Source organism: Fukomys damarensis, unplaced genomic scaffold (assembly GCF_012274545.1).
Source record: "Fukomys damarensis isolate Sample0158 unplaced genomic scaffold, DMR_v1.0_HiC HiC_scaffold_32, whole genome shotgun sequence".
Lineage (NCBI taxonomy): Eukaryota > Metazoa > Chordata > Mammalia > Rodentia > Bathyergidae > Fukomys > Fukomys damarensis.
In genome coordinates, this window is record NW_022900944.1 from 29994421 (window position 1) to 30066509 (window position 72089).

Genomic DNA, 72089 nt, shown 5'->3' on the forward strand with positions numbered 1-72089 from the left:
AAGAAGTAACATGCTGAGTGACCTTCAGAAGTAGAGCATTGCTTCCTACTGTACAGAACCCAACGCCAGACCAAGTGATCTGAGGTCACCGAGGGGATGGGCTACAGGGGAGGGTGGCAGGCTTCATCTCTTCCCTAGCAGAAAACAGCAATGAAAAAGCTTGGTATGGCTCTAGAACTACTATAGGAAACAGGTGGTGACTCCTGGATCTCCCTTCGTTGGAGCCTTTACATTGCAAGATGGCTGAAAACAGTCAGTCAGGGCTAAGCCGAGTGATGCAGGCAACACAGGCCTGGGCTCAGGTTCAGCTGCCTGCCTGTCTTTTTGTACTTGCCAAGTGCCCTTTCAGTTCACAGAAGCTGTACCTTTCTTATATTTTACACATTGAGTCCTCCCCAATATTTGTGTCTTAGAAATTTGGTCTTCAGATTGTCAGAACTGAGTGGTGGTGGAATTTTAAGAGGTGGGCCTTAGCTGGAGGTCCTCAGATCACTGGAGACCTGGTTTCAAAAGGAAATTTTTATGCAACCCCTTGAGTTCTCACTGGAGGCTTGTTAGAAAAGAATCTTTAATTCTACTAGGCCCAGTAAGTCACTACCTTCTCCTTGAGTCCTCCCCTGACATAACGGCCCACCCAGCTCTCTCCATTCCTGGTTTGAGAGAAAATAACTTCCTGCCCCAATGAGCTCTTGCTATGCTGTCCATTCCCTGAGGTGATAGCAGCCTGGGGGTCTTCCTCCCCCATATAATCCATGTGTGCTACTTGGAATCTCAGTCCTCTGCATTCTGTACTAAGCAAATCCCTTTTCTTCCCGAGTAGCCTAATTCAGCTATCTCCTTAGAATAATGAAAAACTGACTGAAAAACCTTTAAGAGAGGTAGTAAGAACCAGGCAGAAGTATGGATGGATCAAGGATCAAAGCTACAAAACCAAATATCGAGTGGCCCTACTCCCACTCCAGAGTCCTTTTATTTTTCACCTCCATCCCCATTGCCTCAGTCTGGTGTCATGAACAAACCCTAATCACAACACTACTGACAGCACAGTGAAACTCAGAGATAGTCTTTAAGCATCTGTGCTGGTAGGAGGGACAGAGAGAGCTGGGGATCATGGATGGAGTATAGGGTTGTCACCTCCAGAAGGAGTGGAAGGAACATATTAAAGGTATAGGGGAAAACAGGCTCCATCTCTTTCTCAGCAGCAATAATGGTAATGCCACTGGGTCTTACATCACCTCGTGTTAAATTAGCTCCACCTCATCTCCCAAGTATTAGCTTTGAGTGCTGAACAGATGAACTTGTGCCCAGAAGAATCAGAGCAGTTAACCTCCAATCTTGGACAAAACACACTTGGTAATGTGAAGGGAAATGATTCCTTTCGTTTTATTTTGTTTGGTGGTATTGGAGATTGAAGACAGGGCCTTCCCACTGAGCTGCATCCCCAGCCCTTTTTACATTTTTTTCTTTCCTAATTGGAGACAGGGTCTTACTAAGTCACTAAATCCCCCAGGCTGGACTCAAACTTTCAGTCTTCCTGCCTCAACCTTCGTGAGTGTTGAGATTACAGCCATGTGCCGCTGTACCTGGCTGCTTCATTGTTGTTATGGGCTGAATTCATATGTTGAATTCCTTAATCCTCAGTACCTCAGAATGTGGCTGTATTTAGAGATAGGGCCTTCAAGGAGATAATTAAGTCAAAATAAGGTTGTTGGATATATCCTTATCCAATCTCACTAGTGTACTTCTGAGAATAGCACACAGATTTGCATAGATTGAGGCTCAATCATGTGAGGACACAAAGAGAAGATGCCACATTCAAACCGAAGAGAAAGACCTCAGAAGAAAACAACCCTGCTCAAACCTTGATCTCCACTTGCCAACCACCAAGACTCAGAGTCAGTACATTTTTGCTGTTTAAACTGCCCAGTCTGGGGTATTTTGTGATGGCATCCCAAGAAGACTCAGAGCAATAACAGTTCATCATTGCATTTGTGATGCATTTGTCTGGGATAAACATGCTCACACTGACAAGGAGTAGACCAAGCTGGAAACACAAGCATGCACACAAATGCCTGTGGAGTGTCCACTCACCTACATTTGCAGTTGACATAATGCACCACTCAGATTTCCAAATGTCCAGTCCTCGCTTTTGAAAGAAGCAAATTATTTTTCCACAGTTATTAGGGTGATGAGTATTATGGAGCTTTCCTTTATAAAGTCTTATAATTGCCATTTTGATGATTTGTTTTTGGTTTGGTTTTTTTTAATTAACTCATACAAAATACTTGCTCAATTTGACCTACGTTGTCAAATTGCCCATTTGGGGCAATAGCTGTTACAACTGTAAATCAGAAAGTTTCCCCTTCAGCACAAGGGGAGCCCCATAAAAATGGCACAGGCACATAGCCATGTTGGCTGTCATTGAGCTCAGCTGTCTCTGAGAGTTTGGGACATGTGTGACATCTGTGGTAACGCTAGGACAATTCCCTGCATCCCTTTGTAACTGGATGCTTTTGTCACACTAAAGAGCTCCAGTCGGGAGGAAAAGTACTAATTGAAGGCATGCAGTTTCCAGACCTTCAGGGAGAAAACTCAGTGCATGGCTCCTGAAGTCTTCATCAATCAATCAACATGCAAGTATTGGTAACAAACTGAGCGTGGGGCACCAGAGTGTTGGGCAAAAATAGAGAAATTCAAAGAAACAAGAATCCTGCTGGCAACATCATTACAAATCAACCAAAGGAAACAAGATTTGGGCCAAAAAGGGCCATTCCTTATAAGGAATTTTACAACATAGTATACCCAGCACTAATACAGCTCCTTAGTCCATAATGATAAGTTTATGAATTGTTCTAACTTCATCCCTAATACTTCCTGTATTCCTTGCCTACTTCTTGCTAGGAACTTAACTCTGATGGGCAATACCAGACATTTCACTTGCACACACCCACACACACAGGTGCATACATCTACCTAAGCTAATCTCCCTGCAATGACTGTAGTCTCAGTTATTTTGTCTAATATACCTTCCAATCTTCTTTTCAATTGCCACAGAGCATATAGTCTAGTACTTGACATTTTCTTTGAATTAAGGCTGCAAGTTAAGTGGACATTTTCCCTTAGATAGATAGCTATTTTGGGCCTCCCTGCGCTAATCGAACCATAACATGCAAAATCACCTGTTCCTTTCTCATATGCACACACTCTGCTTGAAATTTGCCATCAGATCCTCAATAAAGAAATAGTCCTGATTGCTCATTAAAAGCAAGAGAGAAAGCAATTAAAATACAAAAGGCAGAGCAAAGCCTAATACTCAGAAGTTGAAAGTTGAGCAAGCACTATTGAAGGCAGGGAAGCAATTCTGAGTGTGGAAGGAGAAGAGGGAATTGAGTGCCCTAGTCAGCGAAATCACAACTGCAAACAGACTTGGCCTCCCTGACTTTGGAGGAGAAGAAGAGCAGGCTGCAGAGTCTTAGCAAGCCTGGTGCTGAGCATTCTACTTGCTCATGTAATTTCATTTAAATTCACTTGCATTCATTTAGTTCACTGAAATGAGCAGGACAGGAAATGTTACTTCCTTCAAAAATTATTTCCTCTTTTTTCTCTACAAAGCTCACACTGTACTAGCCAAAGCCAAGTTCATATGCACATAGCCTGTGAGTCAAATAGGGCCCTGTCCACAAAAGCTCCAAACTTGGTTTAATGTTTTCTTGTCTTACTTTTCTCTTGCTGAGGCAAAATACCCACCACTCAAAGTTAAAGGAGGAAAGTTTTATTTTGGTTCACAATTTATAGAGGTTTTAGTTTATCATTGGTTGTCTCCAAGGCAGGTAGAGGAATATCGCAGAGGAGAAAGAGTTCATGGCCAGCAGAAGGCAGGAAGGCAGCAAAGTAGTAAGCAGTAAGTAAGGGCAGCAGCCCTCTTTCTGTCCCTTGTATTCTATCCAGGTAGCACTCACATCCAGGGTGGGGGACCCTTAATCCTAAAATTGCACCAGCATTACATCCTTAATCCCATTATCACATACCACCTCCAAAAAGCTGCACTTGTGACCACATGAGGTTTCAAGGGGACATCTAGATATAAGCCATAACAATGTTCTATTGGCACTATTTTGAAATTAACTGAATTTAACTTTGAATTAAATTTTTGAAAAAAGTACCCTGTATTTTCATTTTACTCTGGTTTTTCAAACTACTGTTTTTTTGTTTTGTTTTGTTTTGTTTCAGCTTTAATTGAGTTTATTGGTACATTTTAGGGATACAGTACAGTTACATTCATTGTTGGGATCTTGTACCTCTACAAGACAAGTCTTGATTCTCATTTTTTTCCCCTTACCTCTGCCCTCCCTTCATCCCCTCCTCCCCTCCCCATCTACAAACACTTTATTTTCATCTTTTCATTCTCTCACATATTTTTCTTTTCCCTTTTTACTCTTCCCCTACCCATCCCACCTTCCCTACACCTTTAGCTCCTTTCTTCCCATTTCTAAATGTCAGTAATCTTATTAGAATCTTATGCATTGTTGCAGATTATTTACACCAGGGAAACTATTCGGTATTTACACATGTTCAAACTACTGTTAAGATTCTTGTCTTGGTCAAATGTTAGCCAGGCTCCTAGACCCTCTTCTAGACTCACTTGTACATTTTATTATGAAATACAGTTTTAGCAAAAGATTATTTACCAGGGAAACTATTCGGTATTTACACATGTTCAAACTACTGTTAAGATTCTTGTCTTGGTCAAATGTTAGCCAGGCTCCTAGACCCTCTTCTAGACTCACTTGTACATTTTATTATGAAATACAGTTTTAGCAATAGATTAAAAATTAAATAAATGAATAAATAAATAAATAAACTATTCTAAGTTGGTTTAGCAAGAGCCCCTCACCCTTGGTATCTGATCCCCTTCTATATCTGATCAGGTTCCTCACCCTCCACCATGACTTTGGTGATCTCTAATCACTGTGGTCTGTCTTCAGCAGGAATCCTGTTTGGTGCTCTTAGCCAGAATCTCTCTTATCTCTGATGTCCCATTCAGTAATTGTTATGGTTTTGATCCTCAATATTCCCCCAAACTCCTGTGTTGAAAGCTTGATGCCCGGTGCAACAGTGCTCTGAAGCAGTGCCTTTGGGAGATAAATGAATCGATCATTCATGAGGATTCTCACTTCATGAGCAGATGAATCCGTTGATGAATTTCATAGCTTGATGGGTTTGGAAGAAGAGGCATTATAAAACAACTCCCCCATACACTTTGCTTCCTGGCTACCATGAGGTGAGCAACATCCTCAGTCATATACTACCTCCACCATGATTTACTCCCCCACCATAGGCCCCAAAGCCACTGGTTCAATTGTGAACCAAAACCTCGGAAACAGTTGCCATGGAATGGGCCAATATAATAGTCCAGGCTCATGTGTATGCCAAGCAAAGAGTTGGCAAGTGTACATGCAGAAGCAAGTAGTAACAAGCTACATTTGTTGAAGATCACAGGAGGTATGCTCAGGTTAAGTCCATGCCAACAAAAAACATAGCACAGACTGAGAAAGGTTCGAGGCTAAGAGAAAAGCACTGTACACAAAAGTAGCAACAGCAACAGAGCAACAAAAAGCCTGAATTAATCAGGCTTTTGGAATTTAAAGCCAGGCACCTCTGCTTGGGGACCTCCACTGAATCTCTAGTGGGACTGACAGGAATGATTGACAGAGTGCTGAGTCTTCTGAGGAGCTCTCAGCTTGCATGTGTGTCCCAAAGTTCACTCTGGTCTTAACAATATTTACAACATATAATACACATTTATGAACCTGTAATGAATGAGGGTGATCAAAGGTCAGGCTAGGAGATCCCACATACATCTGCTCCCTCCTAGAGCATCAGAGACCTCCTAGGTTTTTGTTATTTTATTTTCTGCCCCTCTTAGGACAATGAAAGCTGGAATAGCCATAGGGTATTGTTTAGAATTAAACAGAGGGAAGCCAGTGACTCCCTCTGTTCCATTGTTACTAACTACAAAAACTGTGGTTCCAAATAAACTTTTTTTCCTTTACATCAATTTATCTGAAGTATTTTGTCACAGGGTAGGAAAGCTGACTAAAACAGCAATTTTCCTCCACTGTCTTCTCCTTGGCTATAAATTCTTCCTTGCTTAGGCTGTAATCTGAGTTAAACCCAATCTTTGTCCCCCATTGCATTGACCTCTATGGCTATCATGGTGGTTCTGAAGAAAATTTGCTTTGCTGAGTTTGAACAAGAATCACTGAATATATTTTCTTTAGTATTATATAGCCAGTCCTGTTCCATCCTAGATTATCCTTTCTGGAATCTGCTGACGAACCCCAGAAGAGATAGCACCCCCAATCCAACCCCACATTCTACTTTGCTTTGTAGATCTTCTGGTGATGTCACTTGCTCATAGGATCAGGGATGATCTGAGAGAAGATTCATAACTGATTATAGATTAAAATAAGAATCCTACTTGCAAGTCTGAGGCAGGAGGATCACAAATTTGAGTTCAGCCTGCAATTTAGTGAGATGCTATCAGAAAATAAAGAAAAATACCTAAGGATGTACCTCAGTGGAAGAGTATTTGCCTAGCATGCATAAGGCCCTGGTTCAATCTCAAGAAATTCAAAACATAAAATAAAACAAAATGAAGTAGTACCCTGGATAATATTTCCCAACAGGATTTTCTGATTGACCTGAAGTATTTGTTGGAAAGTAAGTCTTCCTTCATACTGTTCTGCCCCTAGGTAAGTAGCAGAGAACTACTATCACCACAAAACAATTGTACCAAGCAAGAAAAATTCATCCTAGGTGTTAATTAGCTCAATATTTATCTCATCTAATATGCAAATTAAGACACTGCAGTCTCATTAGCATCATCTGTGTTTCCTTTAAGCAAAACTGAATCTTCTGCCAATGCAAGAAAAAGAAAAAAGGAGAAAAAAAACAAACATAAGTACTTCTCTTTGAAGCTAATGAGGGTGTGATTTGGTTTTTCTTATATTATGAGTAGCAAATTAGGGAAAACACATTTTAAATATGCAAAGTATGGACTGACCTCACATATCAGAGGCAAGATCACAGCCTTGATGACTGGTTACTAGGCCCCCTGCCTTACATCCTGCAGAAGAACCAGGCCCCATGGAGCAGGTGGATGAGGGTGGGTGCATTGCCTCTCCTGTGAGATGAGAAAGGAGATGTTGCCTTCAAGAGCTCACTCAGCAAACAGATGTGGTATTACCTCAGTGATAAGAGGGGTAGGAAATGAATTTCTTTATAGTCATGAATCTTAAAAATAGGAAAATGCATCTCAAATTGTGAAAGAGCAGAGATTTCAGCTCAAAATTACTGCTCCATCTAGCTCCCCATTTTAAGATTTTAGAATTTGTACTAAAAGTCACCGAATGTCCACACTGTGCTCCAACAGGGAGGCTGCATGTGCAGGGGATGCAACAGTACTAAAAAACAACACCTCCAGTATTCTGGGTCTGCAGCAACCTTCTAGGAATTTCACAGTATTGGGGTTCAGAATCCAAACCCCAAAATATGTAAGTGATCAAAACATGCCACCTCCAGGCATACCTCTTTGGCAGCCAAATTATCCTGTACTGTTGTTTTGAGACACTGCAGACACATGAGAAACTCTGAGGAGTTATTCTTTTGTAAGAGAAATTTGCATTTTTATTTAAAAAGTAAATCTCCATTTGTAAATGTGGCCCTCTGCACCAGGAAGACAAGGGTGACCACATCACTAGAGATTGTTAATGAAGACAGGATACACCACTTACATCTGCACAACAAACCACTTTTTTCAGTGGTTAATTTTCCTTAACCACTTTTTGCTTAATCTGGCCTTTCTTCCACCTTTCTTCATTTATTACAAGAAAGATGACACTAAAACTGCTTTAGATAACTTTTTGATTTCTACTCAAGATCTATTCATTTTATCTCCCAGGTATACCAAATGAACATGTTATTAAATATTTCTTTCTTTGTTTGTTTGTTTCTTGTTAATCTGTCTTTTGTTAGGAGGGTGAAGGAAAAAATGATTTTTTTCTCCCCTAAAGCATCATCTTCCTAAGAATTCAGTGAGGTATTATTCCCTGCCTTTTTGCAGGTGATGGCATTCTAGTTTGGGGTGGGTAGGTCACTTGTCCAAGGTCATGCAGCAAAAACTTAGCCCAGGTGGAACAAATAGATCAGAAGAATCTGACAAGCCACCAGGAAGGCAGCCTAATTAGCAAGAAGTCCTGCAGGCTGTAATGTGAGGGTTGAAAGGGTGGCTGACTCCATCTCACCCTAAAGGCACCTTGTGAATCTTTCACTTCCTAAGGCCACAAGCCCGAAACACTTCTTGCCACCCTCCCTTTGCTGAGTTTGACAAGCTACTTGAGACCTGTGCTGCAAACAGTCTGTTCTCAGGGGCAGGAGAGAGACCTGTCTGCATTTGGACACCTTCTGGGGCCTGGAAACTGAAAAGCACTCCACAGGCAGATAGAAGCTGATTTCCATATGTTGCAAGTCATGTCAAGTGTCACAGCCGTAATGTACGGAGAATTCTCCAGCTGCAGGGAACAGGGACCAGCAATAGGAGTCAGAGGAGCTGCCCTTGGCTCTGGGACGAGGCGAAAGAAAGAAGCCATGACTTCCTGGTGACCCTTGGTCCACAGATGACGGGTCCCGCTGAGTGCTTTTGTCTAGTCGGCTTCCAGGCTGTGAGCTCAGCCATTGCCTAAAAGCCACACAGTAAGTGGGAGAGAAGGCAGATGAATGTGGATGGGTAAAGCTAGTCCACCTGACGCTGCTACCCTCATGGTCTATGGCTCCAGAACCCATGAGGGACACCTGGCCATCCAAAAGCTGCAGGGACAGATGCTGTAAGACTGGGGGCTGTCACAACCTGCACTGGAACTTCAAGGATGCTTTTCACCTGCCCAAAGCTTCCTCTTCCGTTTCCACTCTCCACTCCACCAATGGACAATGGGATGTACACACAGGATGGGAGTACTGAAGTTCCCAAAGGCAAAATGGTCATCTCATGCCACAGAGCCAAAGTAGCCTGGGACTAGAGTCTATTCTGTCTCCTCTATTCTGACCCTGCTGCCGGATGTGATCACGTTAGCCTTCTCTGGGGATTGTCACAATGCCCTCGTGACATAGGAGCTATCCCCATTTTAGGGATAGAACAACCGAGAGTAAACATGTCAAGAAAGGAGAGGAGTAGCTGAGCATGTGTTGAGTGACTGGTGCTGGGTAACAAAGAACAGGAACAAACAGTAAAGAAAGGAGTAATTTGGGAGTTGTAAAGGCAGAAAGAAGTTGAGATGAAGGGTTGCTCCTTCTTAAATGGAAAAATTAAGAGGGAAAATAAATCAGGCAATGAACTTCCTGTGAAAGGAACACTCCACAGCTATTCCAGAGTTACAGAAGCAGACTGGGAAAAGAACAGAAAGTTGGAGTATAGGTTGTGCAAAGGTGGAAGAAAGAAAGGTGGACACAGGAGTCCCATCCACAGCCTGGCACCTATGGATATGAATGTGGTGGGTTTGGAAGTTTAAAAAGTTTTGGTGTCTTTTTGCTGTCTACATCTGCTGATTGATAATGTGTGGAATTTTTTCCCCCATCCAATAAATTTTTTACATAAACTTGCTTTCAAAGTGATTGTCTTAGGTTTCTTTAAATGATGTAATACTTTATACATAATAAAATATCCATGAGGTATAGGTAAATCATAAAATAAAATCATAAAGCTCATACCCCTGTACAGATCACTTGGCCTGAGAAGGTCACTGAAGCCCGGGACTCGCTGAATGCTCCTCTCTCAGAATTTAACTCTAGCAGTATAACCTACACAACTAATTTTAGCAAAGGTTCATTAAAAATTCTATTGCATTGATCCTAATGATTGGTTCAATGTTGCCCCCATTTCACAGGCAGAGATGTTGAAACCAGGGGGATTAAATAATTCAATCTTAGTTTGGGCTCCATGGAGCCAGAATGCAGCCTTGGCGCCTCCTAGCGCCCCCTGGAGGTGGCACACCCGACAGCTCCAGGAAATGCCTTTTGCAGGCTGGATGCGGGAATGGTGCCTCTTTCCCTGGCTATGTGATGTGGGTGCCCTGCCAAAGACCCTCTTTTACCCAGAGTGGGTCCAATGTTCAACCCTCTGCTGAAGTTGCAACCCTCTGAGGTCCTGCTTTTTAAGAAATTGGGTACTGCTCGTGCACTGCCCAAGTCTTGTCATATTTCCTGTTATCCTATTTGTGACAGTGAGCCTACTAAAAATTCCTTTCAATTCTGATGTCCTCCCCATGCAATATCATCCTGGAAAAAAATCACATTTCATATTACTGCAAAAGTATCTCTCCTGCTTTATTGTTCCCAGTGCTGGGAAAGATACATAAGCGCTGAGCAATATGACAGTTTGGAAGATGACAATGAGGAACTCTAAATGAGATTCTGGCTCTTAAACAGGGTTACTGCATGGCTGAGTTTATCTGAATGGGAGCTAAAATGCAGCAAGGTGGGAGGAAGGAAGCAAAGGAACTGTGTTCACTGAGCACTGACAACATGCCAGGCACTGAGAGGAAGTTTTTGTTGTTTGTTTCTTTGTTGTTGTTGTTGTTGTTGTTTTGTAAATATTTCCACCTTCAATTGCCACAGAAGCCCTGGCAGGAATCAATTTTTAATCCCCATTTTACAGATGAACAAACTGAGACTCCAGGTGTTTAAGTGCCAAGGGACAACGGCTGGTCAGTTTGTTGACCTGCAGTTTAAACTGTTTTTCTCTATTTAAACTCCTTGCTCTTTCAGCCTTGCAACTTGAAGACTGATGTCTGCTTGGAGGAAAAACTCATTAAGCATTTACTGAGTGTGAAATCTGAACATGCATGAAGAATTCTGAGTCTGGGACTTCCAAACAGAGTGAATAACCCTACCTCTAATGTGTGGAAGGGGTTGCTGAGATCAGGTTGTCATGCACTCACTCTTCCATGTCAAGGAAAGAGAACCAAATTGGTGACGAGATTCACTGAAGCCACAAACTTCAAATGCTCCCCCTCCCGAGACATATTCACACGCTGCCCAAGAGGAGCTCGTGCTTACATATCTGTTGTCACATTAACTTTGTATGTGAATCTATAAACATTTAAAGAATATTTTTATCTTTGAATAATTTTTGATCTACTAAAAATTTGTAAAAATAATATGCGGGCTTCCCATAGACCCTTCATCCAGCTTCCCCCGATATGGTCACCTTCCACAGTCATGATAGATTTTTCACAACCAAGGCATGAACATTGGTACAACACTGTTCACTGAACTACGCGATGTATTTGAATAATACCACTTCTGTGTCTTACTGTTCCAGGATGCAATCCATGATTATAGATGTTAATTTAATTATCTAAGTCTCTCAACTTTGAAAATGTCCTGTCTATCCACTCACTAGACAATAAGAGTTCCCAGAAGCGAAGACCCCACGTGACATCCAGCAAGTAGCATTTGTTCTCTATGTGCAACACGACAGCTCTTCTGGGTAGCGGTCTCTGGCAGAGTTCTTCAAGGTTATGAACCCTGCCTAATCCTTTCCCTGAACAGAAACACCACCTAGATGGTTCCGATGTTAACTGCTAAACCCTTCTTTAGTCTTTAGTTCTATGAATACAAATAACTACAAGCGCTATGGAAGCTGCCCTAAGAGGATGAGATCCACTGAAATCTTCTGATGTTCCAAAAAGGGAGAAAAAGGAAGCACATAACCAGGATAAGCAGACCCACCTGGCATGTCGCCTTTCTTCCCATTGTCTACTATACCTCCTTTCCCTCCCTATCAATGCCCTTTGCACCCCTACACTCCCCAAGATGGAGCTTAAATAAGTAGCTGCACCTTTCCATTCAAGATTGCCAGCCCTTGAAAAACACCAATTCTTTTTTGCCACATTTTGTCCCCCAGATGTCACCTCCCACCAATGGAAAGTCCACAACTTTAATTCAAGTAACATATGTTCTAAGAATACAGACTTAGAAAAAATTTATAATACTGCTATTAATCAGTACAAGGATCTCAAATGTAATACCAAACCCAAATATCCCCTTCACCCTCTCTTCATATATGCTTGATTGAAATTATGTGGATAAGAACCAGATAAGGAGATGTGTAGTCATATGCATATTATGCATACCTACATATATATATATATATATATATATATACATACCTACATATATATCTAGATAGATAGATAGATAGATAGATATCAAAAATATATATTGGACCATGCTTCATGACTATGCATGCATTTCAAATCAATTGAGCAAATGACACAAGAGCAGCTGGCTGATCATTTGATGTAACTAAGTAGATTCTGACCTATTTCCTACCTAACACCACTTACAAAAATGAGTCCTAGAATTATTAAAGTGTCAAATATTGAATAAGTAAATATATTGAATAACTAGTCATGGGAAAAATATATTTATAATTCTGGGTAAATTTAGATCTTTTTAAATACAAATATTGTGAAAGGAAAGAACAAAATAATAGATTACAAAGTTAGGTGAACAATATTTTCAAAATTTATAGTCAACCAAAGATTAATGATAAGAACATATAAAAATGTTTACAGATCAATAAAGACACTACTAGAATAATAACTTCAGGGCTGCACTGACAATTCACAGAAACAGTAACTCAGCCAATGTATATCAAAGATCATCTGTGCTCACTGATCATCAGGACACAACCATTTTAGCAACAATGAGATCCCATGTTCACCCAAGGTGTTGCCAAAAGTTAAACAAATGCATGTAAACATGGAGTTGGGGAAGGAGATGGGGACTGATAGGTAAAGCCACTGGAAAGCATATCCCCAAGCAAGCTGACTCAAGGATAATTTGTTTTTATCAAAGACAAATTCTACCTGACGAAAACATCTTGTTATAATTTGGAATGTTTCCTATGGACCGATGTGGTAAAGCCTTAGTCCCTAGCTTGGCCTCATTGCAGGGGCTAATGTGTGGTCCATGGTCATTGGAAGTGCACCACTGAAAGAGATTTTGAGGTCTTGGCCTGCTCTTTCTTCTTTTTTTGAATCTCAGTCATAAAGTGAATGGCTTTACAGTGTCATCCCCTCTGGCCATGACATTCTGCCATCCATTCCCCCTACGAAAGGTCCAGAACTAAACAGATTTGCCTGATCATGGACTGCAGCCGCCAAAACTGTGAGCCAAAATAAACCTTTTGTCTTTATAAGCTGGTTATCTCAGGCATTTGTTACAGTAACAGAAAGCTGATCTATGACTGTTGCATACCTACTCTCTCACCGGGCCTATGTGAGGTATGGAGATCTCTCAGGAGCCACAGCCACAAGTCAGAATACCAGGACCTAGAATGGAGGGAGGAGCTTGGCCTTTCTCATGACAGCACTGTTAGTCTCCAAGGAGCACACATACTATTTCCCCTGGTGTGTGCTGTGTCACTGTGGTCAGGTGTGTGCTCAGATGTCCCTTGCCCATCCTCACCCCATCACTATGCCCACCCAAAACTCTGTTTATGAGAGTTCAGGAAGAAAACCATGGGACCCCAGCTACAAATGGTGCCAGGGATCCTGTGACTGCTGCCTCACACTGACTGACCAGATCACAATTTATAGTCAGGCCTTAGAAGTCCTGTCTAAGAAGGGTCTTAGCCTTCTTCTCTGCTCTGGGCCTGATGCCTTGTCCTGCTCTCATCCTGGAGGAAGTATTACAAAAGATATATTCTGGAAGGATGGGTCTCAGTTGCTCCTCAAATCTTCCTCTTTTCGTTGTGAAGCTTTATTCAGTACTCAGAGGCTCAGATCCAGCAACCCCACATACAGTATTCTGTGTGTTCCTTGGGAATCAGTGTTGCTGCCCCAGAGGAAAACAAAAACAGTTCAGGTTACTTCAGGCTGCATTTGTGTGACTTAGGAGATTTAGGTGGGGCCTAGAAATGTTTCCCATGACAAAGAATGGCTGGGCTTCCTGCTGGCCAGAGACCCTGCCAGTGCCAGGAAGATTTGCTGGTAGGTGAAGCATTTTCCTCACTCTCCAAAACAAATTTTCCCTGGAGTCTAAAGATCCCAGCCAGCACTAGGGTGCCAGAAGAGGATATCATGAGGACCTTAAAAACTTTCTTGAGAAAGTAGCTCAAAGCCTACAAATCCACACCTAACTGTCTACTCAGAGAAGCCACTACTACCCAAATCAGTAAAATACAAAGCCTCTGGATAGCACTGGTTTAAATTAGCCAGGCAGTTTTGTGGCTAGATATCCCAACCATTTCTATGGTAAAAACATTGTGCTGTGCTGTTGGTGTTAAATTCTAAAATTCTAAAAGTTCTAAAAACCATAACAGACTGTTAACTGAATATATGGAGAAGAACTTCCAAGGATGTAAGCTACCCAATCATGTTTAGTTATATATCTATTGTTTAGGTCTTGGTGGAAAGAACTTCATGTGGAACTCAGGCTGTGCCCTTTATCTGTAGGCAAGTAGAATAGAGACATGAAAGTCTACCTGGAACTTCCTGCCACACACCTCACATCTGAGAATACTGTTCTCATCACAGGTGTGTCTCACTCCTGGGGATGTGTCAGAGCCACTCTGTAGGCTGAGGGATCACCTTCATGGGGATAGTTTTCTCCAGCTAGATTCTCACGATTTCCTCCCATCACTCTACCCTCCCATGCTGCAGAGGGAGGGACTTTTCCACATGTGCATTTATCTGTGTCATTTTCTCAGAAACTGAACACAATCCACCAGTCCATTTGCTTACTACCTCGAACCCAGCCTTCATCTCCAGATACTAGCCCTTCTTGGGCCTAGAGGTGCCGGCCCTACACTCCTTGTCTAGGCTGACTCCAGTGAAGGCCAAGCCATTTATCTTCACCCCATTAGCCCTGTATCATCCTTCTAAATCCAGCACCAACGTCCCCTCCCTGGAAGGTCTTCCTAAGCTTCCCAATTCCTGAAATTTACACTATGGGTACATCTGACTCAGTGAGCTTTTTATACACCTGTCACCAATTAGGTATCTTACACCTTTGGACACACAGGTAGTATGTACAGTATTTTCAACAAGAGTTTGATGGGATATGAGAGTTTTAAGGGAATTAGAGGTAGGAAAAGTTTTCTTTATATAAGTTGACAGGACTTTTCAGAGCCTTTAAGAATCAAATAAGTACTGTAAGCAATTGACTATGAATTATCAGTTATACAAGCTTGGAAACCACCATATCCTTACTCCATCTGAGCATGTATCCTTTCATTCCCTATAACAGAAATTCTCCTAGGACCAAGGGTTATATAGAACAAAACTTCACAAACACTGGAAAGGGACAAACTACTAAAAAATCTGAGCCAAATTCTAGCTCACCATTTATCTATGCTAACAAGGGTCCTTGGATAAAAATAGAAATGTTAATCACATCTGTTTGGTGGTATTGTTTTCTTTCTCACTTTTACTTTCTAAAATTCTATAATAACCATCCTTTAAGTTTACGAATAACATGTTTATGGTGTAAAGTGAAAATTCAAAATCTCCTCCCACCTTTTTATCCTCACAGCTTAAGATACTTGCCATGTTTGTTTTGCATAATCTTTTCGAATACACATATGAGCATTTAAAAAAATTTTAATGACCAAACTTTGTTTTAAAATCCTAATACTATTGACCTTCAGCTCCACTGGTTGCTATAAGGAATGTGAAAGTTAACTCTGCACATTACCAGCCCAGCACAGAGCTTGGCACAGGATAGGCACCCCATAAATATGGGTTAAAATTAGACTCTTGCTTTTGAATTGGAGTAATGGCTCGATTAGGGGGCCCTGTGCCAATTACTTCCAGAGTTGATGATTTCCAGAAGTTGCTGTTCTGTGCAGATTCAGAAGGAAATTTACACCTTCCTGGCTCCAGCACTTGGAGCCTCTAAAAGCAAACAACTAGGAAGGAGACAGAGATGTCTGTGCCCCTCTCCAAGGGGCTATAGAGCTCCCAAGTAGTCCCTTGGCCTGTCAGAGGCCAAAGCACTTTCCCAACGGTGGCACCAAGAAAGATCTCTGCCCCTGACTTTGTACATTAAGCAGGAAGGAGGAATAAAAGGAGAATAAGGTTTCCACACCACCACAGGCATAAGAAGATTTACTCTTCTCTTACAAGAGTAAGAAGACTTACTCTTCTCTCTATGAGTTTCCTCCAAGCCCTTCACCAGCCAAGCTCAGAAAGCTCCTCATGGATTTTTATCATGTCCAATTGTTCACTTACAGAAAATGCTTCTGCAGATGGACAAGTCCCCAAAAATCCATGCCAGGGACTCTTTAGGGCAGATCCTGCTTCTTGGCATAATGAAGTCCTGATTACCACACCACTGAGTAGTGTTGGGCTTGCCAGAGGCCCGCTTTTAATGAACTTTACCATCCAAAGTCGGCCCAGAGAATGTGGGTTGGATTTTGCCAATCAATTGGAATTGATTACTTCTCGAAAGCTGGGCCTCAGCTTGCAGGAAACACACACAAACACACCCAACATTTGAGGGTTAGTTTGATTTCCTGGAGAAAAAGGAGTCTTTGCAGCCTGAGATAATGATGGATCAGCCTCCTTGAGCTTCCCAGAACACTGGATAGAAGTGGTGTTTCTAAAGGGAACTTGGGCCAATGAATAAGCTCAGGCAGTCCCAGCACTCAGATTGTACTTGGAGCGCTCTTTCTCTCTTTCTCTTCATGTAGTATTTATTTATTTATTTATTTATTCTCGTCTATCCACCTATCAGACCTCAGTGATACCTTTTGTCCTTGGGGATGTGGCTCAGTGGTAGAACCCTGGCCAGAGCTTTGACCTCCTTAGCCCTCCTCCTCTGCTAGGCTTATAAACAGCTCCCTATTCAGCACTACTGAAACCCTTCAACACACAACTGTAGCGCAGCACTCTGATCCTTGTAGAGTGTCCTGGGATGTAGGAGGGCAGGAGGCTGGGAAGAAGAGAGGACCCAGGGCTGTGTGCTTCAGAAGACAAATGACTCTCACGTGGCCAGAAGGGCAGGCTGGCTGCAAACCCCGCTGCTCACTCTCACTCATCCATTATAAGTAGCCAAAGGAAGTATGTGGTAACATGTATTACCCATACCTTTTCAAGGGGCCTGAGGAAGGAATCTCAGGGCTCTCTGACCTTCATCCTACTTGCATTTTAAGGCCAAGGTCAGATCTTCTGCTTCCTTGCCTATTCAGCAGAATACTAAATAATCACCTAACAATTTAATCTTAATAGTCATAAAAAAATATGTGCTTTCCCTGCCTATGATGGTTAATATCGATTATCAATTTGTTTGGCTTGAGAAATGGAAAAATACCTAGGAGACTGGTAAAGCACACTTCTGGTGATCATGGGACCATGACCTTGGGGACTATATCTGGCACCTGGTACCTCCTCATGGGCTCTTTCCTGTTCTTTGTTTCCTGAATACCATGAGTTGAGGAATTTTCACTCTACTATGACATTTCTGTCTTGGAGCCAGCTGACTGTAGTCTGAACTCTCCACAACTATGAGGCAAAATAGATCTTTTCTCCTTCAAGTTGTATGTCTGAGGTATTTTGTCCCAGAAAGAGAAAGCTGACCAATACACTGCCTGCCCTTGTCTCAAAAAGCCCCAGTTCATCCTTCCTGCTAGAAAAGCTCATCTTCATACAGTCAGTTTTCACACTGTCCCCTCTTGTCCACAGACTTCCCTGAAGAGAGTGTAGCACCATCCCAAGTAGGGCAGCCAGTCTTACTTATTTTTCATTTTCTGGAATACTTCTCCCCTAAGCCTGTCATTACTCCCCCTTCTATTTAACCTATAGATATCTATACTGTTTCCTCCAGAGCCTGCAGAAAGAGCCCTGTTTCAATTAATGTACAATTTTTTTCTTAATGAGCAGCAGTATGAGATAATAGACATGTAAAGTTAGAAAATACCTTGGAGATCTTCTAATCCAACCAGAAATTTCTATAGACCAAGAGGGACACCAGAACCAGAGAGGCAAGGTTAAAAGATTCAAAGTCACACACATTAGCAAAGACACTGGGATGAATTTGTTTCTGCCTATTCCTATCCCAGGGCTACTTGCACAAAATAAATATCATTTATTCCTTTGCTGCTTCATTCACTGAAGGCAGTGTTTGGCCTTGCAATGCACATATCTTGGCTTTGTCTTCCCACAGATCTTCCCCTTTTATTGATGCTAGCAGGTCACTTTTGGGACACCCATCGCCCCCCCACCAATCTTGTGTAGTCTTGGGGGATCCAGCACACACTGCCCACCTCCAGTCAAGAATATGAGGATGCAAAACACTTGGAGTGGACATCCTGGTGTGTGCTAGCTGAGCCATCGGTGGGAGTGTGACCCAAGCATGTCAACTTGCTCCCCTTGAGACTGGCATGATCGTTCTTCCATATCCCTGGGGGGGATATGTTCCAAGACCCCCAGTGGATCTGAAACTGTGAATAACACCAAACTCAGGATAGATTATGATTTTTCTTCCTTTACATTCATACCTATGGTAAAGTTTAATATGTAAATTAGGCATAGTAAGAGATTAACAGCAATAAATAATACAATTAGACCATTGATAGCAATATGTTATAATAAAAGCTAGGTGGATGCTTCTGTCTTTCTTTCAAAATATCTTCATATACTGCACTCACCTTCTTGAGAGGATAGGAGATGATACAATGCCTTTGCTATGAGATGAAGTGAGCAATCCCACAGGTGTTATAATATAGCACTGGGCTACTACTGACTCAGGTCTCAGAGGGAGGGAGGATCATTGGCTTAGTCCAGCCTGGGTGGAGCAGCTATGACAATATCAGTTAAGTAGCATACACACCATGGATATGTTGAACAAAGAGATGTCTCACATCCCAGGTGACAGTGTAAGATTTCATTGTGCTACTCAGAATGGTGGCAATTTAAAACTTGTTAATTGCTTATTTCTGAAATATCCCATTTAATATTTTAAGATCATGGTTGACCACAGGGAAATGGAACTATGAAAAGTGAAAACACAGACAGTGAGGCACTGAGGGAAGATCAGGGGAGTTAGGTTTCCCCATTCCATTCCAGCCTGTGCCCTGCGGAATGTTTAGCCATACGAATGTGGTTCTACTTTATGGTGACCATCTTCTATCTTTTAACCATGGAGCTAGAGCCGGCCTGCAGAAGAAGCCAACACACAATAGTCAGTAGAGACAAGAGTTCAGAAGGGAGGCAGAGTCCTAGCAGCAGCTCTGCAACAGCTGGCTCCTCAAGGAGCAGCATCTTCTAAGATAGCCAGCCACTAAAATTCACACATGATAAAGCCACACCAGGACAAGTAGCCTTCGTCTTTCATTCTGATGCTAATATTGCATTATGTAACCCACAAATTCCACAAAGTGAGTGCGACCAGACCCATTTGACCGATGACACAGTTAAGGCTTTGGAAAGGGAAATACCTTCCCCTAAATCATCAGCCACATACACCCAGAATGCAAGCCACAGACAACTTCAAAGTCATGATGTTTCTCACTCTCCCCAATTAATTTTCTGTGATACAGAAAGAGAATGGGTGGCAGTGGGAGTCCAAAAGGGACAACTGTCACCAGGCTGGGGCTGGAGGGAAGAGGAAAGGTGTGTCTCCACTGGAAATCCAGACAGTATGCCCTTCAGTGTTGTCTTCAAAGATGAGCCAAAGTGAAAGAGGCCAGGGAACTGGCGGAGAATGCTTACAAAAGTCCTGAGATATAGTTCAACGGCAGAGTGCTTGCCTAGCATGCACAAGGCCCTGGGTTTGATCCTCAGCACTGAAGAAAAAAAAACAGAGGAGAGAGAGAGAGAGAGAGAGAGAGAGAGAGAGAGAGAGAGAAAATCCTGCTGATTTTATTCGGCATACACCCGTTTTATCATTTTCATTTCCATTTCCAATTGCAAAAAGGTTTCCCCTTGTCCAGACAGTGGCAACCATCAAAAACTGTGAAGTTCCTTTTCAAAGTCCCCCCACCTTTCTCTCTCACACACACCTTCTCCTCAATTCCTGCAAAAAGCAATGGGACTTGGGAGTCTGTGTTGTCCCGAGTGATGTGAGGCGACAGGGAAACTCAGGCAGCCATCCCATCTGTATTCTGGAGAGCTTCTCCACAGCGCTACGGAAAAGGCGTTCTGCAACCTTTTGCTGCTGCTTTCTTTAAAGGCTTCAGCAATTTTGATATTTTGGTTGTGTCACTACAGAAAAGCTTTACAATTCTAGCTCGGGAATTAGAAGATATATTTGTAATAAGAATCACTAACCACTGTCAGCTGGCAGGCCCGTGTCCAAGCATTAAAATGAAGCCATTAGCTTTCATGTCTGTGGGCAAAATGTAAAGATCATGGATCATATAAGAGACTGACTAAGCGGGGAGGGGACCCAAACTCATTCCCAGGGGATTTCTCTCAGTCAGGGTGTATGATTAACATGTGTGCATTTAGCCCCTTGATGAGGTGGAAAGCTCAATGCTACTTGTCTTTGTAAATACTAATTTTCCCCCCTTATTGTATCTAACTGCTTTCTCCAATAATGTTGATAAATCATGGAACTGCATTTTAATGAGGAGACTGTAAAGTCTGACAGAGAGCAAAGAAGAGAGGACAAATGAAGAAAGACAGGAGCAGGCCCTCAGCACTGAGGTCCTTGCAGGTCACCAGTGACTATTCTGTCCCTGACAGGAGAGTTAAGCCACTGACCTGCATGGGTGCGTGTGGTCAGGGCTCTTGCTCTGCCATTCCCAGCCTATGTGAGCCTAGCAGACTGCGAATATTTTTATGGCCTCTAATTCTAGTAGAATCCAGTTCCTCCCCCTGGGAGAAAACATGGGTACATATTTGTCATGTTGTAGGTGTTGGGATACCTAGAAAACAAGAGTCAAATATTCCTTCTTTCATTAAGTGGGAGTGGGAGACTTACACTGGGATAAGAACAGTAGTAATCCCATGGCGTGGGCTTGACTGGGGATCCTATGGGATAACGTGACCAAAGGGCCATGAATACAGTAGCGGTTTAATAAATTTCCATTTCCCCATCCCTCTTCCCATTCATTTGTCATGTTAGCTAAGAGAGGAAATTTTCTTAGCACCATTTCCAGGCAATGAAGAGGGTGAAGATCAGAGACTGCAAAGACAGAAAGCTGGCAGGGCACAACTTAGAGCCTTACTGTCTGATCTGGGAATTGCAGACTCTTGTCACAATTAGAAATGTGGACGTGATGATCCAAAAGGTTGTGAAATACCTCTGACTCTACCCTGGAGAGTAAGGCAAAGGAAAAGAGGAGAGTTTGAGGAGCTAGAAGTGGAGATTAGAATAGAGTATTGACAAAACAAAGAACCCTATGCAGAGGTGAGGGACCAGAACTTAACATGCCCAACCTGTTCAGGGATCCATGCCAGTCACTTTGTTCTGATCTTGAGCCCTGCTTCTGTCACCTAATGGATCATGCTTATTGTTGGTATCCAGGTTCCTTTTCTGCACTGACTATGGATTACACATTCCTCTGGGCTAACTTACTCCCAACTCCCCTTAGTTGAAAAAAATTCTTGTTAAAGAAAAACAATACGGATTGAGGTGTTTGTTGTAAAAAAGCAAAATGTAACTTATAAAACATAGTACTTGAAAGACCCTTGTTTTACAAAGTGTTTTGGTTATATACATATATGACCCTTTAAAAGTTCCTTTCAAACCTGGATATATACATTTTTTAAAAAAACTAGAAAAGTTAAGTTAAATTTATTATAGGAAAAGAAAAAGATACATTGTCATTAATCCTCAAATTACCCCCCCTTGCTTCAATACACTTATCACATCTTTCCTGCCACTTTTTGAAGCAGTTCTGAAAGTTCTCTTTCATGAATATATGTTTGTATCTACCTCAATGTCCTGAATCAATTCAAAATGTTTACAGAAATTTCTGTCAAGTTAAAACATGACAGTGTGTCCTCATGCACCTTATTCAACAGATTTGTCACTGTGCAATTTCTAGCTCTTCCTCAAAGTCAAAATGACCATGAAAAGTAAATATCTGAACAGATTCAGGGCATCAAGATAGCCACACAGCACAACTAGACACTCATTGAAGAATGACTATTTTGAGGGACATCAGTGGCAATGTGTTGTTAGTTACTTTTCCCATGTCTGAGATACACTAGCTGACAACCACAGCTGTTATAGTTTATATCTAAATGTCCTCCCAAAGCCTCATGTGCTCATAGGTGGGGCATTTGGGAAGAGACTGGATCATGGGTGTGTGATACTGGATTAGTCCATGGATGGGTTTATAGCTAGGTATGAAGTTGGGAGGCAAACCCGGGTGGCAAGAGGTTGGTGGGTAACTGTGGGCATGTCCTGAAAGGATGTGCATATATCCATTCTCTCATGATCCCTCACTACTTCCTGCCACCATGCCATGAGCTCTTCCTCCTCTGCCATGCCTCTCCCCCATGCTACCCTACCTTGGAACCAGCTGACTATGGACTGAAATCTCTAAAAACTGAGCAAAATTTTGTCCTAATAATGAGAACATAACTAAGACAACAATTTAAAGGAAGAGAAGTTTACTTTGACTCACACTTTGGTTCATGGTTAGCCAACTCTGAAGAAGAAAGCGCATGTCAGAGAAGCAGGTGAAGGAGAGCTGCTCACCTCATGTCATCCAGGAAGCAGAGAGAAGCATGGAGCTGGGGAGGGAGATATAACCTTCTAGGCCATGCCCCCAGGAATATATCTCTTCCCAATGGAAGCCCTAAGAGTAAGTCAGCTGAACCACTCCCATAATCCAACCAGATTCCAAAAGCCTCACCTTTGAACACATGAGGCTTTGCAGGACATCCAGATATATGCAGTAACTTGTCTTTTCCTGTAATACATTTTTTGAAAAATTTAAACTCTCTCCATATTTTTTATCATACCTCATGTAGTATTGGATCATGAATTCAGTCTCCTCTCTCTATTGCCCCCAAAACTGTGAGCCAAGAGTCATCTTCAGTGAGCATCTATGAAGCATGTGCAGGCCAGGCATGATTCGGACCACACTGATATGCAAAGATGATACTTCTACACTTCAGTTTACTAGACACCTGCTCTAAGAAAAAATGAGTGGAAAAGGGTTGGGATGGGTATTTGGGAGCTGAAAATATGTAGCATTTGGAGCTGTTTAAGGAAGGAAAGGAATGCCCTGACATAATGTACCAAAAACTATTAAACCTGCCAACAAACTATAAAGAGGCATTATTGTTATCCCTGGTTCAGAGATGGGGATTGCAAGAGCCAGACAGTTGAGTGAATGATTTAGGATCCCACTATGAGTGTGAGGGGAACTGAGCTGATGAAAGATTTTTTTGGCTCTATTTTATGAATGCCCTCGGTCTCCATCTGAGCTCATGAAATAAGCAGGCCCCAGTCACTAAGCTCCAGGGCTTAGTACCTTCTGCAAGTGTGTGTGGCTGACTAAGAGTCTCCCATAAAAAAGACAATGTTAATACCTATAACCTAATACAACACTATAATAATCATTATTACAGCAATTAACAGACAACTTTAATGAATTCCTGATGACTTTCCATCACCTTAAAGAAAACACATTTGAGCAGCCAGTCCCACAAGGAAAGAGAAGACATGTATCATGATTAATAAACTGTTCTATAGTAAGTGGGTTATTGTGCTTTAGGAGAAGCAGCACACACCAAATGTTGAGACTTCTACCAAAAGGGCTTGTGCAAGTTAACCAAGTGCTTGCCAGGTTGGCGGCTGAGAATTTCAGAGGCAAGCACAAGATATAGAAACTACTAATCATCATTCTCCCTTTTAATACATTCTTTCTTCCCCTACTTCTGTACTTCCTTATTTCCTTTATCAGTGGTGGTCTAACAAAAAGATAGAAACCAATCAAGCTGTGTTAGTCAGCTTCTCATCACTGTAACAAAACATTTGATTTGAACAATTTAAAAGCAGGAAAGTTTTCTCTCATTCTTTCACAAGTTTCAGTCCATGCATGGTTGATCCTGTTACTTTTGGGCCTGTGGAAAAGCAGAATATCATAGTGGGAACACAGGAAGAAGCAGCTTATTTCTTGGTGACCCGGAAGTGAGGAAAGCCAGGAAGCAGCTGGGATCTCAATGGTTCCTTCAAGGGCACAATCCCAGATAACCTAACTTGCTCCTACTAACTCCACCACCTAATGATCCTTCCAATAGTGCCACTGGCTGGAGACCAAGACTTTAACATGTTGGCCTTTGGGGGACAATCAAGATCCAAACAATAGCACCAGTTATTTGAACAGAGAATTTAATACAAAGAATTGTTCACTCAGAGTAAAACTGATAGCAAGCTGAATTGGCAAAAAGAGAGCCTAAGTTATCATAATTTAACCAGCTTCACTGAGAAACTACTGCCCCTTGTCTGGGAAAGACTAAGAAGGGACTGGGATCATGAAGCCTCGTGGTGGGGCCCATCACCCCTGAGGAGGTGATGCTCATCCTCTGGGACAGGCATCTGGGGGTATGCAGTGGGGCTGTTTCTGCAAATGTTGAATCAATTGCAAAAGGCCATGAGGTCATGTGTAAGAAGGAAGTGAACTTGCTGGGCTACAGTACTACCCATTAGGTCAGGAACTTTTAAGAAGCCCAAAGGAAGCAGCAAGCATGTGCGTGTGTGTGTGTGTGTGTGTGTGTGTGTGTGTGTGTGTGTGTGTGTGTTACTCTGTTCTTCTAAAATATTTTCATATTAAGTATTACTTGTCTTTCTAAAAATTGAATGGCATTGGGCACTAGAGAACACTTAAGGTTTTGGTTTTTCCAGATACTCTGTGATGTGCCAAATCTCAAACCACAAATCTCATTGTTTAATATGTCTGAGAGGGATTTGTTATCTCTTTCAGTTTTCCTCAGAGTTCTTCAAAATCAGGTTTTGTCATTCCCACTACAGAGAAGAGTAGGCAACCCAGCCCCCACGAGAGCGGGGGCTTCTGAGACTGCTCACAGTCATACAACTCATCAGATGCAGGCCTGAAAACTTGCAAACAGCCCCACTCTGATTGACAGGAGCATGCTGATAATATTAAGTAATTATCACAGCTCACATAGAGCGTGCAGTGCCCCATTGCCCTCATGCCCTGCATGTGCATAAAGGAAATAAGACATGGAATGCCCTCGGGTGAGCTCCACTTCAGGGAGTGCATCAGACAGCTGTCAAACTGGGTCCTTGTTGCATTCATCACCACTAAATGCCCTAAAGCAGCCTCCATGGTGAGGTAGTCCTAAGAGGTGCTCTGGGGAAAAAGTCCTGTTTTGTCAAATGCATTTGGGAAATGCACTGACTCTTTTCCCTCCAGGAGGCTCACCTGGCAGGTTGGCCTAACAAGAATTTTGAAAGAAAAAGAAAAAAAATATTACCTGCAGTGAGTAAAAGTATTCAGTTTGATTCAACCAAGTGTTTTGCAAGCTTATATCACCAGTTTTGTTTGCCTACAACATTTATTAATATTCCACAGAGTGTTTGGTATTGCATCTTTGGGAATGTTGCTCAGGGAAAGGGGAGTCTTGGAAGGGGCAGAAAGGGAAAAGGGCATTGTTGTACTTCTCTTATCAAGGCACACGCTATAGCCTCTGACCCCAGAGGCAGGGGTGGTGGATGGCCTGGGATGTGGAGGACCTAGGAGTTCAGAGGGGATATCATCAGCTGAAGAGGGACAATGTCAAAATGTAATTGAGAGCGGATGCCTGGATCCCTAATGGGGACAGAAGACAGAAGGAGACGGAGCACAGTAGAGCTAGCAAAAGCTCACTAATTATCTTAGATAGCAGCTTTTTAACCTACTGCCCTTTGAAATGCTCACAGTGTGGCATCTTCAAGTCGCTTCTTATTCGATGTGTATAACTGACTAATAATATGCAGAACATATTTTTCAAAAACATACAAATCAATAAGGACAAGAAAATCCAATATGGAAGCAAATACAAGAGAAGAATAAGCAAATATCAACAGAAAAAAATCTATCAACAAACATAAGAAAATATATTCCTCTTAATAGTAATTAGTGGGATGTAACTTAAAACACAATAGTTGTTTTTTTTTTTTGTTGTTGTTGTTTTGTTTTGTTTTTGGTACTGGGGATAGAACTTGGGTCCTTTTGCTTGCAAGGCCAGAGGAACTACTGAGGCAAAGCCCCAACCCAATGCTTGCTTTTTTTGTTGTTGTTGCTGTTCTTTTCACTGAATTGGCTAAAAATTAATTTGATGCTGCCAAATACTGGTAGTAATATTAAATGGTCTGACCACCTAGAAGAAATAGTAAATTTATAATTCTTATTAAAATGTGAAGTATACATATCATCTCTGTCCCATCATTTCACTTGAATTTTAGGGTAAATAAATGCACAGTGAGATGCTAGGCTGTTATGTTAGTCAGCTTTGTGTCACTGGAACAAAGTATCTAGATAAATTAACTTTTAAGGGGAAAACATGCATCTTGACTCAAGGATTTATAAGTTTTGCTCCATTATCACTTGGTTGCATGGCCATTGGGCCTATAGCAAGGCAGAATGTCATGGTGGGAGATGCATGGTAAAGCATGGTGCTCACCTCATGAAGACTGAGAAGAAGAGAGAGAGGAAGGTGCTGGAATACTCCAAATCCTGTCAAGAGCATGCCCCTAGTGACCTAAATTTCTTCCACTGGGTCCCACATCCTAAAAGTTTCACCACCTCCCAAAAGCATCACAGGCTGGGAACCAAGCCTTCAGCACTCAGTCATTACAGGGCATTCAAGATCCAAACTACAACAGCTGTTCATTACAGTACTGTTTATGAATAGCCCAAGCCAAAAGTACCATACTATGAAATCTCAAATGTCCACGAGCTAGGTCTGCATGTAGTAACAATGCATAGAGTAAAATATATACAAAATCAAAACATGTATGTTTATCCACACAAAGTGGTAAAGAAAATACACAAAAACATGAGAAAAAGCCTGAATGAAACACTCCAAAGTCAGATAAGCAGTTGGCTCTGGGACTGATTGATCTTGGGGGAAAATATGAAGGAAGACCCACCAAGTTTCTGCTGTGACGTTTGAGTCTTTACAATGAGAATGTGTTTGTACCTGGTTTATGTATTTACTTTTTAAAGAAAAGCAATTTTATGCAAAATGATAAACTAGCACATAGTATAAAACAAGGGAGACTTCTCTTTCACTCTACACAGACCCAATGAAGTAGAGCATCCATCTGTCAGAGTTGGAGAGCTCTTATGCTGCCTTTTCAGCTGTCCACCCTCCTTTAGCAATAGCCATTTCTGCACATGTGAAAGAATAGCTTCCCTCAAGTGTCTACTATGTACTAGGATCAGTGGAGGGCAGTTTGCAAACATTCACTCATCTATTCTTCACCAGGGTTGCATGGGTCTACATTTCTATACTCTGTAGATGAGGAAGTATCCAATAAAATAAAATAAAATAAAAAGCCTGATCTGAAGCCCAGTGTGCCTGAAGATATAGCACAAGTCTTCTCAAAAATCCCAAGCCTAGATTATTTTACTATGTATATACACGCCCCACTATACTCTGCAACATGTACAACTGAATATGATAAAAAAAACATTACCTCCCCAAAAGGAAATGGAGGGGTATGAGGGGAATGAGGGAAGGAAATGTATGGTATATGCATGTTCAAATTTCCCTAAGTAAAACCCATTAATAAAAAATGTGAGAAACAGAAAAGGCATCAACATGCAAAACATATAAAACTGATATAAATCAATAGGAAAGGACAAACACCCCAATATAAAGGCAGGCACATGAAAGAAACCAACAAACCTCAAAAGAAATACAATATCAACAAATATAACAAGATATATTCATCTTGACAGTAATCAGTGGAATGTAAATTAAAAGAAGATAACTGTTTTTTTTTTATTTCATTCAATTAGCCAAAACTAAACTAAATGTGACGCTTCTGAATTCTGGCAGTAATGTACATGGATTTAATATACTTTAATAGTCTGGCCACTTTGGAGACTGATCTAGTGTTTCTATTAAAATTTAAAATGTTCCTAGTCTCTGTCCTGACAATTTCGCTTCTTAGAATCAATTGTAAATTAATGCACAGGTAAAGGATAAGGTTACTTCTTATCTACCTATCTAACTGCCTGTCATCTTTCTATCAAATATCTATTATCATAAATAGTTGTGTTTGTAGTAGTGGCTCTTAAGAATGATTTTGCTAGAGCCGGGCGTGGTGGTGCACGCCTGTAATCCCAGCACTCGGGAAGCTGAGGCAGGAGGATTGCTGTGAGTTCGAGACCAGCCTGGGCTACATAGCGAGTTCCAGGTCAGTCTCAAGTATATAGTGAGAACCTGTCTCAAAAAAACAACAACAACAAAAAAAAATGTTTTGCTCCCCAGGGGACTTTTAACAGTGTCTGGAGATGTTTTTAGTCATCATCATCACTGAGGAGGGGATACTGTCAGCATCTAGTGGGTAGAGGCCAGGGATTCTGTTAAAATAGTCTACAATGAACTAGTCAGCCCTTCAAAACAAAGAATTATCCATTACCTAAATGGTGCTGAGTGTTTGAGAAAGCCTGGATCAGTGGCCAACCTATGGTCCACATGCCACAGTGGCATGTCTGTAGCATTGAGAGCTCTGAAGAGTTTGCCATCACTGACCTAGATTGTATTTAAAAGAGCTGCCTGTATTAGACATCTTCAGGAAGCTTCTGACATGGTCAGCATAAAATTCCCAACTTCTGCTTCATCTCTGAACTCATATTTGGCTGGCTCCTGAAGCTGGATAATATACACAGTGAGGAATTATCACTCACTGCCCTTTGGATAAAAGTCAGACAAGTTCTCTCTGTAGTTTCTAGGGAGTCCAAATAGGAGGGCAGCGGAGTCTAAACCGGTTGAAAATAATGCTGCCAAAGCTGGGGTAAAGGTTAAAGAATAGGTGAAAATAGTCTCTTTAATTTTTTTTCCACTAGGGAAAAAGCTTATGGAAGTCCTAACCCATTAAACCAGGAAAGTGCAAAGAAGATTAATAAGCCAACAGAAATAGCTCATGTTGTGTTTGGCTTCTGTCCTTTTTTCTGATCAGATAGCATTTGGACTTGAAGATATGTTTGGATAAATAGTCTTTCTGAGCCTTTCTCAACTCCCATTTCAGTATGAATTCTTCTCATTTTCTGCCTTTTTAAGTCTATTTTCAATAGTGAAAAGGTTCTAGCGATAATTAAAACCTAAATCTATCCATGCACTTATTAAGAAAAAACAGAATATGATCGCCTGTAAAGCTCTCAGAAATAATAAAGTTCCATATCTGCCCAGAATAGCAGTGATTTCAAATAGATGAGGTATACAGAAGAAATATCCAGAAATGCAGTAAAACTAATTGCTATTTTTAAGAAGCTTTTTTAAAATACAGCAATTAATTGACCCACTGTTAAAGGTCATTTCCCTATCATTGATAGCCAATTTTACCAGACATGAGAAAGACAGATTGCTTCCATTTGAAGAGCTGTCTCCATTGAATCCAAATGAGGGGGAAGAGCACTGTTTTCCTGGTGTGTGCACTGTAATCAGATAGTGTTTTATGAGATATTCTTTGAGCCCAATGAGGGGAACAAGCTACGAATAGTATGGAAAAAAGTGCTTCTGGAATCTTCTGAGTCTGAGAAATCTCTTATTCAACAGATTGTTTGTGTCTCGTAAAAACTTTCCCTTGGATATGGGTGTCCTTTTTCCCAAGGGAGGCAGCATAACATTAGAATCAGCTCTTATTTTTCAAAATTTATCTAATAAAGTAGAAATGAGAATGCTCAGCTTCCTCATCTTTCCTTTTACAGTGGTGTCCCAGTGATGGGTAGGCAAAATGACCCTCCAAGGTAGCAGCAGGATGAAAGTCACAGGGCTTCTACAGACTTCCACACACCTCCATCTTTGAACAGTACAACATTCACCCCAACCCCAAGTCCATCTCACTCTCCATTCTGCTGCCCTCTTCTTGGAAGGTTGACCTATTGGTCTGTATCCACAGACTCCCTTGCCTTATGACATTTCTTTGGACACAGCCCATGTGTAGGCTCAACCAGAGACTTGAGGAGAAGAATGAAATCAAGGTATTTAACCTCTCTCCCTCCCTGCAGAGCCCTCTCCGCCTGGCTGTGTTCTGCCACATTGTCTACTACTGTGTCTCTCTCCTTCCCAATCTCCTTCCAGGTGTAGATGCTTTCCTTGTTTTTTAGCTTATCGCCCTGGAGATAATAATGTTTCTCCTAACTGTGACCAGCTCATGAGTTCTCCTGCCTCCCTTGTGGTTCCCCTACACTCTGCTCATAACTTTACAAAAGTCTTCATTAGTTCTCTTGCAGGTATGCAATTTGAATATGTCATTCATTCACTTCCAGCTGGAACAAGACCAGTTCAACTCCCCCAGGCCTCTCTAAACTTGATTTTCACCTGGGTGATTCACTTTGCCTTAGCTTTTGAACACGTTCTTGTCTTACATTCAAACTGCACTCAGGTCTGATACATTATCTAAAGGTTTTATCTCAGCCCCTTGAAAGAAAAACAGAACCATAAACTAGGAGAAAGAGTAGCTAAACATAAGCCCTATTGCTTATTCTGGGGTTGGGAGAATGGAGATAAATGAAGAAGATTTTTAACAGACCCTAACATTTCAACCCTGCTCTGGGTCAGATTAAGATCAATTTGTATAAACAGTGAGAGTTATTTGTCAAAGTGTTTGGACTGTCTTTCTCATAGACTTTGGAGTTGAACTAAAACTTTTCCTGCATCCTTCTTAATTTAAAATCCTAATACCATGTGTCATATTCCTGGAACCAGGGCTCATGGCTCAGAAATTAAGTTGACTTTCCATCCTCACAATCCCAAGAGACTAAAAACTAACTAGTTCTGTTTTTTTTTAATATCTTGTTATATTTTCCTTCAGTCTTTGCCCGAGGAATGAAAACAAAATCTTCTGCTCTGTAATTTAGGGTGAGTGCTAAATCATGATGGGTTCTCACATCCATTTCTCACAAGGGAAAAATAATGTGCATATTTGTATGTATTTTGGTTCTTCTTTTTATCAACTTCTTTTATCAACTCTTCTTCCTCCTCTTCCTGTCCTCATCTTCTTTCATTTCTACCATCACTTTTTTAACCCCTTTTCTTTCCTTCTCTTTCTTCTTCTTTATCTTCATTTTGCAAAGAGAATCAATGACATTACCTCAGCGATACCATCCAGGAATTCCTTAAATAAAAGAGCTTCATCCCCTGCTGCTACCTAATAGATAAGGCAATTTTATTTAAAACGTATTACTCTCACACATCTCAATGGAAACTACAAAGTTAAATCTATAAAGAGACTTTCTAGTCCTAAGATTATCAGAGAGTAAGGGGTTATTTACCCCACAAGCAGATCTGTGTGCCATTTTCTAAAACAAGCTGACAGAGACACAGAATTGTGGGGATTCCTCATATAAACAGAATCCAGTAACCTAGTTTCAAGTGGGGACTGCACTGCAAAACTGACAGAAGCTACCCTCCTCCTCCTTCCATTGTGACTATTCTAAATATGCTACATAGATTAGGGTTAGGGTTAGGGTTTACCTGAGGGATACAGGAAGCAATATTTTTGTTTACCCATTTGTTATGATGAAAGGCAAAGTGTGTGCACCTGTGCAAAAGTGTCAACCTGAGATTTGCACCCATGTGATGCTTCATCTAATAGGTTTTGTCTATGTTTACCTGAGCATCACAGAAAGTATAATATACCCACACCACTCTGTAACTTTTTAAAAAAGTTTTCTTTTGATTTTTTCTGGTAGAAGTAGCCCATTCAGTACAATGACAAATGAAAAACCAGATTTGCTTTTGCAGGACATCAAAAGTGAATCATCAGATTACTCATGCGTGGATGATGAAGATGACCCATTATTGTAAAATACATGCTTTCATAACAAAAGAGTGGTGTGAGTGAATGATGATGATGACGATGATGATGATGATGATGATGATGATGATGATGATGACTTTGATGTGGCTATGTGAGCCAAAGTTCCTGTGACAGTGAAATGGAGCAAGGATCGGCTGGTACAGATAGTGAATACAGACCTCCTTGATTCAGATGATGAAGAAAACAGCAATCTGAGTGCACATTTAACTAGTCTAATTGTTTCAAAATGGTCACACAACCAAATGGAAAAATTCGATGTTAGAACTAGGTTGAAAAATATAGTGAGGATTTTGGTAGAGGTGAAATGCATTGGACAGAATGCCGGCACTATCGTTCAATGTTGCAGCAGACAAAATGCTACAAGATGCTGTGAAATACACAAAGGTTAAATTACAAGTAAAATGTTCTGAATGCACCAATAGCCATATTCAATAATGTACTCATCATGATACCTCACAGACCTGAAAGAATTTATAGGTCTGCTTTACTTTACTTAGCAGGGATTTCTCATGGTAGTCACAAGAATGTAAAAGACATGGAATGTTGATGGGTCAAAATATGGCTTAAAATTTATGTCTTTGTAGATGCAAAGAATTATTTTGCTTTCAATTTAGAAATGTATCCCAGAATAGAGCCTTCGAGTCCTTATTTATATAGTTATAAACTGAATGATGTTTTTTGTTTTGCTTTGTTTTGGTACCGGGAATCGAACTCAGGTCTTCACACTTGCCAGGCAGGCCCCAGAACCACTGAGCTAAATCCCCAGCCCTGAATGATGTTTTAAATGGACTTGTTGCTCCTATCTCCCAAACTAATTAGAATGTGACACCTGAAAATTGATTTACCAGTTTCCAATTGATGTTACATTTGCTAACAGAGCAAAAGTTGACCAGTACAAGAACTGTATGCATGAACAAAGGAACAATTGCAAATGAAATATTGCAATTTCAAAACTGGTAACTGTACAGTATAATCTTTGGATTTCAGAAGGATCTACATTGGCCTCATATATAGTAAAGAAAAATGAAGTGGTACTCCTGATGTCAACATTATACAATGATGGAAATATGGATAAGATAATCTCAACAAAAGTGAAGCGTGGGATGGAAGCCTTCTACAACAAAATCAAAGATGGAGTAAATATTACTGAGTTATGCAGCAACTGTGATGTCATTCAAAACATGAAGCACTGGGCAGTGGCTGTATTTTACTCCACTCTAAATATGTATGGCATAAAAACTTTGGTAGCTCACAAAGAAAAGCAAAATACCACAGAGAAATATTTTGGAGGATTGGGACTGGTACTCATAAGAGATCATTTTACAGCAGAGGGAAAAAAAAGTTTCTGCTCAGGGAACTACTAAAAAAAAATTTATGGAACACACTGGTGAGCTGATAGGTTAATAGGCAGGCACAGCATCCCAAAGACTTACCACAACAACAGGAAAACCAAAAAGATGTCAACTGTGTCCTACAAGAACAGGAAAACCAAAAATATGTGCTATCAGTTTAAGTGATATTTGTGCATGGAATTTTAATGTGTGAAGACTGCCTTGAGTGTGATAGTTGAAGCTAAGATCATTTTTGTTGCAGAGTTCTATTGGCATTTTCTTTTGTATTATTCATTAAGTCTATTGGTACAGTTTAGGTATACAATATGATGACATTCATCATTGGGAATTTGTACCTTTATATGATATAACTTGGTTCTTATTTTTTACCCCATTATCCTACCCTCCCTTCAACCCCTCCTCCCTTCCCTATTTACAAAGACTGTGCTTCTGTTTTTTTCATTTTCTTATATTCATTCCTTTCTCCTACACCTTGGTATTTCATTGTAGTTCACGTAAGATTTTATTTCTGATATTATCACTTAAATTTTGCAAGCAGATAAACAGCTGATGTGAAAATGTTGATGTCTATTCTAAGTACTCATTACATTAGTTGATATTTTATTTTATTTTATTACTTGTTATTTTATTGTTTGATTTCCCTGCTAAGTGCACATTGTATGATATAGCAGGAAGCTCCTGGCAAAACAGGAAGAGAAGAGAGGTGACAAGAATGGCCTGCCACATAGGAACAGAAAGCTAAGTACATGTGCTATCTCATATGTGAAGACTGCCTTGGGTGTGACAATTGAAGCCAAGATTATTTTTGTTGTAGAGTTCAATCGGTAGTTTCATTTTAGTTTGCATAGGTTTTTATTTCTGATGCTATCGCCTAGGTTTTGTAAGCAAGTAAACAGCTGATGTGAAAATGTTGAGGTTGGTTCTAAGCACTCATTATACATTTGATATTTTATTGATAAAATAAATTTTATTGACAAAATAAAATTTCTCTGCTAAGTGTACATTATACAACATAGTAGGAAGCTCCTAACAAAATAGAAAGTGATGAGAATGGCCTGCCATTAAGGAAAAAAGAGCTAACTTAAAATCCCATGTTTCTAACTCTTTATGACAAAATTAATGCCATGCTCTGCATTAGTTACTAGGTCTGTTAACCAAATAGTCACTGCATTTTTGCAAACTTTTCCAGAAGAAACCTAATGGCCTTACCATATTGGTATTCTGCAGAATGCCTCCAAGGCCATTGTGCAAATGTGTGCCTTCGTCAATACTCATTAAGGTGATTTTACATACAGGAACACTTAAATAACTAAATCAATCTACCATGTAGAATGAGAGTGAATAAAGATAGAGTAATGAAGAAAAATACCCTTGAGGAGCAAGAATAAAGATCATAATGTCTTTTAATTGATACTCAAAAAAGAATTCTTCATGGTGTCATGCAGTGCCATTTTTACATTGAATGTCTGTTGGCAATTGCTTTTCACATGCTCCTAATAAAAATTTTTGGTTGTTTTTTCAGTACACAGCAGATTGAAAGTTGTACACATCATTTAAATGACAAAGTCTGGAAAGGAGAGAGGGACTCAGCTTAGAAAGAACTTCTGGGCCTTGAAGGGTGGTGAGAAGATGATGAAGCAAGTTTTAGGGCTGACTCAAGAATTGTGCAGTAGTCTGGGATGTGAAAAAAAAAAGGTGGGATGTGCTTAGTGGCTTAGAAAGGAATCATTTTATGAGAAGATAGTGAAAACAATTGGAAAATAAAAGCAAATCCGAAATTATCAAAAAATATGTCCTAAATTCATTAGGAAGGTATTATTGAAGATTCTAATGTCGTTCTCAAATTCTCCTTCCACAGTATCAATTCCCTTTTCTGTGATATCTGTTCTTCTTTGCCCCTAAGGCAAATATGAAATTCTATTAGGAAATTTTTGAGATTTCTCCTCTTTCATTTTCATTCCAAGGGACAATTTTTTAAATCTTTACCTTCATCTTGATCTCTTGCCTCACTTAACCCTGATTCTGTTTCAAAATGGCTATTTCCAGAATATGCCTCAAATATCTTATATGTTTAACTTATCTCACAGCATACATAATTATCACAAATTTACTTTTCCTCTGAATCTCCAGAGCAATACTTTTTTCTCTTAGGTGCAAAATATATATTCGTTTATATATTTATTTAACTCACCCCAAATTAGGAAGAATAGAACTAAGACCTGTCCCTTCTCAGAGCTGGGGTAGATGGTGTCCATAGCCATCACTTAGTTTCCTTGGAGTCTTAGAGACACTCATTCAGTGGGCTTAGGCTTAATTTTCTCCTAATCCAGTGACCAGTTTCTCTGCCACTATTTATGCTACTTTTTCTCATACAACAAATATAACCCAGTATGAAATACATTTTGCTACCACTTTTACTTTAACATCTCTTTTGGATTATTCTTACATGACATTCCTTACAAAGTAAGTAATAGTAAAAAAATTAACTGAAGCCCAAGGTACAGTCTGGGCTATGGAACCATTGGGTTTACAATTAATTTCTCACAAAATCTATGAATAGTCACTGAAACTACCTGCCATGTGAGAGAGGATGCTTTCCTTTTCTTCACTGGTTACTGATTTATTCAGTTTATTAGCCATGTCTTTTTTAAGCAGGCTTCAATTATCTATATTTCTCTCCTAAATATTCAGTTTTATTAATAATGTAGTCATTGTATTAACTTAGAGCTGTGGGTTGTAATTTATTCTTTTATTTTTAAACCTTCATTATAAATTATCAGTTCTTTCTTATTTCTAACTTTTCAAGAATGAATGGTTATTTTCTTTTTTTCTGTAAGTGGATTTCTACCAGCTGATCTAGTTGATCTGTTTTATTAGTTTTGAGGAAGGAGGAGGGTGTTGAACATGACTTCTTAGAATAATTTCTCTCTCCTATTTTTCTAATTACTTTCTATTACAATTTATTTATATTCTTATTTTCATCACTTCCATTTACAAAGTTCCCCTACATTAGTTTTGAGTTCTCAGTCTAATGTCATCAATTGATTGAACAGTTTAATTGTATTAATTGTATTACTTCCTACTTAACAAGAAATGTACTATTATGAACCTACAGTTTTGGCAGTATAACATATATTTATGATAAAATATTCTTACCTTTATTTTATTTCCAAATAATTAGTAATTTAGAAACTTATTCTTTGTCTCAAAATTATTTTTGGTGAAGAATTTCAATATTCATTATTATTTGTTTTCGCTGTTATTTTTAGTTTGTATTTATCTAACAATAACTATGAAGAGTTGATTTTTTTAAATATTTGCTTAAAGGAATTTATTATGCTTATTTTTATGGCCTAGAATAGCACAGAATTTTATGTCTTCCATGGAAGCTTAAAGAACTTATTTTTATCTTAATATATGCATATCCTCATTAATTATTTTATTTAAATTTACCCATGCACCTATTTATTTTTAGTCTATCATTTCTGTCAAGAGTAAGAGAGTTGTGTTCCTGTTTCCCAAGTGTTTCAGTAAATTTCTCCTTTTATTTCTATCATTTTTAAGCTTTATATATTTTGATGTTATGTTATTCAGCAAATAAATTTTCATGACTATTTTATCTTCACCATGGATTGTAAAATGACACTCTTTGTCTGCTTTAATATTATTTGGCCTGGAATAAACTTTTCTGAACTAACAATGCCAGCCCTGTTTCCTTTGTTTTTGCATTCCCATAATGAAATTTTGACTATTCTTTTTATCTCCCTGGATACTTAGCTTTATGTAGCTCCCAGAGATAACCTACTGTTGAATACAGTAAGAGAAATTTGGTCTTTTCAGGTGTTGAGAAGTAATCTCAATTATACAGACATTGAAAAGTAATTTTTTAAATGCCTACAGAACCTCTTCATTGGCATCCACTGCACACAGAGCCATCTCTGCATAGCTTCCTTGGGGAGGCAAAGCTGTGAATCATCAGCCCTTTGCTTCATTACGTGCCTGGCTACTGGTTTGAAGAGCTTGGCACAGACACCACCATGCCTTCAGGATATATAGTCAGTTTGGTACTCTGAGAATACATGTAAATGAGAGAGATAAATAAGATGTCACTTCTAGGTAGAATGTCAGAGCCTGCACTAGTAATATTGTCCAGCAGGCACTTTTCCATGAGTTTTCCTCCCAATGCCATCTTCCTCATTCTCAACATAACAGTGGGAGGATAACAGGGTGTATATTGAAGAAAAATGGAGACATTCATAGTACAGATTAAAGACAGCATCTTGAGTCACCAATTCAGGCTTAGATAAGATATTGGTCCACAAGGCCAGGGGCAATGTCAGACATGACCACCATATGTGAAAAGATCTGCTCTAAGCACTTTGGACTATTTACCTCAACTGCACCTCCATTTCTGCTGCCATAAAATAAGGATTCGGTAAGGCAAAGGGGCACATGGAAAATGCTGGAGCAAATCTCTTGGCACATAGTAACCAATGTGCAATGGTTAATATTATTACTGACTGATTTAGTCATCTTGTTTTATATCTGCTTTTTATACTGGTTTACCATTTGCTCTTTGAATTGTGCTATTTTTATTATCATCATCATTATTTTTGTCTACATTTTGTTTTTTGCTCATTTATCTCCTAGTTACTTGAAAGACATTTGCTCTTTTCAAGATTTTTGCTTTCACTTACTTGTATATATTTGAATGGTTTTTCTTTGGTTTTTCCATGACTTATTTATTCTGGTTTTCAAGATTTATTATCAACTCCCACTGCTTTATAAGATGAGCAATTTACTATGTTGATGTTTTATATCCCCCTCTCCAAACTCATTTTCTGATTAGTATTATAAAATTGAAAAGATTTCTTAACACACTGATATTTGCATTCAAATTAGAAGGACATTTGCAGTTTTGACTTTTTTTTTCTAACAATCACCCTTTTAATGTCATAGTTTCTTCATTCTTGAGTCTTTCATTTTGAGTCATTTAGTTGTGTGAAGCTCATAAAGTTCTTTTTCCCTCAAAGGGTGCTAATGGACAGCATATTTTGAAAGTTTCAACTTACTTTGTATTTTTGTGGGGTGTGTGTGTGTGTTGTGTATACGTGTTGCCTTTACCCATGAAGAGTGTCTTAGTTCAGTCTCTGTGCTGTACCTGACTACCACAGTCATACTTTATCTTGAACCAGGGTCTATTGAGCTTGCACTTCTGGAGAATGAGAAGTCCGAGGGCATGGTGCTAGTTTCTGCTGAATATCTGGTTGAGACCCTTTCTGACAAGACAGAAGAGAGAACTCATTTTATTAACAAAGCAATTTCCTTGATAATGCGTTAACCCATTAATCATTCATTTAGCCATCCATGAGGGCAAAGCCCTCTAAAGCCCAAGTTTATAGACATTGTCATAGTCTATACTCAATAAATAAATACATAAATAAGTGATTTTAAAAGTTTGGGATTGATTGAACCAGAAATATTTTTTAAATGTCACGGACAACATTCTCCATGACAACTTTCTATTTATATTGATTACAAATACATTTTTTAAATTCTGAAATTAAGAAAATATTCCTACCCAGCATCCAACATATGGTCATGATTTTAATAAGAATATATTTTGTCACTCTTCCTTATAAATTCCAATATTTTGATTTCTTATGTGTGGTGGTAAAACTTCTGTGATGGACAGAATTGGTGCATACCACATTAGGAGATTTAGTGCACACATTTAGAAGTAACTTGATATGCTAGTTTTTAAGATTTTTTTCTTCTTAATGAAAGGCATTAAATAATATTTGGAAAACAAGGAGGAAATATTCCCATAGCCTCATAACTGCAATGCAGTCATGAGTTACCATCTAGATATACTCCTTTCCTGGCCTGTCTTTCTGTGTGGAGTTTCCAGGGCTGTGGGTGTGAAGTGATTCATCAGCCAAACTCCAGTGTCAGGTTTAAATCATGAAACTCCGGAAGAAGCAAGTTCCAGCAACTGAGACATTATTTCTGTAGTTTGTATCTTCCAATTACGAAAAATAATTTTTGCTATGAAAAACCTTCCAGAGTTTCACACCCAAGGCAAAGAGAAATTCAAACCACCTGAGGGGGTAGAAATCAGAGCACACCAGAGAGGTGGCTGCACACAGTGGAGCATGTTAGGAAGGTAGAATTCCCTTTAAACATGGCTTTATATTAATATCGTTATTCACAGTCTACAAATTTATCAATTAGTAGTAACAGAAACCTAGAAAACTGCAAATTGTCATTAAGGACTTGATCTATGGAAAGGTTATGGTGGGGCGATCTACCTGTGTTCAAAATAGTACGGGAAGAAAAAACTGGGATGAGGAAAAAAATGACCCACCTAAATCAAAACAGAAATCTTCTTGGCAAACATAAGCTAGATATTTTACCATATTTTAGAAAGGAAAACTGAAGTTTAGATTAGGCTTTGTTTTGTTATATTCAATGGTTACATGAATTATACTTATGCCAACCATTAAAAATGTCTAGAAAGTTTTCACTTTAAACTGGGTTCACCCGTGGTAACCCACTTTTTGATTACTCCTTAAATCTAAATTAGATCCCACCCTTCACCCTCCCAGCTCTCCTACACCTGTTCTGCTAATTACAGAAATAATGAGAATCAGGCTTAAACCAGTGGTGTATAGGCTTAAGATTCTGATAATGTGGACAGAGTAGATAAAAGAACAACCACTCACCTCACAGGAGAGAGCTCTTCCAAAATAGGTTCCTGGGTGAATGTGATAATATTTATACATAATTAGGTGACACAATTAGATATGGTTTTCTTTTTTAGTTCTTGTGCATACTAATATATAATACGTGACATCTTAGACCCTCAAGACAACATGATAGAATTTGCAAATATCTGCATTATATTAAATATCATCCTTTTGGTAATTGTATGACACCTGATGTAATGACCACCCCAGTATCTATTTCTTTTATTGTTCAAGATCCAGATTGAGAAGGGTTATTTGAAAAATGCCAAAGGAGACTATTTCCTAGAAGAGATGAACAGCCCATATACAAAGGGTGGGACTTTTTTATACTATATGAAAATAGATGTCTTACACTGAGGAAGGAAAGGTGCTATTTAAATTCCTGGGTTTTTGTTTTTGTTTTTGTTTTTGCACAACTCACCAACTCCTTCTTATTCTGTTTATAGAAACAGTCACCTTGATGGTGTACTTCATTATGTGCATAGCCCCTTTTCACAAAGATGCTAGTTTTTTTATTCCATACATCTTTCCAATTTGGATACCATTCTGGAAATGTGTATGGAATAATAAAACTGTGAGTCCAGTGGAGCATACTCTTCCTGAGGCCAATTGTTGCATATTTTGATTGCCACATGTTTGCAAGAATGTCATTCAACAGGACCCATTTCTAGGAGCTGCCTGGAAGGATTTGAGAACATTTGGAAATGAAGAGGAAAAGTGTAATCAGGGACTATGAGGCCTTCTTTTTTCTTTCTTTTCTTTTCTTTTATTTTTTTTATTTTATTTTATTTATTTTTTGAATCAGGGATTGAACTCAGGACCTTGCTCTTGCAAGGCAGGCAGCAGCACCACTAAGCTAAATCCCTGACCCAGGTCTTCTCTTTTCAAAACAGCAGTAAGTTATGACTCTCCTCTATCATATATTATTTATTTGGAGTTTGGCAATTTCTGAGCAAAATAAATAAAAAATAAGATGTGCAGCCATGTGAAATAGCATTGGTTAAGCTTTTACTGAGAAGAATGAAACTCAAGATCCAGATGTGTGTGTGCTTGTGTGTGCCAGAGAGAGAGAGAGAGAGAGAGAGAGAGAGAGAGAAAGCGAGAGAGGGAACACAGTACGGTATGTCCTTTTTCCATGGAGTAGGGGGTAGAGTTGGCAGTAGGGGCCTTCTGTTCTGACGAGTACTATTCTCCCGCTGACATTATTTTAAAAGTCAGTTATGTTATTTTACATTTTTGACAGATAACACACCCTCTTGCCTTCACTCAGGGCAGACCCACTCCAATTTCTACCACCACTGTGATATCGGCTTCACATATGATTTTCCTACCCTTTCAAAATGAAAACAGCTAGAGAAGTTGCTTCTTTTATCCTTATTTGAAGGGAAGGAACTGAAAAGCTGAATTTAAATAATGTGCCCTTGGTGGTATAGCTAATAAACAGTCAAGTCAGGATCCAAATGCAGAACATGCCCATCCAAAAACTACATTATGGAAAACATGAGATCTCCAGAGAGAGGGTGATAGAACCTTTATTCAGAGAGAGAGAGAGGAAGTGAAGAAAACTCAGAGGATATACAGAAAGTCACAGACTTCAGGACAGGGGTGTAGCTCAATGGTAGAGCACTCGCCTAGCACGTGCTTTGAGTTCCAACCTCCACACTGAAAAAAAAAAGTCAGAGTAGCTGCTTCTGGATTTTTTTAGCCTAAGAAGACCTTTCCTCTCTTAACATTTTTATTTTATTTTATTTTGATTACCATCTGGTAAGGCGTGAATGCCCTGCTCCCATATGTTGACGCCTTAGCCCTAGTGTCCCTAATATGACTGTATTAGGAGCTGGGGCTTTTAAGGAGGTAGTTAAGGTAAAATGAGGCCAAACGGATAAGCCTAACTCAATCTGACAAGTGCCCTTACGCAAATAGGAAACTTTGACACAGACAGTACAGGGGCAATCCCTTGTGAAGACACACTATAAAGAGAAGTCCTGTGATGACATGGAAGGCAGCTGTCTACAAGTCAAGGAGGAGGGCCTAGAGGAAACCAGCCCTGCAGGAATCTTGATCTCAGACTTCCAACTAAATTTCTGTTGTCAAAATAACCCAGTCTACAGTCTTTTGTTAAGTCCACCTATCGATCTAATACATTATCATTAGATGCACATGGAGGTGACATTTTGGTGATTTTCCCCGAGTTGAGATCTAACAAAGCCAGTTGCCCAGGGTGAGTCACTGTGGTTCTTTTAGTTCAACAGGAACAGATCAGGAAGACCCAGCCAAGGATACACTGTCATTTGTACCCAAAGCAGAGGTGAGGCTGGCTCCAGAAACTCATTCCTCTGAAGGCTCTACCCACCTTTCTTTTTTGTCTTTATAAGTGGATATTTCCCACAATGCAGTAGTAAGAGGAACACTGGCTGCTGGTGGCAGAGGAGCTTTCCATTTAGGAACTACTGAATCACGGCCTTAACCAAACATGAAATGACAGAACTGTTTCCAGCAGAGGATTAATTGAGCCAACTCAAGGCAAACACAATGTATTTTGGCATTGCTTTTGACAGATGGAAATAAAACAAACATTAGCAACCGGATTGCAGCTAACAATATGCAAAATTAAAGAACGTACCTTTTTAACTTTTTCTGGAAGCCCACTGGCTTTTCTTACAAAATCTGCAGAAGAAAAAAAGACAGAGTTGTTAATCTCGTTATACAACCAGTTAGCACATGCAAACAAGGGGAATTAAAAGTCTTTGCATTCAGGGGAGGAAAGAGATATTTGACACATATATTTATTAAAGAGACTGGACTGGAAAATAGCACTGCTATATTAATCAGAAATGGTGTAAAAATACTTAAATAATACAACAGAATATACACAGGCAGCATAAGCTTCTTACAAATGGAAGCCTAAGGTCTAAGTATTTTTATTTGAAGGTTAAATTTTCAATTAAATTTTTTCAGCTTGTTGCCATCCCTTCCAAGCATCACTGTTAATTGCTATGAAAGAATGTCTCTCGCTGTTTGAATTCTGGACATGGAAACCAGAAGCTGTCAGCCATCTAATGGGCATCAGAGTATTGGGGCAGAAATCAAAATTACTGTGTAAAAGCTGAACCAAAATATCAGCTGCTGAGAAGCCAACTGATCCATTAAAAAAATATCTTTTTAAAAAAATTTGTACTTTTTTCATTTGTTTACTATCTTAGTGCATTTGTGTTGCTATGACAAAACCTCAGAGGCTGAGTACTTTATAAATGATAGAAATTTATTTCTTATAGTTCTGAAGAATGGCAAGTCCAAGGTCAAGGTGCTGACAGGTTGGGCGACTCATGAGGGCCAAGTCTCTGTTTCCAAGACAGTGTGTGTTCACGTGGCAGACAAGCAGAAGACAGACCCATTCCCAGTTAGATGGCCTTAATCACCACTAATCACCTCCCAAAACTTCCTTCCCCTTAGTGCTATCAAGTTGGCAACTAAATTTCAGCATACGAAGTTTGGGAGACTCACTCAGACCAAAATACTCAGTTTTTCTAAAATTCCAATTCTAAACACTAGTCCATCATTGAGAAGGGCAAATAGATGTCTTCTATTATTGAAACTTCTAAATCTCTCAACTTCCGTGGTTTGTGACAGGGCATTGTCTATGTATACACTCAGGGTACACAGAGCAAAAGAATCAATAGCATTCTTCTTTAGAATAGAACCACAAGCCAGGTGTGGTGGCACACATCTGTAAGAAATACAAGCACTCTGGGAGGCTGAGGCAAGAGGACCAGAAGATCAAGCCCAATCTGGGAAAATTGGTAACTTAGTGAGACTCTGTCTTAAAATAAAAAGGGCTGTGAATGTAGTTCAGTAGGCAGGCTCTGGGTTCAGTCCCCACCCCTGCCCCACAAAAAAAACAGTATCGAACAAGACTTAGGAAACCATGTCCTGGCTGTACGGAAGCTTATTTACTTCTTCTGCTGGTTTAATTAGCAATGGGTTCTCTCTTCACAGCTACACTCTCACCATCTGGGAGAACAGGAAAGAAAGAAGATTTAGGAAGCAATTGAATGACTAACAATTGGGCTTGGAAATAAGGTTAAATTTTGAGTTGAGATCAGAATTAGAATGAATGTATGAGCTATAGATACACTTACATATGTTTTAGATGGAAAAGAAATGTTTTAAATTAAGAGGCAGAATTAAGTATGAGTAAATTTTGTTGTGAATAAAGGGGAATAATGACATTAAAAATAAAATGAAGATTTTGTTTAATTTTAAATGGCTACTTATCATAGAAAAAAAACGTGCAGTTTTTTAATTAGACAAATCTAGTTCTGCAGCCCAGTTCTATCTCTTAATACATACACAACCTGTGACTTATAAGTCACCAAAATTCTCAGCCTGTTTCTTCATCTCCAAGATTAGAATAACTTCTACTCTGCTTTCTTAAAGTTTTTACATCTAGTCAGCAAATTTAAATGTACAGATGATAGATTAGATCAGTGATTCTCAGCTAAGAATGTTCTTGTCTCCTTCTCTTCAAAAGGACATTTGGCATTTTTTGGTGACATTTTTGATCATCACAACTTGGTAGGGTGATACCAAAGTCATTGGACAGAGGCCTGGGATATTGCTTTATATCCTAAAATTCACAGAACAGCCACCTTAACAATAATTTACTACAAATGTCAATAGTATTGATGCAGATAAATCTCGTATTAGAAATAAATAGCTAGATGACAAAGGATAGAAAGTTAATGGAGGATTTGATGATTTATGGATAGATCATTTGATTGATACATAGAAAAGATATATTTTGACATGGAACACACTAAGTATTCAACAAAAGAAAATGATTTTTATTAAAACAGATGACAGAATTAATAGCATGAGAGCTGGGATGAATTGAAGAATGATGCTAAAGATGAAATAATAATCTTGGTTACAAGAATGTGCCGGTCACCATGCTAAGTGGTTGGTGTCCATACCTCACTTAAGACTGGAGTTCATCATTTTCTAAGTGTAGGATTAATGATGGAGCTATGGACAGAGCTAAGGTTGGGGTCAATGGTGAAGCTGTGAGTCAACCCCACTATTAGATTCTTCTGAAGGATGAACCAAACCCACTAATGGTTTTGGACACATCCACACAACTCCACCAACATTGAGCATCCCAGTCTGAAATCTTGCAGCTGGAGAGGAATAGCAAAATTGATGTGACACTTATATGTGAAGATGACTATTTTCCATTCATAGGAAAATGGATACATATTGAGGATATATTCTTAAGTGAAATAAATAAGCCACACATGTGTAAATACCAAATAGTTTCTCTGGTGTGAAAAACTATAATAGTACACAAAATCCTAATGGGAAAATTAAGAGTGTGAAATAGGAAGAAAAGGGCTAAAGGTGTAGGGAAAGTGGGAAGGGTAGGGGAAAGGAAATAAGGGAAAAGAAAAAATATGAGAAAATGGAAACAAAGAGTTTGTAAATGGGGAGGGAAGGAGGGGGTGAAGGGAGGGCAGAGACAAGGGGAAAAAATGAGAACCAAGAACTTTCATGTGAAGGTACAGGATCCCATTAATGAATGTAACTGAACTGTGAACCTAGATTATACCAACAAACTAAATAAAAAGAAAAAAAATACTATTTTCCCAGCACTGTTGTCAAGACATCTGGAGCATACTGATAAACAGGTTTACCCAGTGTCTGTACCTATTACCATGAGGAAGAATCGAGGGATTTTAGTTTCATGTGAAGAGTGAATACTAGGTGCATTCTGGTACTAAACTAATTTTGAAAGAAGACAGCTGTTTTTTAAACTTGTGTTTAAGAGAACATGAATCCTATGAGGTTCAAACTAATGCCTCTCTCCAATCTGTGTCAGTCCACAGGGGTGGTGCACAACCTCCAGATCCACAAAGGGCCTCTGAGAGCTAACAGGAGCCTGAGCTGTTAGGTGTCACACTTTACTCTCAGGAGAATGGGTGAGAAATTTCAAGAAGACAGATCTGTCATGTAATTGTCCATAAAAATAAAGAACCATTGCACAGACTCCTGGTTGGAGAAATGCTGCTCAAACAGAAAAGGAGTTGTGTGACTCTTGTGTGGTAATAAGAAAAAGATGGGAACAGACTTGATGGTAATTTTCCTGCAACATTCTGGTCACGCATCACTGACTCTGGTGTATATGAGCATAAAGGGTGTCTCCAGTAGTAACTACTTTGACTCACAGGCCTCATTGTGTTCTTACTCCATACCCAGACTATGATGACCAACCATGTTGCAGACACTCAGTACGGAACATGGAGTCCCTAGTGGTTGACATGGATGCTTTTCTCCCCAGGAAGTTTCCTTCATATAAATTTTTGCGGTAGAATTTGGTTATTAAGTCTTATCTCTGTATGTCCCTCAAAAGCCTAATGGGCTCATAGGTGAGGCTTTGGGAAGTGGCTGCATCATAGGTATGTGATGCATGGTGGTTGTGGGCAATGGGATTACTGCAATGTGAAGCCCCAACTTGGGTGTGGGTGGCACCAACCAATAGACTTGTAATCTGGATACAATACAAAGTAAAAGAAGGAAGGAAGGCTAGCTGCTTTATGCCTCCTGCCTGCCCTGTCATGGACTGTTTCTTCTCTGTCATGCCCCTCTGCCATGCTGTACTTCTTTGGAGCCAGCCAATTATGGACTGAACCCTCTACAAACTGTGAGCTAAAATAAATTTATCCTCTTTTAATTGGTAGGTACCAGGTATTTTGTGCCAGCAAGGAGCAAGTAATTAAGACATTTGGTTTGCACTTCAGTTTCTTTAATCTGATTTCAGGTGTAATTCCCATGACCTACATCTCTCCTGGATGTTCACCCAAACAGCGCTGGTGAGAAAAGAAGATGTCAAAGTCTGAATCATGGTCATAGTGTACTTGCTGTTACACCCTTGATGGGCTCCTGAAAAAAAAAAAAGAACAATCATAACCATAATTCATCTTGGAACATTTTTATCACTTGCAGATCTTGTACTTGTTTGTAATGAACTCTTGTCCACACCTCCCATTCCCAGGCAGCCATTGATCATTTTCTGTTTTCACAGATTTGCCTTTTGTCTCTATAGATCTGTTTATGTTTCTATAGATTTGCCATTTTGTATAAATGCCATGATCTATGACATAATCTTCTACATCTGGCTCCTTTCACTTAGCATAAGGTTTTATGAGATTTATCCATGTTGTAGTATGCATCAGTACTTCATTCCTTTATATGGCCAAATAATAGTCCATTGAATGGATATACCCCATTTAATTTATGCATCTATTGAAGGATATTTGTGGGGTTTACATTTTATGGCTATAATGAATCATGCTGCTATGAATTTTCATGTACAAGCCTTTGTATAGACATATCTTTTCAATTCTCTTAGGTAGAATTGCTAAGTCACTTGGTAAATTTATGTTCCTCCTGATGGGATCCTGAACAGCCTCTGAGGCAACCTTTCCCTCAGTCTGTGTGAGTAATAAAGGGACAGCCTGAGGGCTTACCTTCCATGAGTTTATATCCTTCATTCCCCTCCTACTAAACCTTTTGAAATTCTGTTCACCTATACAGTGAGGACAGCTTTGCAGTGTCCACGTAGGGTTGCAATTTCAATTGTATGACTCTCTAATATCAGAAGATGTGAAACATCTTGAAGGACTGACATCATGAAAGATGGTAATGTGCTATCACTGCCATCATTAGCATTATTGGCTTGTCATCTATGACTTAAGATGATGGGATTTTAAGATTTATCTGGTAGATCAGGAAGTACCCAAGATCTAATGCAAAAAGCCTTTGACTTTAATGGCTGGTCCCCTTATTTCCCCTTCTTGATATGGGATCTTCCATAAAATGAAGATTCACTTTAAAAACTTTAAAAAGCCTTATCCTCCAGAATTATCCCTTATCCCTATAGAATTGAGCTGATTGGTAGCACATTTAACCTAGGCCCTGACAACTGTGACATGGCTGTAACCTGACCCTAATTCCCATCTAGAAAGGTTGCATACCCCAAGAGAAGCAGTGAAGAACCAAATATGCTGAAAGATAGGCTGTTTCATTTTACTCACTTATTCTATTCCACCTGAGTTACATTCGTGAAGAATTTTGATATATTTTTTGTAAATAGAAATCATAAATAGTACAGCACATAGCTATTTTTCAAGGTGCATTTATATTGATGATATCATTAGGTTATTAAAACTTGTGGCCGTGGGCCAGTGGTTCATTAAAATCACCTGGGAACTGGGAACGTCTGTTCACATTCAGTGCCTGGCACCCTCCCGCGTACTCCCAGTAGACCCCGAATGAATTCAGGGAGGTGCTCTGAAATCTGGATTTCTTTTATTTCCCAGGTTGTTCCCATGTATAAGCAGAATCCAGAACTGTTGCTACAGACTACAGAAGACTTGGTAGAGGCTATTTTCTCTATTCTTTAGTTGAAAGTCTGGGAGACAGGTTGTAGTCCTTGTTTAAAATCATATATCAAACTTTTGTTGCCTCTGGGATTTGAACCCAGGCTTCCAGGCTCAGTCTTGTGCACTGTTTTCTACACAACATTTTCTAGAAGCGAAAGAAAAAAGAACTATAATGGAGGGGGAATATGTTGAATCCTTAGCAAAAAAAAAAAAGCACCAGTGGATGACTACACTAGTCTTTACCTGGAATACATTCAAGGGAGGATCTCACCGTGCTTTCCCATGCCTATGCCAAAACCAGGGTCTGACTTGTTATAAAAATGCTTACTCTGAAGTAGTGGAGATTCTAAAGGGATAGATAAATCTATAAGCAAGACCACTGAATTGGTAAAATGCCCAGCTCAGCAGTTCAGAGCCAAACACAGAAAGGCTTTGGGAGCAGGTGAGTGCTTTTATTATGGTAATCAGCTCTGGGCCCAAGAAACGATAAGGTCACTGATGTCCCTGGGATGCTCCAGAGCAGGGGTAGAAGTGAGTCTGCATGGTGAACACAGGGATATATGACAGGCAGCACACGGGTGGGCCACGACATTGACCTCTTTGCAAGCAAGGCCTGGCAATTTTTAGCCAATTTGTGAGCCAGTGGAAGGAAATGCTGAACTGGAAGAAATGCTCTGGAAGAATCATTAGATTTGAGAATAAAGTGGAAATTCAAGATCATCAAGCCAAGCCTCTCATTTTATCGATTAAAGAAAATGAAACCCAGAGAGAAGTTATTTGCTTCAAGGCCATCGAGTTAAGGGAAGTGGCAGGTACATCTCTCTGCCTCATGGTTCTTCCATCACTAAAGCCAAACAAAGCAGAAATGACAGGCAAAAGGCAGACTAGCCCTGACTACTGTCAGAGACTTTTCTCCCCTCTTCCCACTAGCCCTCTCTACTCTGCCTGGGGAGTGAATTGCCATTTCTGCTTCTACTCTGTGTTTAGAGGCTGTAAAGAACACTGGGAATCTAGACTCTGGCTCTGGTTTTGTTGTATGTCTTGGAGTAAATTGCCTCTGGGCTTCAGAGTCTCCTTGTGTAAAACGATAAGTGTGAAATACAATTCCTCACCCACTACCCAAAACAGGGATGAGTAAGCTAAGGGTCAAATCTGTCCAAAGGCACTGAGTCATTGGGATAAATTCTTGCAATGGGGATAAGCATTACTTGTAATGTTGCTACTTCATTTGTGTTCATGGCTCTACAAGGCAAGGCAGGGGTGACCTGGACTGATCAAAAGCTAATGTTTCCACCTGGCTTCCCAGTTCCACTTTGGAGTGGCATTTGTATTACTGCATGCCCATATCTATACATTAAGGGGACCATATTTTTAAGCTTTGGGATTTTTATACCCCTTCTTCATCCATCTGAACAGCTCTTACTAAGCCCAGTGATGAAGCTTCAATCACCCATTAGGCATCACAATCTCAAGTCAGGAAGCAGAATTGTGTTAGGTGCAGAACCAAGGGGACTTAGAGCTATTAGACAATTCTTAAATACATCATAAATATCTATTTCCAGGAAGATTAATAGTGATAAGAATGTTCATTTCTTAGTGAAACGTTTTTTTTTTTTTCATTCTCTTGATACTTAACCTATCCACATGGATGAGGTTAAGCTGTGCACCATAATGGGGGACTATTAAGACACCCATAATTAAAATGACTTTTTTCTGGAGCATTCAGGGAAAATTATAATTTTTTTCTTTTAACCACTCTAAAACATAGTAACAAAATAATTTGAAAAGATATTTCCATCCTAATTCTATCTCTCTTAAAACCACATAAAAGATGGATTTTAATACAGGGTGACCATACTTGGAGTCACAAGGACACCTGGAGAAATTACTTCAAATGTAGGTTCCCCAGGACCAACTCATATATACATTCTGCTTCTTAAGAGTTGGAGTCAGGCTCAGAATTGCACTTTTAAGACAGGGTCTTGCTATATATTTTAGACTGGTCTTCAACTCACTATGCCAGGCTGCCCTTGAACTTGGGGCGATCCCACGGCCTCAGCCTCCCTAGTGCTAGGATTACAGGTGTGAGCCACCACACCTGGATTTTGCCCTTTTAATAATTCCCCAGGTGCTTGAATATTAATCATCAGAGACCAAGCTTTGAGCAGTACCACAACAGTATGCTCAATTCCACTCATATTTTCTCCTACAGAGATGGGCATGGTGGTTCACGCCTGTAATCCTTGCCCTTAGGAAGCTGAGGCAAGAGAAACATAGTGAGTTTGAGGCCAGCTCCATAGTGAGACTGTCTCAAAAAAATAAAATATTTTCTCCTAAAATGCATAGCTCTCAGTCTTATTCTGTGCTCCAGCTTCATGTTATCTGCCTCATATTTATGTACATTACATATACGTATTTCAACCTAGTAAAATTTAAAAGATCAGAACGTAAATCCCAAATCCTCTTTTAAACAAACTTATTCATGTGGAATCTCATAATATCCCTAAGGGGCCAAAGGGAATTTTAGCATCCACTGTGTTTTACCATATTGTTTTCTCCTAGTGTTGAGAAATTTCTATTTAAATCCAAAGATTAAAGGGCCCAATGTTCACCATAATATCACCAACAATGGATTAAAATTTATTTTTACTTCGTGCTGCTAATTTATCCAGTGTAAAATTGCATCTTAAGGTAGATTTAATTTGTGCTTTTCACATTTCTGGCGAAGATTAATATGCCTCCATGTTTTCTATTTATGTATTGTATTGTTTTGTTTTGTTCCTATTTATAAGATTCCCAGAGTTGTAGTTAAACTTTTCTGTCTCTTTCTGGGTTCAGGGCAAGGATTTTGCTACTTTCTTTATTGTCAAGATGACTAATACTTAACAAAGAGGAAACCAAGTGCCAGTTGATGGATAAGGGACTGAGGCTTCATTCAGCACCCACGGCTGGTACACTTGGTCTAACTACACCAAGGCAAAACCTTCCAGATGGGAAACACTGAGGAAGCAAGGTACTTCAAGCCAGGTTTCCTGCAGATGGATTCTGAGACCAGGATTTGTGTGCAGGAGATTCTTGGGGTGGGGGTGCTTTCTATGCTGTAACTGGCAGAAGAACACAGTTCAGAGTTGCAGTCTCAGCCTTGGTCCTAGAGATCTCTAAAGCCGGGATGAGCAGTCCGAGTTCTCAGGCCAAGGCCTTTTTTCTTTGTAATCACATGGAACAGTCATTCAGTAAGAATGGATTATCAGTACGGGTGAGGCAACACTCATCAGCTGAAGCCAAATCTCAGCAAGGCACTTATCTATGAGTTGTCAGTCACTAATGCCAACAGCAGCTGACAATGGCAGCCTCACCCCTGACAAGGGGAGCTGGGTGATGCATCCTAGTGTTCTCTGCAGAAAAAAAACCTAAGGCTTATTGAGAGGGTATAGATTATTTTACATGAACTATTGTTCAGGTATATGCTGATTTATACCAAAATGTTCCAAAACTTAGTAATCTAAAATAACAGAAGTAAAAATTGTAATTTGTTCCTGTTACTGAAACCTGAGCTGGGCTAAGCTGATGGTGGTCATGTTTTAGTTGCTTTTAGCTGATGCAGCAGCTGCGGGCTGGATTTAGCTGGGACAATGGGAAAGCTGGGCTTCTCTGGTCCTTTCTAAGGAGTCCCAGAGTTTATTCTCACTGTGGCTTTGTCACTCCCAGGGAGCTTCTGCACCTGATCTCTCCAGCGAGATAACTGGTCCTCTTACATGGAGACTTGGGATCAGGTTCCAGCATTTTAAATACTGTTTCTCCTTTCAGCATTACTGACATTTGGGACTGAATGATTACCTTATTTGTTGGAAGGGCTGGGGCATCTCATGCATTGAGCATGACTTAACCACATCTCTAACCTCCACTCACTAGATGTCAGTAGCCCTCCCCATGTTGGGATCAAGAAAAATGCCTCTTGATATTGATATTATGCCCCCTTGGAGTGAAAAATCAGCACCTATTGAGAATCACTGCTTCAGAAGGACTCACACCTTTAGTGTTATTGGAAATTCTATCACATTCTGTTGAATAAGACAAGCCACAAACACAGCCCAGTTTCAAAATATATGAATACCAAGAGACACAGTTTGTTGGGGACTAACAGTGGAACAGATGCCCATGATTCTAGGAGGGTCACATTTATATTGTTGGAGCATGGAATGGAGACTCATTCTTCCTGAGTCACAGAAAAAGTCACAGAACTAAAATTTGAACACCAGTCGTCCTGGTAACAAAGTCTATCCTCTTTGCACCACCCAAGCTTCCTCAAGCAGATGTCAAAAGGTTACTTTTAGCAGTGAACTGCTCTCAGACTCTTACAAAAACATGTTAGAGAAAAGAGAGAGGCTTTGTTTGGGCTTAGTTACGGCTAATGAAGAAAACATTAATCACTTGAAGTACTATTTTGGAGTTGATGAAACAGAAATGAAGAGCAATATGAAATGTTCATTTATTTCTGAGGGATTTATTTTATTGACATTCAATCATTCAATCCTCTTTTCCTTATCTGTAAAGTTTGAGGGGAAGAACTCTTTTTTAAAAAAATATACGAAGTTCTCTGCTGAGTGATAGGAATAGCTTCCTTTGACTGGGGAGGTTGTGATGGGGGTGATAGGCAGAGCCAGGACATCCTTTGTACATCCCACCCACAAAGGCATGGTTCTTTCAAGGTGGTCCACCTTGTTTTCTACAAGATCTGTAGCCTGTTGTAGCCTCTCATAAAAGCCCTAATTCTGTCATACCATGATCTTCTGGATTTACTGAATAGCTTTGCCATTCACTGCGTAGGCTACATGGCTTACATTTCTAGACCCTCAGTTACTTTATCCATAAATGGGACAAAATAACTAATAGCCCATAGGATTTAAGTTGAAAAACTGAAGCAGCATCATACCTTTGGTCCCGCATCATTCTTTCCTGAGCAAGAAAGAAACTGCTGAGGATGACAGACACACCAGACCAGACTTTCTCACTTATCAGCAGATTAACTCCAGGCTTCTCTTTGTCCCAGAGGAAGCCCAGAGTAAGAGAGAAAGTTACTAGGGGACTGGAATACATGCTATGGTCATCAACACTTGTGGATTCCATACCACACATTTTGAGCAAATTTCTTCTAGTTCCAGTGTATCTTCAGTGCTTTTGTTAAAGTTCTTGCCCTCTGGCCTCAAATAGTCTTTTTGTAGTGAGTTAGAAAGAGGCATTGGGAAACTCTTGCTTGTGTCTTCTCTTGTGGTTCCAGACATACATGTTGGCTTTTCATTATCAGCAGTCATCTTGGGCAACTAAAACACCCTCCTCCAGCTCTGCCAAGCAGACAGTGGAAGCTGGAGATAGATGAAGGGTTAGAACAGAATGAAGACCACTGGTTAATTATCACCCATCACTGGCTTTAATCACATTACCTCCAAAATATTTCTTCAAACAATCTGAATTTTCTCCAAACCACATTACTTTCATTTTTTGTAGACAAAATTCTTTTTATTTTTTTCTGAAATGTGTGGGAACTTAATGTTCCAGTTAATTGAATGTTTTATTTAACAGGAAGGCACTAAATACTGCATGCATGGAATTCTAGTTTTCAATGTTGGAATATAGCAACAGGTTTTTCAAATAAAATTTTAATTAAGTGTAATTTAATATTTATCTGACATTTTGTAAGGCATGGTAGCTTTTTATGTTGCATTCGGGGCATAATAAGAAACATCCCTTTTCCAATACTTATAAGGATAAAAATGTGGATTATTGGAGGTTACACATTTATATAGTAAAAATGGCACAGACTTTCTTCAAAGTTCAGCAGATCTGGGATGATTCCTGGCTCTAGATGTAGAATTGACTGCTCTTAGCCAAGTTAATCTCCACCAGCCTTCATTTTTAATCTGTAAATTTGATAAAATGGCATTGCTTTAAGGAAGTAATCAGATAACCGTAGTAAATACTTTATCACAAGCCTGCCTCTAGTAAGTGCTTAATCAAGTCAACTTTATTTTGCCCACTCCCTTCTTTCAGATTCAATTGCATGAGAAATAAACATGTGGAGAAAAAGGAGAAAAAGCCGGGGAAACTACAGAACACCTCACTGTTTTCATGGAGGAGGTGCTAATAAAGCAAGGGATGGGCGATTAGGTTTTAGGAGGGCAATTCTCATTTCTGTTATATCAAACTACACACAACCAGAACATCTAATCATCATGAGCACCCCATGACCGAGAACACAGGCAGGGTAGAGAGGCTAATTCAGAACTCCAATCTTGCCCTTAAAATTTGTCAAACTTGTGTTTAGATAAACTGCTGTTTGGATGAGAGTGATATAGTTAAAATTCTTGCACTTTGGCCCTAAATGTCCTTTGTGCAGGGAGTTAGAAAAGGAACCAGGTTCTTTCTTGTACCTCCTATTGTAACCCCAGACATATATAGTGGCTTTTCTCTGTCATCAGTCACCTTGAACATATGAAAACACAATTGAGAGATATCGCCTCAGATACTGAGCTAATCATTGAACCAGGTTCTATTTGGCTAATTATTTCCAAATGATAGCTACAGGACCACTTTTATTTGTTAGCCCATTGTTTATCTGGTTATTAATGTGTCTCAATTTCACTTAGGGCAAGTGATGACAGCTCTTGGCTCAGATAGATGGAATACCCAGTAAGGACCCTCTTTCCTGTGTCACAACCACCAGAAGGGGTTTTCCATGCTAATTTGCTCACAGAGATGATAGGGTCAGTTGTCCATAGATCACTAAGGAAGCAAATGGTTGTCTTGAAATGTTCCCGATGGACACCAGTGATCTAAGAAACTCTCTGATGAAAGGAAATTGGTTTAAATAGGGCAGCACTGAGGCAATTAGTGCATCCCCTAGAAGCTATAAGGCTTAGCAGGATATGTAGCTTCTGAAAAGTTAGAAGTGGAGAGGCTTATCTTTTGGAAGACTTGCTCTAGCAGAGCCCACTGCTTGCATCTGTTCTATATGGGTCATTTCCTATTGGGTGTCATTGTCCAGCTACAAGGTCATTGTGGGGACTGAAGCAACATCGTTACCATAGCACTGAAAGAGAAGAGGTGGAGAGCCAAAAGAAACCAGTCTTTTCTGTGTCCCGGATGGGTTACATATATCTTTTTGTAGTTAAACTGGAGAAAAAAAGCACAGGAAGAAGAGAGATTGTCAATCCTCTAGCTTTATCTTCACGCCCGCAACACTCCCTACCATTCAGGATAAACCAGTGGTGGATAAATGAGGTATAGATTAGTAATCCAGCATCCAGTGGTTCCATTTCACCTCTGCTTCCAATCATTGTGATATGGACTCACTGTTACATCAAATTATAATGGGGCTAGGACTACTGACCTTGTGGGATGATTGTTAGGCTAAGTAGAACAGCGTACATAAAAGACATGGTATGGTAATAGCACTTCTTAAATTAGTTTTCCTTTTCTCTCTAATGTCCTTCCTTAGGTCCTAAACTTTGACAAATCATGGGTTATTTCCCACTAAAATCCCTTCTCCCTTCTCCTTTCTCCCTAATAACAGAGCCCTAATTTTATCCAGGGACTTCCATGAGTTTGGCTAAGTGACTATGTCTACTAGCCTGCCTTGCAGATGGGGTGGCCAGGGAAACAGAAGTATAAGTTACTGAGTGAGGTTTTGGGGTGCCACTGTCCAAATCTTGCCTTACACAAGCCTTACGCCTAAAGGATATCTGCCAACATCATACCCAGAAAGGAACAATGGTACGCCAAGAACAATGCAAATAGAGGTACTTAACACTTACTAAGTAATTCCACTGTATCTGTTGATGGCTAAGTCCTTTACTCCTCCAATTTTTTTTTTTTTAAACTGGGGACTGAACTCAGGACCTTGATACTTCTCCAATTTAACTCTGGTGAAATATTTCTAGCGTTAACTTCTACTTGTAGTTAGGAACAAAAGGCACAGGACATGTGAATAAATATATGTAGGTATGGGTGAATGGTAGAATGATTGAATAAGTGAATTGTAACTAAAAGGGCCTATCAGAATTCAAGATGGAGAATTAGGGTGGAGGGTAAGTGCACTGGCTTCCTAATGCTATAATAACAAATAACCAAAACTTGGCTGCTTCAAACACAAATTCTTCATTTTAATGGCTCTATAAATTTTATGTCTATACATCTGAGCAAAAATTAAGATGGCAGCAGTGCTGTGCTTCTTTGGAAACTCCAAGAAGAAACAGTTCCAGTACTTTTCTGGCTTCAAGGCCACCCACATTCCTTGGCTCACTGCCCCTTCCTCCATTTTCAAGGCCAGCAACATTGGGCCAAGTGCTAATGCTGCCATCTTTCTGTTTTGTCTTCCTGTAATTGCAAGGGGCCCACACAGATAATCCAGGATAATCTCTTTTTCTTAGGGACAGCTGACTAGCAGCACCAGTGTTATTGCAATTTGACTTCTCCGTTGCCATGTGAGGTATTCTATTCACAGGTCCAAAGATGATGATGTGGCTATTTTGAGGGACCATTATCCTGCCTACCACAACGTGTTTCTGCAGAAGATCCCTCATCATTCATAGGAATATTTTTGCAATAGGAGCAGCTGCAGTGTGTCCCTCACTCTATGGCAGCATGTCAGGTCTCTGTTTAAAGATTAGAGGAAGACAAGCCCATCTGGCTCATTTTCCTGGCATGGCAGTGTGGGTACAGCTGTGGTCACAGTGTCTCATGCTGTCATCCTTCTGATGCAGACTCCTAGTCAGCAATTTGGACAAAAGATGAGAGGGTAGGCCAGTCACGCCCAGCAATTTTTTTGAGGGTTCCAGGGCTTTCCTAACCTTATAACCCAAGGCTTTTGGCCATGTGGAGTTGATTTTATAGAAGTTCAGAAGAAGTTAGGGAGGGGAAGAGCATTTATTAAACCAGAATCCATCTCTCTGTATTCATTTTCACATTTCTTCCCTTTAATCAGACATGAGATTCAGGTTGCAAAGTGGGACACTGATGTTCTCAGAAGAGAAGGCAACTAGGTCAGGGCCACATAGCCACTGAATGACAAAGCAGAAACTGGGACCAGAGATAGTCTATCCAGTTTACCCTAAGTGAGTCTGTTTCCCCACCAGCTCCCATGGTCAGCCATGGCTTCTAATGCAAGAGCAATCTCATTTTGTCTTTACATGTGACTTACTTCCTTTCTATGAATCCTCAGGCTGCTTCCAAGAATGCCTATGTCAGCCATTCCATAGCCAGTGGTGTCTGTACTGTGTCTATCATGGGTCTCTCAGTTGATCTTGGGCTCAAAAGGAAAATTTCAATTACAGCTGTCCTCTACCTCCCTACCTCTACCACCTGTGTTCCACCCATAATATCCTTCCCACCATGGGCCATATTCAAATCTTTGCTGCTTTGAAAACAATGGGACACTTGGAGTTGACTCTATTCAACAAGTATTCTCTTTTTACTATTTCATCTTAGTATTGCAGCCCCAAAACAAATTAACTATCACTCCCTCAAAACTACCATGATTTTTTAAATTAACTTTTTAAAAACCCTTTATTTTCTTACTCAGGTTCCTAACTAAAACTGCATCACAAGAAATGCCACCTGTCTCTTCAATTAAAAAGCAGAAGATAAATTGTTGGACCTTGAATCATTGCTGATGCTTCTACAAGGGATACCATTCAAGGTAACAGCAAAGTAAACACATTTGTGAGTCCAAGGGTCTGTGTCCTCCTCATGCCCTCCAAGCTCTGCCCACTGCCAACCTAAGGAGCATATGGAAGTTTTATGCCTAGCTGAGCATTGCTAAACACTATTGTTTAAACAAAAAAATATTCTTAGGTCAAATATCAGAGATTCAACAGATAATTACAATTAATCCCTCTCAATTTTCCTCCTCCTGCTGCCCTGCACACTGGAAGTAAACTTTGTTCTTACTTTCTAGGATCCTCCCAAGTAGGAAAGGACTTCCGTCCTGCCCATGGAATTCTCTAAATAAAAGATCACTGTCACTATTCTGTGAGGGCAGCAACTGACAACAGATAAAGTGTATGTTTCCAGGCAAATATGCCTGTTTGTAGCTGCATCCCTCCCTTTTCAGGAGGGCTAAAAATGACAAGGCATCAGTGGACTGATGAATATAGAAGTAGTGTAAAGGGCTTTGCTCATCACAGCATGAACCTAACTTTGGGATGCTGAACTTAGTACCTACTGCTACCAGGAACCTGGGTGCGGCCCCATTTCATTTAATCTTCACACAACCCTCTGTAGTATATATTTAATTTAATGGCTAATAAATTTCAGACTTAGAAGAGTACATCTACTTTCCCACAGCCCCTTTTATAGAATGAGACAAAACCAAAATCTGAAGATAATTTACTCATTTATTTGATCCATTATTCAATAAATACCTACTATAGAATGACCTTGTGCCAAGCACTGTGCCCAGAAACAACCCAGGCCACTGGGAGAAGCCAAAGTCCCTACAGGGCTTGGCTCTCATCTAAAGCTGGCATGGTATGTCCTAACCAGATAGGACATGCTGAGCAGCTGGGGCTGGGGCCAAGGAGAAACCCATGCCCTGGAAAACTCTGTCTCATTTCAGTATTATCCTCCTTCCTAGGGTAAAGGTAATTACAGGATCACTAAACATAATTTCACAAGGCCTTCCATTTTTCCCAAGCCTAGGAGAGACGCCCTAGTACAGTAAGGGCAAACCTTTTAGAGCTTTCAGTGGTAACAAATAGCTCTGCGGAACACATGCCATAGGTTCACCATCACTACTGCGCAGCACACTTCCTCCCTGCCCTTATCCTTTAGACTTTGCTCTTTCAAGTCTGTCCTTCCCCTTGCTTGTTTTCTAGAAAATCTCTACTCATCCTTTAATGTCAGTTCCTGATGGAGTCTTTGCTGTGGCCCCATGATGGATCTTTTGCTCCTCTGTGCACCAGCATCTGCTGGCTCAAATTTATAATAGGGCATAGGGAAAGCAAGTTCTTTTAAGGCAGGAATGGAAACACTCAGGGCTGTATGCTGGGGCCCAGATCAGTACCTGGCTCATAGTAGGTCCTTCATGGTTAAATGGCTCTTTTGGGCAAGAATATTCTGCATGGAAGAGGCAAGGGATAACTGCTTCCTAAACATTTTTCTCACTCTAGGAACACTAACCATCACTATTGCTATATTTTCAAACTTCACTATGTATCTTCTGTGCTACAGGCAGAGTCCAGAATAATTGTTCCTGTTTCTCTGGGTAGAAAAACTAATGTTGAGAGTTACTAATCATTCAGCCAGTCACAGAGTTTAGCTATGACCTGGTCATATGATCCTTATAGCTCCAATGGCTTTGTGCTTCTTTCTCAGAGCTTCCTGTGATGTACTAAGAAATGTATAAGTATAGTCTCTGTTCCTGTTTCCAGCACACACCTCCCAATCTTCAAAGTCTAAAGTGTCTTTTTGCCTGAATGAGGTGGCAGCTCCTGGATAGCCTCAGAAACATGCCTAGAGGCACCATTTCTACAAAAGAAGGAAGAAGCTGAAGTTGATTTGCTCAGCAATAGCCAATGACTTAACCATTCTACTCAAGATGCACAAACTCAGGCCAGAGTGGCCAGGACAAGCTCGCTTTCCCATTAATAACCTCCACAGAGCTCACACCACCAAATTCAGCAAAGGCCTAAACTGAGTAACAGAAACATTTTAAATACTGGATGCCTGAGGCTGCTTATCTACTTCCTGTCTTCGTCAGTCCTGGGTAGTCTCAGAACCTTGGCTGGACAGTACTGAGGGTGCCCATTCTGCTCCCACTTCTACTATAGGCTCAGGCATGGTAGTCGTGACACATTTGCATCACAACTCACCTCTGCCTCAGCTCTCATTACGAACTGAAATATTGTCGTGATCTAGTATGAGCTGTGGCAGGCTACAATTAATTAATTAATCAGTTATACTCTATCAGCAAGTGCAGACATGGAATGTTAAATAAACAAATTAAAGGCTGTGTTTCACTAAAGCTCAGCCCAATGAAATAATAATGAGGCAAAGTTAACTGCTCTGAACAGAAGAAGCAAGAATATTGTAATGGAGTATACCAGTGTAATAATATCCTAGAAAAATGTACAGAGCTTCTGTTGCAAAGACTGCTCCAAGCGCCAATTGCACCCTCCCTGCCCTCCACTTGGACAAGGTGGCAGGTAGGCAGACAGCTGCTTTTCAGCAGAACTCCATCCCATCTTTGCCATTTATCATTACATGCTCACCTGCTTTGAACTTAACTTATTAAAAAAGGAAGGGAACATTATTAAGGGTTGCATTTTTGCAGTGTCCACAGCTACTTCCCCAGGCAGGCTGGGGTCACAGTGGCTCTGCTCCATACAGGCTGGTAACACCCTGAGACCTTGAGAAGCTAAAACCCTGAGACCAACTCTTACCCCTGATGAGTAAGGAGTCAGCAAATCAATACTCCATATATGTTTTATATATATGATATATATTTATGTGGGGTTTTTAAGTTATTGTTGCACATGCTTGCTTACATTCCTGTTTTCTGTCATGAGTTGAAGCAGCATCAGGCCCTATCAGATGCAATCACGAACTTTCCAACCTCTAAATCTATAGGTCAAAATAAGCTTTTCCTTTACAAATCATTCAGGCCCAGGTAATTTATAGGAAATTAGTACTCTAATTTATAGTCTCAGGTTCTATTGCAGTGACATCACTCAGGTGGGGCAGCTCCTGTGTCTCTCAGATGCCCCAAAGGATTGAGCCTGCTTGTCCCTCCACACTCTATTGTCTTCCTCCCCGTGCCTGTGTTGCTCCCCATCTCCCACTAGTACTTCCCTGACCGCCCCCCCTAAGCAACTACTTATGTTCAAAATCTGCTGCTGGGAAAAACCAGGTTAAGACAGTGTCTTTTTGTGAGTTCTACACATATTTTTCTGTCCCTTCAAATTTCAGCTCCTCTGTAGTCCCAGTTCACAGTAACTATAGGTATGAACCTTCCCCTGGGATGATGGGCCTATTTGTTCCATGAGTAGCATAGCTTGGGCAAGCTTGCCTTTGTGATGACTTTCTCCTGTTCAGCAAATATTTGCTGAGACCCTCTGTGTGCCAGGGCCATTTGAGGGTTGGGGATCTAGCTTTGAGCAGTATACACAGATGTCAATTGGATGAATGAGAGGAACAAAAGTACAACTCAAGCATGACACAGAGGCAGAAAGAAGCTATGTCACAGTGCAGGACTAGCTATAGGCTTCTTGTCTGGGCCTAAAATGTCCCTAAAATGTCATCAAATCAGGCATATCCTTGTGTGAGCCTTGGCCTCTTCACCTGCAAAATGAAGATGGTAAAGACCCTGGAGGAAAATAATCCAACAGCCTTGGTATCTTTAAGAAGATGAGTCTTATTAGATCCCTTTTATTCTCCCTTCAAGCATTGTCATATTTGCATTTAGTGAAATTTTTCTGAGTCCCTCCATGTAAAAGTCCAGAGCCCCATTCCTGACAAAAATAGGCAGACAGTGCTTCTGAAACCCAAGGGAAAAGGCCCCAGACAATGTTCTAGAACTTGGAGAAGAGAGAGCCAGAGGTGAAATTGACACCATGGGCCAGGCTTACACTTCCCCCCACTTCCACCCCTGGGTGAAGTTCAACAGTTGAAACCCAAGAAATGGCAATTATCTCATGGCATTGCTTTCAATTAGGGCTTTTCTGATGGTTATGGGTTTTCCTTGCCAGTTACAGGTAAATTTTAAGTGACAAATGTGATGGTCAGTTCCATACTTCCTACAAAAGAATCTACATGAAGAATACTAATATGACCCTCACTCTCCCTCTCCCCAACACAGGCACACACACACACACACACACACACACACACACACATGCTTATCGTGGCTGGCATTAGTCCATTGACCTGTTTTATCTGCACAATAGTTTCAGAGCCTCAGAGCACTCTAGAATGTCATGTGATTGGTGGGGAAGGTCTGTGACTCACTGGGAACTCCTGGGCTTCTCCTGTGCTTGGGTACCTCACACAGCTGGGACCTGGAAGCTATGCTCAGTTCTTTCCAGAAATGCCTAGTGGAAAAATCACTCAGACCACAGTTTATTCATAGTTCACTTTGTGCCAGGAGCTATGTTAAGAGCTCTACACGTGTTAATTCAGGGGCTTGCAAATGAAGGTGCCTCACTATATCAAATAAGTTTTATTGGAACAGTCACCCTATTCATTTATGCATTGTCAATGGCTGCCTTTAAACGATAATGGCAGAGCTGAGTGAGACAGACCATGTAAGCCACAAAGCCTAAAATGTCCCCTGTGTAGCCTTGTCTAGAAAAAATTTGTACTCATGAACTAACTCTTCTTATTCTAACCAAAGCCCTGTAATATAGGGATGATTGTGACTATTTTGTATAAAATAAACTAGCAACAGAAAGGTTGAGTAGTTTGCCCAAGAACACTTATCAGTGACAGAGCTGAAATTGAAGCTCAGGGCTGCAGAGAATGAGTCCTGGACTATAAAATCTACCTAAACATCTTTGAAAAAGTGAATCAGGAGATCCTGTTGAGCGGCATTGTGGACCAGAGGGACGCAGTGGCAAGCACATCCCAGCCAGGGCCCCACACAAACACTGGCAGATTGGGCACACAGGCCCAAGCCAAAGGGCTGTCCAGAGCACAAAAGAGATGCACAGGAGCACAAGCAACATCCAGAGGCCCAGCCCATACCATTGGTAAGTGTGCACAGATCTTGGCAAGCAGCGGTGTGGACCAGAGTAGCCCAGCTCCAGGGCCCTGCTCTGAGCCCCACTACTTGAGCATACAGGCCACAGCCAAGGGCCCAACTGGAAGAGAGCTACACAGGTACACAAGCCAGAGGCTCATCTGATACCATTACAAAGTGCACGGAGACCCTAGCCAGAAGCCTGCTCAGACAACAGGAACTAGGGAGCACAGCCCCCAGCCAAAGGCCCTTCCAGACAACAGGTACACAAGGTTCTAGGTGAGAGGCACATCTAGATACTATCCCAAGTGTACACAGGCCCCAACCAGAAGCCCAATCAGACAACAGGTCAGTTCAGGGATACAGAGGAAACCATTCTGAACCAGTAATTGGTACACTGGTGAGCAGTGAGTAAAGGCCACTCAGAGGCTTGCTGAGAATTTAAGACCACTGGTGAGCAAAAAGTAACCTCAACAAAGGCTCAGCAGGCTTCATCTGTTGAAATGAGAAGACACACATATAACTCTCAAAACCAGACTTCCAGATAACCTAAGGCAACCCCAAAGGGAAACAAGATGGAACCATCTGATTCTTAAACACCTGGACTCACTGAACTGGCAATGAAAGACAATTGGAAAAAACAAAATCAGAAATAATTTCTCAATATAGCAACAGAGATTGTGCCCATAGTGCAAGACACGATTAATAAATCTAGAACATACATAGATAAAAAAAAAATAGAGGAGCTGAGGAACATGATGGAGTCCTAACATAGGAAATAAATGGAATCCATAAAACAAATGCAAACAGATTTCCAGGAGACTAAAAAGTTCATTGAAAGTTTACACAGCAGAATGAGCAATATTAGGACATAATTTCAGATATAGAAGATAGGATTGCAATTAATGACCAGGAGAAGAAAAATTTCTTAAAAACAGTAAAGGACCATGAGAAATTAATCCAGCAGCTGCTAGATAATGCACAGAAAAATAAAACGACTGATGGGAGTCAGTGAAGAAACGGAGTGTACAGATGACATTAAAAAAAGCTGTTCACAGAAGTAATGGCAGAAAACTTCCCAAGTAGGGAAAAGAACTTGACATACAGACAAGTGAGGCTTATAGGACTCCAACTAGCCATGGAAACCCAACAGAGCAACAAAATTCTACAAGCAATTTTAGAAAAGAAACAAATCACATACAAAGGAAAGCCATGAGAATCACAGCAGACTTCTCAACACAAACCCTCAAGGCAAGAATAGCTTGGAGTAATGTATTTTAAGCCCTAAAGGAAAACAACTTCCAACCCAGATTGATGTACCCTGCAAAACTGTCTTTCAAAATTGTTGGAGAAATAAGATACTTTCATGACAAAAAGCATTTAGGAACTTTGTGAATACCAAACCAGCACTCAAAATATTTTAAACAATATCTTAGAAAAAGATCAGGATCAAAATGCCAGGAAGCCCAGCAGAATGAATCCATCAGGCAAAACAAGAAATTAAACACAAAGAGGGAGAACCCAACAAAAACAAAAAATAATGACAAGGATAAGTCTATACATACCAGTTATAACCATCAATGTTAATGGTCTCAATTCACCAATCAAAAGAAATAGACTAGCAGAATGGATCAAGAAGCAAGATCCAACAATATGCTAGATACAAGAAACACACTTAATTTAAAAAGAAACTCATAGACTGAAAGTTAAAGGGTGAAAAACAATGCTCCATGTGACAGGAACACCCCCAAAAAGCAGGAGTAGATATTCTCTTTGCAGATCAAGTGGATTTCAAACCAACACTGATTGAGAGACCAAGAAGAACACTACATCCTTGTAAAAGGAATTATCCAAGAGGAAAAGTTGGCTATCATAAATATATATGCACTAAACTCTAGTGTGCCCAACTACATAAAACAAATACTAATGGACATGGAAGATCAAATAAACACTAATACAATAGTAGTAGGGAGCTTAATACCCCACTGTCACAAATAGATAGATCAACAAAAAGCAAACGAAATATTAGAACTGAATCAAACCCTTGAACAAATGGACTTAACAGATGTTTACAGAGTGTTCCACCCCACAAAATCAGAATATACATTCTATTCAGCCACAAATGGGTCCTTTTCCAAAGTAGACCACATACTCACTCATAGAGCATGTTTAAGAAAATGCAAAGGAGTTGAAGTTATCCCATGTATATTATCAGACCATAGTGTGATGAAATTGGAGATCAATAGCAATAGAAACCACAAGAATTTCATAAATACATGGAAATTGAACAACACACTTCTGAATAACCAATGGGTCACAGAGGAAATTAAAGAAGAAATAAGACAGTTCCTACAATTAAATGACAATGTCAATTTAACATATCAGAATCTATGGAACACAATGAAAGTAGTCTTACAAGGGAAATTCAAAGCAGGAAATACTCATATTAGGAAAACAGAGCAAGCTCAATAAGAAGTGAAGAAGTCAAATTGTCATTATTTGCAGACATCATGATACTCTATATAGAAGACAGCAAAAACTCCACCAAAAGTCTTCTAGACTTAAAAACCAAATTCAGTAAAGGAGCTGAACACAAGGTCAACATACAAAAATCAATAGCTTTCTTGTACACAAACAATAGACTCCCTGAGAGAAATAGGGCAAACAATTCCTTTCACAATAGCATCCAAAAAATACCTAGAAATCAACCTAATGAAATAAATCAAAGACCTCTACTCTAAAACTTTAGAACTCTGAAAAAAAAGAGAGAGATTGAGGAGGGAATCAGAAAATGGAAAGACATTCCTTGCTCCTGGGTAGGAAGAAGCAACATAGTGGAAATGGCCATACTTCCAAAACTGCTATATAGATTCAGTGCAATCCCAATTGAAATTCCAGCAGCATACTTCATAGACCTTAAGAAAACAATCCAAAAATTCATTTGGAACAAGAAGAGACCTAGAATAGCAAAAGAAATTCTAGGCAATAAAGACAAAGCAGCGGGTATCACAATCCCCAACTTGAAACTATACTACAAACTACTGTGATAAAAACAGCATGGTACTGGCAAAGAAACAGCCCTGAGGACCAGTAGAACAGATTAGAAGATGCAGAAACAACTCCAGGCACACTCAGCTATCTCATCTTCAACAAAGGAACCAAACACCCTCACTGGAGGAAAGGTAGCCTCTTTAATAAATGGTGCTGGAAAAGCTCGATTTCAACTTGCCAAAGATTAAAATTAGACCTATGTATCTCACCATGCACTAAACTAAAATATAAATGAATTAAAATCTAAATATTAAAACAGAAACAGTAAACTGGCTGGAAGAGCAGTTAGGCAGAACTCTTGAAGACATTGGCATAAAAAAATCTCAGTTGCACATGAATTAGTGCAATCAACAGGTGGGACATCTTCTTATTAAAAAGTGTCTGCACTGCAAGAGAAACCACCCACAGTGCGAAGAGACAATCCACAATGTGAGAAAAACTTTCACCAGCAGTTCCTCAGATAAAGGTCTACTACCTGGAAGGGGAAGGCGGGGGAACAGGAAAAAAATAAGAACCAAGGCTGATTATGTAAAGGTAGAAGTTTCCAACAATGAATGTCATTATACTGTATACATCAAGTGTACCAATAAAATTAATTTTAAAAAAGAATTTAAAAAAAACCAGAACGCTCAAATTTAAGAACCCAATCCAAAAATGGGCATCTGAAATGGACAGACGTTTCTCAGACAAAGAAGTAGAAATAGCAAATAAACATATGAAAAAATGTTCAACATAACTGGTCATTTGAAGGATACAATGAAAATAATGCTGAGATTCTACCTCAACCCAGAAAGAATGGCTGCTATCATGAAATCAATGAGTGACAAATGCTAGTGGGGCCATGGGGAAGGAGGAACCCTACTCCACTGCTGGTGGGAGTGCAGACGGGAGCAGCCAGTGTGGAAATCAGTATGGAGACACCTCAGACAACTAGGATTGGAAGTCCCATTTGATCCAGCTATTCCCCTGCTGGGTATTTTTCCCAAAGAGTTAAAAGAATCATACCACAGTGATACATGTGCACCCATGTTCATAGCAGCACAGATTGTAATAGCTAAAATTTGGAAACAGACCAATTGCCCATCAACTGGAGACTGGATAAAGAAAATGCATGTGCGTGTGTGTGTGTGTGTGTGTGTGTGTGTGTGTGTGTTAATAAAATGGAGTACTACTTGACCATAATGAGAAATTAGAAACATTTATAACTAAATGGATGCACACTGAGGCAATGCTCCTAAGTAAATAAAAAGGATGCACACATGTAAATACCAAATTGTTTATCTGGTGTGAGAAACTGAAAGTTTAAATAAGGAATAAAAGCTATAATAAATAATGTGAAATAGGAAGAAAAGGGGCAAAGGGAAAGGCAAAGTGAGAGGGGTAGGATAAATCAAAGAAGGGAATGGAATTAATATGAGAAAATGAAAAAAAGAAACAAAGTCTGTAGATAGGGAGGGGTGGATGGGTTGAAGGGAAGGCAGGGGAATGGGGAAAAAATTATAGCCAAGATAGATTACCTAAAGGTGCACACTCCCAATGATGAATGTCATTTTATTGTATACCTATAATGTACCAATAAAATTAATAATAAAAAAAGTGAATCAGAAATGAACAACATGTTGAATTGAATTTGCTAGGGCTTCTGAAAGAGAAGCAGGAGGGACAAGGGTCTCCAGTTTTACTCTGCATCTAAACAGGAATTACACCCATTCCTATCCCTAACCCAGTGAATGTGGAGCAACTTGCACCTGCCAGGTTTATAATATGAGTTAGCGTCATACAGGGAAATTTGTTACCTGACATCATGAACATCACAGGCATTGTAAGGGTCACCTTCATCCTTTTTAAGTCTCTGTTATGGCTTGTATCTAGCTGTCTCCCCAAAGTTTTATGTGGTCATAGGTGGGGCTTTTTGGAGGTGGCTGGATCTAGGGTCTGTGATGCTGGGATCACAGATGTGATGCTTGGATTAAGGGTGTGAATACTACTTGCTCAAAGACTGGGTAGCCTGGATCAAATATAAGAGGCAGAAAGAGGGCCAGTGTGGTCATTGCTGGTAACTTTCTGCTTGCTGTCTTCTATTTCCTGCTTGCCCTGCTTTGTGACAGATTGTTTTTCCCTTGTGATTCTTGGGGTGAAATACTATGGTTTATATCCTGATGTCCCCCTAAATCCTCATGTGGTTATAGGTGGGACATTTTCAGAGGTGGCTGGATCTAGATGGTGTGATGCTGGGATCAAGAGTATGTGATGCTAAATTAGTCCACTGATTTGTTTGGCATAGTTCTGGGTATAATCAAGGATTCCTCAACCTGGGTGTGAGCAATACCCACCCTAGGGACAGGCATCCTGGATAAAATATAAGGTACAGAAAGAGGGCTAGTGACCTTGTTTGTCACTTGTAGCTTGCTGCCTACTGCCTGCTGCCTTCTGCCTGCCACAGTTTCTCTGCTGAGATGTCCCTCTACCATGTCACTCTGCCATGGGGCCAGTCAACTATGGACTGAAACCTCTACAAACTGTGAGCTAAATAAACCTTTCCTCCCTTAAGTTTGGGGTCAAATATTCTGTCTCAGCAATGAGAAAAACAACTAAGACAGGCTCCTTTTCTCATCAGCTAGAAACTGAAAGGAGAAAATCTGTCCTAGTCCCAGAACTTCAGAAATTTGGAAGTGCATTAGGATCTAAGAAGTTGACTTCTCTCTGGGAATCCAGTTCTCCCAAAGGAATCCCTCATTAGTTTTCCCTGGTTCTCTTGGATCCATCCAGTACCCCAGGCTGAGCATCCCTACATCCTCATAGGATGGGGTAGACACACCTGGGTCCACTCCTTCTGCCATCAAAGCCTGCAGAAGCTTTGTGCAAACAGAGGCCTGAGCTTCCCTCAGAGCAGTTGATTCACCAGGTCTAGGGTGGAGCTCAGAGTCTACCAAAGTCCCATAAGGAACAGCATAGGCTGGAGACTCAGGATCTGTGTGGTCTCTCAAATCTCTGCCAGATTCTGAGTGCCAAGGGTGGCTTTGCAAATGCAGGTCTACCTGGAGGGTTATCTCAGTGTTGTTAGTAACCTCCTTATAGAAGTCGAACGCAGTTATGTGCAGGGCACATGCCTGTAATCCCAGTACTCTGGGTTGGCAGGACAGAAGAATTATAAGTTCAAACCCACCCTGGGCAACTTAGTGAAATTCCTTTTTAAAATAAAAACTAAAAAGAAAGGCTGGGAATGTAGGTCTGTCTGAGGTTGTTAGTACAATCCCCAGTATGTGGGGAGAAGAAGGAGGAGGAGGAAAAGAAGAAGAGGAGTCAAGGCATGTCACATCTGCAGGGTCAGGATGGCTTCTGACTAAAAATTTCCTCCAGTTAGAAATCACAGCAGAGCTGGTTGACTGCACAGGTATTAATTAGCATAACTAAAACGCAACATTGAAAGGATAACCTCACAGTCTAGGAAGTTTGCCAGAATATCTCTCAGTCTGTTCAGGTTGTCATTATTTAACTTCTAAATCCACAACAATTTCAATAAAACTGATAATGATATTTTAAAAAGAGATGAAGTTGGATCTTCTTTAAATGCAAAGGAAGGACTTGGAAACCTGGTGACAGAATTTTCAGCAAACTTCTATGAGAGAGAGAGAGAGAGAGAGAGAGAGAGAGAGAGAGAGAGAGCATGCAACTGTGAAATGCAGGTTGAACCCATAATATGAAGCTTTCAGGTAGATCAAGTTTAAATTTCAAGCCCTCAAATTCCCTGAATATCACTGTCCTGGCTGAGTTCTATAATGTCCCCACACCCAGTGTCTTCTTTAGTAAAATAAAGGTAATGATCACCCACAACCTCTTTACCCTAGAGTGGCCGGAGGGCAAAATACTTATGTAGAGTGCCTAGAATGTGGTTGGCCCTCAATAAATGCTTACCTGGAACAAACAAGATCATTTCTTCCGTTGATAAGTTTGCATCTGCCTAGGAGGGAAAAATTGCACACCAAATTAGGGCCAAAGAAGTAAAACATGAGGATACTGAGGTCAACAGAAAAAAAGGAAAGGAAGGAGAAAGGAAGATTTTGGGAAAAAGGAAGCGTTTGGTCTCGGGGGTGGCGGGTGGAGATGATGGGATTGCAATGGTTAAGATTAAAGAGACAAGGTCAGCCAGCTAAAAGAGGGACAGACGTGCAAAGGGCCAGCCACGTGCCAGGCCAACCAACCGCCCTGAGGTTTCAGTGAGGAAACTGTCAAAGGAGCAAGCAACCCCAAGGGCACTATCTTCTTCCCCACAAGGATAAACAGAAGTATCTAGCAGCAAGGGAAAGCGCTGAAGGAAGATTTATCTCAGAGGCCAAATAAAATTGAGGAGAGGCCCTCCAATCCTGCAGGAGCTGCAGGCTTCTCCTAGGAGGCTGGGAGAGGCAGGAGCTGTCCAAGGCCTGAGGCTAAGCTGCAGTAACGATCTCAGCCCAGATAAATGGGAGCTTTACTAACACCACCCCCCCGCCCGAAAACACCCAGAAAATAGAGGAAATCGAAGCCAGCCATTCAGGTGGATCATAAATTGTTCGATTTTTATGGGATATATGCTATTTTCATCAACTTATAGGAGGGAAACTCAAAGCGTTCAGAAAATGGGTTTTTAGGTAGTTTGGAGTTATCCAGTGCTGGCTAAGTTGAGTTGCCTAACCTTTGCATGAGAAGACTAATTGTCTCTTTGTATAAAATGGTATCTATTACCCAGCAAGGAGCCTGTGACCAGCAACCCACTTGGCCCAAGATCCCAAAAATCCCACTAGACTCTCAGAACCCCAGAAAAAAGTCTTTGAAAAAGGCCGCAACACACTTTCTTCGTGCCTATACTTTAAAGAACTTGAGAGACTGACACACTAAAAGTCTGCAGAGAAGAGTATACAGTGCTACCCAGACTCATGTCTCCATAGCTGTTTCCCCCATTCACACACACAGCTTTCTCCAAGAAGCCCTCTGAACAGCACCACTGGAGATGCAGGGGATACTTTAGGATGGATAAGGATTGTGTTATAATGGAGCGTAGTCTCCTTGTGCATCCTGGGCAGGTGTTCACACCTATGTGCAGGTGTCAGAATGAGCCATTAGTCTGTCTTGTTGGACCAATCCATTCTTAGCTACCTGGATGCTTCTCCTGTGTGCCTAGTCCTGCGCTTCCTATTTAATTTTAATCTCACGGTATTCATTCCCATGTTAACCATGTGCCTCTGGGAACCACAAGTATCTCGTAGAAATTATACTTCTGCTTTCCCTGCTAACCTGAGGGAAGGCACCACATTGTCCCCAGCTCTATGTTTCCAGCACTCTATTCAGGGACTGCAGCAGAGCAAACACTCACTGAGAGTTTGCTTAACAAATCAATGCATCACTGCCATGCTGGGACCAGAGAAACACTAATATTTAGAAGTCTGCGATTGCTCTAGGGGCTGTACACTTTCTCATTCCTGAGGTTGAAGGAGGCAAGTTAAAAAGATATGTCTCCAAAGAAGACTGGCAAAGGTCAGTAAGAAAATAAAAAGAAGCTCCACCTCACTAATCATTAGGGATATGTAAATCAAATCACAGTGAGATGCCACTTCACAATCCGTAGGATGGCTGTTATTAGAGAAAAAAATTAGAAAATAAAGGTCAGTGAGAATGTGGAGAAACTGGAACCCTCGTGTACTCCTGGTGGGAAGATCAAATGGTGCAACGACTGTGGAAAATAGTATGGCAATTGCTCAAAAGTTAAACA

The 72089-nt window shown here is 40.3% G+C and overlaps 1 long non-coding RNA gene across 1 annotated transcript; it reads left to right on the forward strand.

Moving 5' to 3' along the window:
* Window positions 1-46486: 46486 nt before the first annotated feature.
* LOC104853947 lies at window positions 46487-60000 on the forward strand. Its single transcript, XR_777935.1, has 3 exons — window positions 46487-46545; window positions 58139-58255; window positions 59932-60000. It is a non-coding gene; the product is annotated as an uncharacterized LOC104853947 (long non-coding RNA).
* Window positions 60001-72089: the final 12089 nt, after the last annotated feature.